This window comes from Pongo abelii, chromosome 17 (genome assembly GCF_028885655.2).
Source record: "Pongo abelii isolate AG06213 chromosome 17, NHGRI_mPonAbe1-v2.0_pri, whole genome shotgun sequence".
In the NCBI taxonomy this organism is placed as follows: domain Eukaryota; kingdom Metazoa; phylum Chordata; class Mammalia; order Primates; family Hominidae; genus Pongo; species Pongo abelii.
The window spans coordinates 65,921,407-65,993,495 of NC_072002.2; the positions used below are offsets into that span (position 1 = coordinate 65,921,407).

The 72,089-nt window shown below is 42.1% G+C and overlaps 1 protein-coding gene and 1 pseudogene across 1 annotated transcript; both read right to left on the reverse strand.

The window, feature by feature from the left end:
* Nucleotides 1-17,007: 17,007 nt before the first annotated feature.
* LOC100439804 (serine/arginine-rich splicing factor 10-like) lies at nucleotides 17,008-33,760 on the reverse strand (annotated as a pseudogene).
* A 618-nt stretch (nucleotides 33,761-34,378) lies between these two features.
* On the reverse strand, nucleotides 34,379-57,554 carry MEX3C (mex-3 RNA binding family member C). Its single transcript, XM_024236070.3, has 2 exons — nucleotides 56,361-57,554; nucleotides 34,379-37,410 (listed from the first exon to the last, which is right to left on the reverse strand). Exons 1-2 carry the CDS (start codon nucleotides 57,106-57,108, stop codon nucleotides 36,185-36,187), a joined length of 1,974 nt encoding a protein of 657 aa, XP_024091838.2. The 5' UTR covers nucleotides 57,109-57,554; the 3' UTR covers nucleotides 34,379-36,184.
* Between the last annotated feature and the right edge of the window lie 14,535 nt (nucleotides 57,555-72,089).

Here is a 72,089-nt window from a genome sequence, read left to right on the forward strand (position 1 = left end):
TAGTCGAGCACAGAGAACAAAATTTGGAGAAGTGCCAGATCATGAAGAGTGTTTAATCCTGGGGTAGGGCCAAAATGTCATTATAGGCAATTTTCACCTTTTGTGAATGCTTACAGCTTATGCAAAAAATATTTTCAAAATAAAATATTGAGTATGTATAAAAGAATATCAATAAAATGTAGGTAAGGTATGAAGAGTTATGATACAATAGACACTCATATACTTATCACCTGGGCAAAGAAATAGAACACAGTACTATTTCCTCTGAAGTCCCCTGTTAGCCCTCCCCAGTGCCATCCCTGCCCCTTAGCCTTCAGAGGTAACCATGTCCCTGAATTCTGTATTGATCAGTCTACTTTTCTTTTAGTTTTACCATATATATTTGCAGCCTGGATGAGCTTGTTTCATTTTGCATTTTTGCATTTTTACATTTTCAATAAATGGAAATATACTCTAAGTACTTTTCTGCAACTTGGGAGATTAATCCATATTGTTGCATATAGTTCATTCATTTTCAGTAAGTACAGTTTATTCGTTTTCAGTGCTATATAGTATTTCATTGTATGAATATATTATAATGTATTTAAATATTTTATCATTGTTGGACAGCTGCATTGTTTACAGTTTTCATTTTTTTAATATTACAAGTGAGGCTATTATGAACATTTTTGTACAAGTCTCATGGTGTTACACGTTGCCATTGAGAAAAATATCTGAGAGAGGAATTTCTGGTCATAGAGTATGTACATATTTAACTTTACTAGATGATGTCAGTCTTCCAAAGTGGTTGTATAAATTTATACTCCCACCACAGTCTTTGGAAGCTTCCATTGATCCTCTTCCTCATGAACACTCAGCAATTCTTGTTAGACTTCTTAATTTTAGCTGCTGGGTGGGTGAGTAATAGTGTTTCATTGTAGTTGTAATTTGCATTTTGCTGATTACCAATGAGGTTTAGCTGATTACCAATGAGGTTTAGCACATTTTCATGTTTATTGGCCATTTGGAAATCTTTTCTGAAGTGCCTGTCGATTTAATTTTTTTTTTTCTCTTTGTCCTCTGGTGCTAAAACTGAAAACCTGTTCAATACTTTAGTCTATTTTTCTACTGGGTTTTTGATGTCAGTTTTTGGTAATGCTTTCTACATCCTAGAGATGGGACCTTTAATATGTGCAGCAACGATTACCGCCAATTCCTTGGCTTGCCTTTTCATTCTCTTTGTGGTGTCTTTTGATGAACAGGAGTTCCTAAATGTAATGCACTCAAACTTAGCAATCATCTCCTTTATGTTCAGTACTTCTTGTGTTCTGCTTAAGTTTCCCTACCCTGACAGGATGAAGATATTTTCCTATATTATTTTCTGGAAGCAATCTTGTTTTGCCTTTCATCTTTAGATCTATCATCTAGATTGATTTTTGTGTATGTTGTGTGGTAGGGTCACATTTCTTTTCCTTTTTCATGTGGATATCCATGGAGCTATTGAATAGAAATGAGTACCCTTTCCCCACTGCCCTGCAGTACTGCTTTTTCCATAAGTGTGCATGTGCCATAGATCCATCTCTATCCCATTGGTGTATGAGTCCGTTCTCACATTGCTATAAAGAACTACCTGAGACTGAGTAGTTTACAAAGAAAAGAGGTTTAATTGACTCAGCTCCACAGGCTGTACTGGAAGCATGCTTGGGGAGGCCTCAGAAAAAATCATGGCAGAAGGTGAAGGGGAAGCAAGCACATCTTACCATAGTAGAGCAGGAAAGAGAGAGCAAAGGGGGATATGCCACACACTTTTCAACAACCAGATCTCGTGAGAACTCACTCACTATCATGAGAACAGCAAGGGAGAAATCTGCCCGCATGATCCAATCACCTCCCACCAGGTCCCTCCCCACATTGGGAATTACAATTTGACGTGAGATTTGGGTGGGAACACAGAGCCAAAGCATATCAATTGGTCTGTCTATGTTTGTTATACAGCATAACAGTATAATGTCTTATTTTAGCTTTCTAATGAATCTTGCTTCCTGACAGAGGAGATCTTCTTCAAGATGATGTTAGCTACTCTTGACCTTTTGCAGTTCCTTATGAATTTTTTGTTTTGTTTTGTTTTTGGGATGGAGTCTCGCTCTGTCGCCCAGGCTGGAGTGCAGTGGCGCGATCTCGGCTCACTGCAACCTCTACCTCCTGGGTTCAAGCGATTCTCCTGCCTCAGCCTCCCAAGTAGCTGAGGCTACATGTGCGTGCCACCACACCTGGCTAATTTTTTGTATTTTTAGTAGAGACGGGGTTTCGCCATGTTAGCCAGGATGGTCTCGATCTCCTGACCTCATGATCTGCCCACCTCAGCCTCCCAAAGTGCTGGGATTACAGGCGTGAGCCACTGCACCTGATCTCCTTTTGAATTTTAAAATCACCTTGTCTGGGCCTGGTGTGATAGCTCACACCTGTAATCCCAGCACTTTGGGAGGCAGAGGTGGGTAGATCACCTGAGGTCAGGAGTTCGAGACCAGCCTGGCCAACATGGTGAAACCCCGTCTGTACTACAAATACAAAAATTAGCCAGGCATGGTGATAGGAGCCTGTAATCCCAGCTACTTGGGAGGCTGAGGCAGGAGAATCGCTTGAACCCTGGAGGTGGAGGTTGCAGTGAGCCGAGATCGCACCACTGGACTCCAGCCTGGGCTACAAGAGCGAGATGCCATTTCAAAAAAAAAAATCACCTTGCCTGTTACCACAAAAAGGGAACTTTGATTGGGTTTGCACTGAATCTGTAGATTGGTTTTGGAAGAATTTATATATTTACAATACTGAGTCTTCCAATTTCTGAGCATGATATCATTCTTTATTTAGTTAGATCTTTTTTTCAGTAACGTTTTATAGTTTTAAACATAGGTGTCTTGAACATCTTTTGTTAGAATTATTCCTAGGTATTTAATTTTTTTGATGCTGTTTTAAAATTTCATTTCCAAACTACTGCTGGACCCTAGAGATGCAACTGATTTTTATACTGATCTTGTATTTCAAAACCTTGCTATACTGGCCCTTTCTGCATTTATTGAGATAATATGATTTTTCACTTTCATTATGAAAGTGTGGTAAATTATAATGATTGATTTTCCAAAGCTGTCACTCTTGCAGTCTAGAAATAAACTCCACTTAGCCGTGATACATTATCCTTTTTATATTATATATCATTGGATTTGGTTTGCTAATTTTTTAAAGGATTTCAAAAATTGATATTAATGACACTGGACTTACATTTTCCCTTTTTGTAATTTTGCTGTCAGGTTTGGTATCAAGGCTATGTTTTAAAAAAATAAGTTTCGTGCGGTGGCTCATGCCTGTAATCCCAGTACTTTGGGAGGCTGAGGCAGGAGGATCACCTGTGGTCAGGAGTTCAAGAACAGGCTGGCCAACTTGGCGAAACCCCATCTCTACTAAAAGTACAAAAATTAGCTGGGCGTGGTGGCGAATGCTGGTAATCCCAGCTACTCAGGAGATCATGCTGCTCACTGCATTCCAGCCTGGGAGACAGAGCGAGATTCCATCTCAATAAATAAATAAATAAGTTTGGGATTATTCCTCTTTTTCTAGTCTCTGGAAAAGTTGTGTAAGATTAGTGTAAGGGTTTCCCTAAAAGTAAAAACTTACCACTGAAGCTGTCTGGAAGTGAAGTGTTCTTTGTGGGGAAGGATTTAGTAACAAATTTAATCTCCTTGATATATATGGATTATTTAGATTTTCTATTCTTGTGTCAGTTTTGATTAAGGGGTATTTTTGTTAAGAAGTTGTTCATTGTCAGTTTTCCAATGTAATGCCCAAAGTTGTCATAATATCCCCTTATCATCTTTTTTCTTTTCTTTCTTTTTCTTTCTGAGATGGAGTCTTGCTCTGTTGCCAGGCTGGAGTGCAGTGGCGTGATCTTGGCTCACTGCAACCTCCGCCTCCCAGGTTCAAGTGATTCTCCTGCGTAGCTGGGACTATAGGCATGAGCCACCACACCCAGCTAATTTTTGTATTTTTAGTAGAGACAGGGTTTCACCATGTTGGCCAGGATGGTCTCGATCTCTTGACTTTGTGATCCCCCTACCTCAGCCTCCCAAAGTGTCTTTTCTTTTTTCTGTGAGATAGTCTCTGTCTGTCACTCAGGCTGGAGTGCAGTGGCAGGATCTTGGCTCACTGCAACCTCTGCCTCCATGGTTCAAGTGATTCTTGTGCCTCAACCTCCCCAGTAGCTGGGATTACAGGTGTGCACCACCACATCTGGCCAATTTTTGTATTTTTAGTAGAAATGAGGTTTCACCATGTTGGCCAGGCTGGTCTGGAACTTCTGGCCTCAAGTGATCTGCCCACTTTGGCCTCCCAAAGTGCTGGGATTACAGGCATGAGCCACCATGCACAGCTCCCTTATTATCTTTTGAATATGTGTGATATCTGCAGTGGTGGCTTCTATTTCATTCCTCACGTTGTTTGTTTGGATTTCACCCTTTCTAAATTAGTCAGCAGCTTATTGATTGATTTCTTTCTTTCTTCTTGTTTTTTTGAAATGGAGTCTCATTCTGTCACCCAGGCTGGAGTACAGTGGCGTGATCCCAGCTCACTGCAACCTCTGCCTCCACCTCCTGGGTTCAAGTGATTCTCCTGCCTCAGCCTCCTGAGTAGCTGGAATTACAGGTGCGTGCCACCACACCCAGCTAATTTTGTATTTTTAGTAGAGATGGGGTTTCACCATGTTAGCCAGGCTGGTCTCGAACTCCCAACCTCAGGTCATCCACCCCCTTCGGCTTCCCAAAGTGCTGGGACTACAGGTGTGAGCCACTGTGCCTGGCCATTGATTGGTTTTTTTGAACAAAGAACCAATTTTCAGCATTGTTGAATTCTCTATTTTATTTGTTTTGTATTTTATTAGTTTTGTTCTTATCATTACTATTTTTTACCTTCTACTTTTTTGGGGGGTTAATTTGCCTTCTTTGAAAAAAAGGTTTTTTTAGAAGGATGCTTAGATCATCAACTTTTAGTATTTCTCCTTTTCAGTTGTGCAATTAAAGGTATATATGTCTCTCTAGGCATAGTGTTGGATGCATGCCACAGGTTTAGAGATTTATATTACATATTATTACTTGGTTCAGAAATATTTGGTTCTGGCCGGGCATGGTGGCTCACTCCTGTAATCCCAGCACTTTGGGAGGCCGAGACAGGAGGATCACCTGAGGTCTGGAGTTCCAGATCAGCCTGATCAACATGGAGAAACCCTGTCTCTACTAAAAATACAAAATTAGCTGGGTGTGGTGGCGCACGCCTATAATCCTAGCTACTCGGGAGACTGAGGCAGGAGAATTGCTTGAACCTGGGAGGCAGAGGTTGTGGTGAGCCGAGATCGTGCCATTGCACTCCAGCCTGGGCAACAAGAGAGAAACTCCACGTCAAAAAAAAAAAAGGAAAGAAAGAAAATAAATATTTGGTTCTAAGTTACTTTTTGATACTGTCTTTGATCTAAGTGTTACTTAGAAGTTTATGAATTTCCAAACATATGGAGATTTTATAGAATTTTTTAATTGATTAAAATTTCATTTCTACAGTGGTCAAAGAATATATTCTGTGACTTCATTTTTTTTTGGCATTTGTTGCAAATTAATGGCCCCAAACCTGATATATGTTTGTAAATTGTCTGTGTCCTTAAAACAAATGTGTGTTCTGTAGTTGTTGGGTTTAGTGTTCTATATATATCAGGTCAAATTTGTGAATCATGTTTTTACAATTTTGACTTTCAAAAAACTTTTTATTTTTAAATATAACACACCTTCAGAAAATCACATAAAACAACGTACTGCTTAGTGAATTTTTATAAGGTGAATATTTTTGCAACCACCACTCATGTAAGAAGATAGAAGCTTGCAAGCAAGTGCCCTCTGCTAATCATAGCCATCCTCTTACCCCACCCAAATATCTACTATTCTTTTATGGTAATTACCTTCTTGTCTTCATAATTTTGTCATCCAAGTATAAATACCTAAACACTACAGTTTAATTTTTACTTTTTAAAAACTGTTTTTATATGTCTCTTAATTTGTAGTTTTCCTCTTCTTCTGTCTCTCTCATAATCTGTTTTAAAAAACCAGGTCATTGGTAGAGTTTCTCTTATTCTGGACTTTTCTTTTTTCTTTTTTTTTTATTTTTATTTTTGAGACAGCCTCTGTCACTCAGGCTGGAATGCCATGGCGCAATCTTGGCTCACTGCAGCCTCAACCTCCTGGGCTCAGGTGATCCCCCTTTGCCTCTTGAGTAGCTGGGACTACAGGCGCACCACCATGCCCAGCTAATTTTTGTATTATTTTGGAGACAGGGCTTCACCATGTTGCCCAGGCTGGTCTTGAAGTCCTGGGCTGAAGCAATCTGCCTGCCTCAGCCTCCAAGGGTGCTAGGATTATAGGCATGAGCTGCCACACCCGGCCATATTCTGAATTTTGCTGATTACATTTCCATGGCATAATTTAACATATTCCTCTATCCTCTGTATTTCTTGTAGATTGGTAATTGACGCTAGAGGACTAATCAGAAAGGTTGGTTTTGTTGTTGTTTTTTGACAAGTCTTCATAAATAGTTGCTTCGTTTTTGTTTTTTTCTATAAGGAGGCACCAAATGTCTGGAATTCCCTCTTTATGAGATTTAGAAGGTATTGGTATTCAATGTCTAGGTGCATTAATTCATTCAAGGTTGCAAAATAGTGATATTATAGTTCTATCATTCCTCCTTCATTCATTTGCTAGAATACTTCTAGAAAGAGAAAATTTACCTCATCTACTATTTAATTCCCAATTGTACAATTCAATAGAAAAGGCAAGATAAATGCTTAATTATTTCCCTTTCCCTACCAGTTTTCCAAATAAAGACTTGGTTTCTCAGCAATCCTCCAAGGGTAACCAATTTGTATTTGTGTGTGTGTGTGTGTGTGTTATAATGAACCAATGGATTTAAACACATTTGATGTGTTTCATCCATTGCAGTAATTACCCTGGATGTTCAAATTGTCCCGTATTTAGGCAGTTGGAGTGCTAGTTGGCTCCTGTGTTTCTGAAAGCTTCTTTTCATCTGGTAAAACGAGATGCTCCAGGCTTGTCTTGTACAATTCTTGTCCCAGACATTTTTTCCTGAAGCAGTGGTTTCTTTTAGTGGAAAATGATATACTACTATCCAAATTTGGTTACTGAAAACAGTTGGAAAGATTATTTTGTGTGTGTATTCTCACCCCATTCTACTTCGCCCTGCTCTTGCTTTTCCTCTTCTAGGGAGCATACAGTTAGTATCATACGTGTACTTTTTCTTTTATATCCTTCATGCAGTCTCAAGTTTTACACACACACACACACACATCAAAATGCCATTCCTTAGCAGTTTCCTAAGAAAAGGCTATAGAATTAATATCCCCTGAGCTTTTCAATGTTTTGCATGTAATTCTTCTGCAATATTCATATTGAAAGTTAATTTGGGCCAGGTGTGGTGGCTCACACTTGTAATCCCAGCACTTTGGGAGGCTGAGGCAGGTGGATTACTTGAGGTCGGGAGTTCGAGACCAGCCTGGCTAACATGGTGAAACCCTGTCTCTACTAAAAATACAAAAAATTGGCCGGGTGCTGGTGGCTCATGCTTGTAATCCCAGCATTTTGGGAGGCCGAGGCGGGTGGATCACCTGAGGTCAGGAGTTTGAGACCAGTCTGTCCAACATGGCGAAACACTGTCTCTACCAAAAATATAAAAAATTAGCCAGGCGTGGTGGCGGGCGCCTGTAGTCACAGCTATTCGAAAGGCTGAGGCAGGAGAATTGCTTGAACCCGGGAGGCGGAGATTGCAGTGAGCTGAGATTGCGCCACTGCACTCCAGCCTGGGCGACAGAGCGAGACTCCATCTCAAACAAACAAATAAAAAGTTAACTTGGCTAGATAAACAAAAAATCTTGGCCTTTATCTTCTTTCCTCGAGTATCTTAAATATCTTATTCATTTTCTTCTGACATAAAATGTTGCTATCAAAATGTTTTTTGACAAGCACATTTTCTTTCCCCTGTAAGTTACTTGGTGTTTTTGCCTATGTATCCAGAAGATTTTTCTCCTTTTTTTTCTAAAGTCTAATATTTTACTAGAATATGTCTTGGTATTGGCTATTTGGGGTCAGTTTCTCCAGTTATGGTGTGCCCTTTAGATTCCTTTCAGATTTTTTGTTTGTTTTCCTCAAAGTTTTGGGAAAAAAATGCATTACGGTTTCCTAACTATAATTTTGGATTTGTCTATTTTTTCTTTTAGTTCTAGTTGCTTTCTACATTTTTGAGTCAATGCTGTTATATACATGCAAATATAGATTTGCTAGATCTTTCTGGTAAATTAAAGCTATTATTATTATAAAAGACCTCTTTACCTCTAGCAATGTTTCTTGCTTTTAAGTCTATTTTGTCTGATATTAATATTGCTACCCCAACTTTCTTTAGGTTTTTGATTGCTGTTATCTTTTTTCATACTTTAATTTTACCATTCTGTGTTTCTTAAGCATGCTTCCTGCAAGCACCTTATAATTGGGTTTTGTTTTTTTTTAATTAAGCCAGACAATCTTTATATTTTAATTAGAGCATTTAGCCCATTTATATTTAATGTAATTACTGATTCACTTGAGTGTAAATGTTATTATTTACTCTCTTTTTGCCCCAATTAGTCTATGTTCCCTTTTCTTTGTTGTCTTTTAAAAAATTATTCAATTTTCTCATCTTCTTAACTTGATAGCTACTTTTTTTTTTTTTTTTTTTTTTTTTTTTTTTTTTTTTTTTTGAGATGGAGTTTTGCTCTTGTTGCCCAGGCTGGAGTGCAATGGCACGATCTTGGCTCACTGCCACCTCTGCCTCCCGGGTTCAAGCGATTCTCCTGCCTCAGCCTCCCAAGTAGCTGGGATTACAGGCATGCGCCACCATGCCTGTCTAATTTTGTAATTTTAGAAGAGACGGGGTTTTTCCACGTTGGTCAGCCTGGTCTTTAACTCCTGACCTCAGGTGATCCACCCACCTCGGCCTCCCAAAGTGCTGAGATTACAGGCAAGTGCCACTGCGCCCAGCCAGTAGTTACATATTTTTAAAAATAAGATCTTTGGTGGTCAAACAGATATTGCAACATACTTGAGTTATCAAATTCCAGAAGGAATTAGTACATTTACCTCTTCTCAGACAATATGAGTGCCTTAGAAAGACATTAATTCCATTCATTCCACTTCTGATTTATATGCTATTGTTGTTGCACACCCCCGCCCAGCAGCCTATGAAGCTTTCAAAAGCCATGCTCAGTCTTATCAGCTGTCTGCACAATCAGTAAATGCATCTAGGCCCCAGAAACCTGCCTTATCTGCTTGAGTTTCTGCTCTCCAGAGATCTTGGCTCAGTAATTTTTCACTCTCATCTGGGCTCTTTGATGCCTTCAATAATTTTCATGTTAGTCCAGCTTTTCTGGTTGTTCTTGGTGGGACAATTGTTCTGGTTTACCTATTCTGACAGTAGCAGAAGTAGAAGCTCGATACTACTAACTGTACTTGATGAAGACCCATTGAGCAGGCATAGAGTATAGCTGCCAGCAAAGCAGTCTAAGTCCCATAGCTCCTCAGAATCTGCAGTGTCTGAGAGAGGTGACTCATGGCCCAGCATGTGATGTTGCATCTAGGGTCAGAGGTGTGTTCTAGCCAGGCCTGGGAGCTGTATGTGTTGCTTAGCTGTCTCAGTAATGGTGTCTCTTCATCCAAAAGGGCACCTGAGGCAGACCATGCTGTGCTGAGATTTTGGATCTGTGCCCAGGGCCCAGTGCTGTGGAGGTCTACCTAGAAAATAGTCTCTGTTCCACCTTCACCAAGATAGATACAGTGAGCTCTCGGTGTGGGTTCAATGCCCTGTAGTTCAAAGACAGGAGTCTGGGCCAAAGGTCGGTGTTACCTCATCCTTGCCAGGGGCTGAGGAAGGGTGAGAGATGGGCCACTCCTGGAGCTACTGCTTCATCTTCTCATGAAGGTGAATGAAGCTGCCACTGCAGGTAGGGGCTCAGTAAGGACAGAGCTCCAGCCTAGGACCTCCACACCTTGCACAATGCCATTTTATCGGTGTTATGGACTGAATTGTCTCCCCCCAAAATTCCTATATTGAAATCCTAACCCCCAATACCTCAGCATGTAACTGTATTTGGAAATCGGACCTTTATTTATTTATTTATTTATTTATTTTGAGACAGAGTCTCACTGTGTCACCCAGGCTAGCATGCAGTGGTGTGCTCTCGGCTCACTGCAACTTTCGCCTCCCAGGTTCAAGCTATTCTCCTGCCTCAGCCTCCCGAGTAGCTGGGATTACAGGCGCCTGCCACCACGGCTGGCTAATTTTTATATTTTTAGTAGAGACAGGGTTTTGCCATGTTGGCCAGGCTGGTCCCAAACCCCTGACCTCAGTTGATCAACCCATCTCTGCCTCCCAAAGTGCTGGTATTACAGGTGTAAGCCACCTTGCCTGGCCTGGAAATCAGACCTTTAAAGAGGTAATTAAGGTTAAGTGAGGTCATAAAGGTCTGGCCCCCCTCCTATGGTGGCACAGTGTCCTTACAATAAGAGGAGGAGGAGATGCCATGCACGGTCACAGAGCAAAGCCCATGTGAAGGCACTGCAGAAGGTGAGCACTGCTGAAGGCAGGCACTGGAGAAGGTAGGCACTGGAGAAGGCGGGCACTGGAGAAGGTGGGCACTGGAGAAGGCGGGCACTGCAGAAGACGGGCACTGCAGAAGGTGGGCACCATGTGAAGGCACTGCAGAAGGCAGCCAGCTGCGAGCCGAGGAGAGGAGCAGCAGGAGAAACCAGCCTTGCAACACCTCCATCTTGGACTTCCAGCCTCTAGAACTGTGAGAAAATGAATGTCTGTTGTTGACACTGCCCAGTGTGGTATTTTATTACGGCGGTCCTAGCACACAAGTACACTTGGGGTGGGGTCAGACACTCAGTTGACAGGAAGGTGATGGTGAAAGTTTCTGTCCTCCCTGGAAACACCCCACCCACGTGGTCCTGAGGTGTCTGGCTTTCAGAAAGTGACTCTCCCCAGTGCTTCATTTGCTCCGTTTGTTTCTAAGTGTGTCTGGGTCTGTTTCCAGCCTTATTTTGTCTTCCTTTACCAACCACCTCCTTCCAAATAAGAAGATTCTTGCAGGTCCAGTCTCACAGGGCAGAAAACCCAGATCTCTGGAGTTTCTGTCCCAAGAGGACCTGACACTTGACTTCCTGACTCAACTGCTGGAGGGACCCAGAGGACAGTTGATTGGACTTGCTCCTTCGTCGTGTCCCCATACTGCGGGTGGCAGGACTAGACCCTTGCCGCATTGCGGGCTTCTTTATTGGCTGGCATAAATTTGGCCACTTCTGGCTGTAAACCTCTTGCACAGCTGCGCTTCTTGTTTTGCTCCGGTGGTCAGTGTGGTTTCTGAGATGTCTGAGGAACAACCTGAAGAAAGCTGTGGCCCTCCTGACCATGACAGCCCAGACCTAATCACTGGGACCCCCAATCCACTGGCGAGGAAAAGCCAGTGAGCGCCTGAAGTGTCATACACTCCCCTGCCCCCAAGGCAGTGGAGCGGGTGAGGAGCCACTTTGTCACTCCCAGGGCGATGGCCTCACCTGTCTCCTGTGGCCTCCGGGGCTGTGTGCGCATGTGTGGGTGGGTGTGTGTGCGCGTGTGTGTGTGTTGCTGGTAGTGAACATGCCCTCTGGTGGCCCCCGCAGACAGGCTTGCTGTTTCTTCCCTAGATGTTAACCTCGCTTCTTTTTTTTTTTTTTAACCTCTTCCGCGTCTGCTTAACCTCAGCTCCTAGTAAACACGCAAGGGACAACAGGCTTCCCTAGGGCCCCCTCTGTTTGCTAGTCCTAAGCCCTAAAAGACCTCGCTTTAATTCTTCCAGCATGAGCCTTTGTTGTAGATAATTCTAGCTATCTGATTCAAACATGAGAGTAATGGTTTTTACATCTGAGTCAGGTATAAACCTCTGTTACACAAAGGAAACCAGAAATCGTATGATTCCCTAGGGATGACTGAAATTATTTTGTTTATCATATTACTTAAATAAGTACAAACATAATTTTTTATTTTTTATTTTTTTGAGAAGGAGTCTTGCTTTGTCGCCCAGGCTGGAGTGCAGTGGCATGATCTCGGCTCACCGCAAACTGCGCCTCCCAGGTTCACGCCATTCTCCTGCCTCAGCCTCCCCAGTAGCTGGGATTACAGGCGTGTGCCCCAATGCCTGGCTAATTTTTTGTATTTTTAGTAGAGACGGTGTTTCACCATATTAGCCAGGATGGTCTCGATTTCCTGACCTGGTGATCCGCCCGCCTCGGCCTCCCAAAGTGCTGGGATTACAGGTGTGAGCCACTGCGCCCAGCCATAAAATTATTTAAATTCTGTATATTTTAATGGCTCTTAAGTAATTTTAAAACCAAAATCAGTGTACAAAGAAAACACCAAAAGTCCCTGAAAAATCACCCGAACTTGTTAGCACATTAATGTGACTTGCTATGTTGTTTTTCTGAACTCAAACACCATGAACGCTGCACTCAGTGATACCCTGACTGTGTGGTGTGATGATGGGGCTCTTCCAAATCTTGCCTCTATTGGAAAAATTGCAACATTTCACTCATACAGAACACTATCGTGGCATTTACAAATGAAATCCTCTGCTCCATCCTATTAACTTACTACTATTTGGCTCTGAGATCTCTAGACGTACTTAGTTGTGAGATGATCTGTCATCTGATGTCAGACGTGTTTACATTAATTTTTAAGACTTTAATTCAAGTGAAAACTAAAAGTCTTGTAGAGGGGACCTACTGAATGTGTCTGGTATGAGTCTCAGGGTGTTCGGAAACTCCAGATCTAAAATTCTTGGATTTGAGACCCTGGTATTTCACTTAAGAAGCTCTTTACCTGCCTCTCCCTAGGCCTGGGTTTGACTCCAGCCACTCCCAATGCCCTGTAGGGCTGAGGTCCCCCAAACAGGCGCTGGGGGCCTGGCTTGTTTTTGTTTTGCTTCTCCTGGGCAAGGCAGGTGCACACTACATGCTCAGTGTGAACTGAAACACAAAGTGCTGGGTGGCCGCTCAGCGGACAGTGCTCCCTGCTCCCCTGTGGCTCCTCAACTCAGTCTGTGAAGGGTCCCCATGCCCCCAGGCGGGGGCTGGCCGAGGGGGCCGGCCGAGGGGGGCCTGCTACCCAACTGATCCTGGTGGGGGGACCAGCTGCTCACCGTGCCTCCACCAGAGGAAAATATAGCAGTTCAGTCTTTGGAAAAAACTAGCGACTCACACAACCAGAATAGCAACTGAAGACGCTCTAAAAAACAGAAACACCTGCTTCAGAATTATGGCAGGAAATGAGATTTCAGAAATGCCACAAGAAGCTGGTGTCGCAGCTGCCCCTACCTCGTATTCCCCCAGCCTTCACCCGCCAGCTGGGGCTGCCCACAGGGAAAGCCCCTTGGACCACTGCCTGTGGTAGCCGCTGGACAGGGCCTGGCCTGTGGGGTCAGGGCCCAGTGCCGCCTGCCTGGGGCTGTCTAGCAGCTGCCCCTGCCATGCTGGCTGCGGGCGAGACTCCACACTCCTGTGTCTGAGCCTCTTGAGTGGTAACAGAAACTCAGGGTGGACTGGTCATGGAGGAAAGGGGGATATGTGGTCTCCTGCGAGCCCCCTGGACTGAGCCTTCCTTAGGCAAACTGTGCAGCTGTTGGCTGAGCCTCTGGATTGATGAAATCTCTTGAGGGACTCCACAAGGCTTTCAAGGGAAGTGGAGGGGTGATGTGTTCAGTCTGGAGCAGGGGTCTCCAAAGTGAGGTACATACATCCCAGAGGGCTTAAGGAAAGAAAAATAATAGTGCATCTACTTAGATTAATGTTTTGGTTCCAACATGAAAGAAAAAGCTGTGCAATGTTAGTAATTTTGAACGTTGAAGGACTCACGTGCCTTAGACGGCTGTATGGGAGGAGTACTTTGTGGGAGGAAGAGTGGGGATTTCATCAAATTGCAACTTACATAGTGCCCACCAAAGGGAATTTAGATATTCTATTATCTATTTTTAAGTCAACTAAGGCTCCCAAAAAGGATAAGTGGCTTTAAAACAATGTGGAAAAGAAATCTTGGACTGAAGATAACACTAATATGAAATCATACCACGCAGCCCCCACATGGCAGAGCTGAACCTCCCTCCTCTGCCCCCAGCCACGTTATGAAATGAAAACAGCAGCACTTTCCTTAGACCTTGAAGAGTTGGCTGAAATTGCAATCATCCCGAAGACTATTTGAAATACGGCTTTACATCCATAATCATTCTGGTTGGATGTTGTCTGAAGTGCGTATTGTGCCAAGAGAGGGTAATAAGACATTTAAAATATTGTTAATTTCACCTTTATCTCATCCTTTTTACTCTTCTTTTTTGGATGTTAAAAAATAATAGCATGATAGTGCAATGCCACATAGAAGTATGCAGAAGTAATTTATACAATTAAATAATCAGAATGTTTGGGTACATGAACAACTTTTTGTCCTGTGATCAGGGCAGGCAATACAAAAACTCAAGGACCCCTGATCCAGCCCAGTGGATCTCAGGCCCACCCCCAGAGTTTCTGATCCACTGGGCCTGGACTGGAACAGAGAATTTGCCTTTTTTTTTTCTTTCTTTCTTTCCAGTTAACCATTATTTCCTTCATTTTGTTTTCATTATAGCATGTTTGCTTATTTTACAGCAAGCAGAAAATAAGCTGGGTCTTGTTTTGATCCAAACATTGATGTTTTAAAAGCTGTACACAATATTTCCTAAAAAGAATACATAAAAGTACCTTTTTAGAAGCTTCTATAAGAAAGAAAATACGAAGTTTAACCCCACAATTTTCCTGTTTGCTACAAGTTCAAACTATTGCTACAGTTTTAAATAGACTTTTTGTTGTTTAACCAGACATCCAGGACAATCTTAACAAATTATAGAAACGTGCACATAAATGATGCATAGCAGAACTTGGACATTAACTGCAAATGGTAAAGAAATGAAAGTTAGAAACACTATCAAATATACAAAGGTTCTAGAATCAATCCTTTATAAACACATTCCACAAACAATATTTAAAAGCCATGTTTTTGTTCTTTACAGGCAAAACCTAGATTACTAAAACCAAAATTGAAAAAAGTAATCCTTTAAAAGGAATTGTTTCCCTAAGATAATTTGTACTTAAATATGTAAGCAAGCATGTCAGATTTTAAACGATGCTAGCTTTTTATTCTGAAACGAGATTGGACATGTCAAGTCACTTTTGCCCGCAAAACAATCTTTCAGAGAAATGCTTTAAATTATAAATGATATATTGAATGAAGGGTATAATAAATGAAGGGTATTACTCCGTTTTTAGTCAGGCGTTACATTGATAACCAAAAACTCAGAGATGTGACTTGCTGAAAGTTGACTAATTCTTTTTCCAAAATTACTTTGAATTTCATGGAACCACAGAATCATGTAGAATGAAGTGCTGTCTTTCATCTTAGCTCACATTAAATAAACTGAGGCGTGAAGAGCAAGCCTCCCTCATAAAGAGGTAGGCAAATTTGTCTACAAACGCACACACCATGTACTGCAAGCATCAAAATTTAGTACTTTCATTTTTTACTTTTTTGAGATGAAGTCTCACTCTGTCACCCAGGCTGGAGTGCAATGGTATGATCTCGGCTCACTGCAGCCTCCGCGTTCCGAGTTCAAGTGATTCTTCTGCCTCAGTCTCCCGAGTAGCTGGGATTACAAGCACGTGCCACCACGTCTGGCTAATTTTTGGATTTTTAGTAGAGACAGGGTTTCACCATGTTGGCCACGCTGGTCTCGAACTCCTGACCTCAGGTGATCCGCCTTCCTTGGCCTCCCAAAGTGCTGGGATTACAGCTGTGAGCCACTGCACCCAGCCTAAAATTCAGTACTTTTACATATGCACGTGCAAAACCTACTTTGAAACAATTTACTTGCTTCTAACAGCAGTATGAAAACAAAGAAAAACTGTGGTCAACAATGCTCCTTAAATCTTAGAATAATTGCATAGGGACATTCTTTTCCCCTTAAAATTATTTCTGCCATCACTGACCTGCTCACATTTTAAGGTAAGTTTTTCTCATGTTTTCTATGTCCAAATCTTCATAGAAACCAAAAGAACTAGTGAAGACTCCATGTTTCAGTCAAAACTCAATCTCCCTGAAAATACTGCATAATCCAGCTGGCATCATTCCCTAAAACAGTGGGGTTAACAAAAGAACTATTCCCCATTGCATGATAAACAAATGATTATCACAGGCCTAGACATCTTGTCAAGACATCCAGGCCCAGCCTGAACCTAAATGTGTCTGAGCAGTAGTGCTTTACTGTGGTTACAATTTCACTTTGGTATCATTCTATCTTATTAGCAAGCTACATTTCTAAGTTAACAGTTCTACCAAATATGAATATGAAAGTTTATTTTTAATAAGACAATGTGAGGCCGGGCACAGTGGCTCACACCTGCAATCCCAACACTTTGGAAAGCCATAGTGGGTGATTTGCTTGAGCCTAGGATTTTGAGACCAGCCTGGGCAACATGGCGAGACCCTCTACAAAAAATTTTAAAATGAGCCAAGAATGGTGGCGTGCACCTGTAGTCAAACTACTTGAGATGTTGTGGTGGGAGGATCACTTGAGCCCAAGAATTAGAGGTTGCAATGACCTTTGATTGCATCACTGCACTCCAGCCTGGGTGACAAAGCAAGACAGCCTGTCTTTAAAAAGAAAAAAGAAAGTGTTGCAAATTATGGTCAATCAACATCTTTTTGCCACAAACTTCAAACACAAAAAAAAGAATCTTTACAAAAATATACAGAGACACCACAAATTGGTGGTTACCTATAACATTAAACAAACTGGACTCTTCTTTTTTTTTTTTTTTTTTTTTTTTTTGAGATGGAGTCTCGCTCTGTCTCCCAGGCTGGAGTGCAGTGCTGTGATCTTGGCTCACTGCAAGCTCCACCTCCCGGGTTCATGCCATTCTCCTGCCTCAGCCTCCCAAGTAGCTGGGACTACAGGCACCTGCCACCACACCTGGCTAATTTTTGTATTTTGTTTAGTAGAGACGGGATTACAAACTGACTCTTAAAAGTGGTTTCTCCACAGCATATCATTTGAATTATTACCATTGCCTGGTACAGTGTTTTTAAAGCATCGTTACAACATTGTATTCCTGATTTTTTTTTTTTTTTTTGAGACAGGGTCTAACTTTGTCACCCAAGCTGGAGTGCAGTGGTGTGATCTCGGCTCACTGTAGCCTCGATCTCTTTGGCTCAAGCAATACTCCTGTTTCAGCCCCAGGTAGCTGGTACTACAGGTGCACACCACCATGCCCAGCTAATATTTTAATTTTTGGTAGAGACAGGGGTTTCACCATGTTGCCCAAGCTGGTCTCGAACTCCCGGGCTCAAGAGATCTGCCAGACTCAGCCTCCCAAAGTGCTAGGATTATAGGGGTGAGCCACCATGCCTGGCCAATTCCTGATAATTTAAGTAAACCAAACTATAAATAAATGAATGATATGTGCCTAAAAACAACCATAGTTTATATTATCAGTGGCCATTGGATTTAGGAGCAGTCCAATACCTTGATGTAGATTTTGACCTAGAACTAGACTGTGATCTTGACTGACATTTGGATATAAGTAGTTCTTTTTTCTTTGATTCCTTTTCATATCTTGAGCCAGACTTATTTAATATGCTTTGGAATCTTATTTATTTATTTTTACTTACTTTTTGAGATAGGGTCTTGCTTTGTCGCCCAGGCTGGAGTGTAGTGGCACAATCAAGGCTCACTGCAGCCTCGAGCTCCCAGTCTCAAGCAATCCTCCCACCTCAGCCTCCCAAGTAGCTGGGACTACAGGCATGCACCACCATGCCTGGCTAATTTTTTTTTTTTTTTTTTGTAGAGATGGCGTTTTGTCATATTGCCCAGGCTGGTCTCAAACTCCTGAGCTCAAGTGATCCTCCAGCCTCAGCCTCCCAAACTGCTGGGATTAAAGGTGTGAGTCACTGCACCCAGCATGGAATCTGTTTTAGAGGTGCCTCTGGTTTTGGTGTGAGATGCAGACCTAGAATGTGATTTAGCCTTCACTTCTTCCTTGGGCTGCCTTGAATGAGATGTAGATCTTGAAAAAGATGGATTTTGGTGTTTGAATCCACCATTGTTGGAATGGCTTCTGCTACTCCGTGGTTTTCCAGTCGGTTGATTTCTAGGACTGTAAGATCTTCTATAACTGTAATCAAAAGACTGACTTCTGGATCTCCTTTCATAACTTTGGTTTCTAGAACTTGTGTATCTGTCATAACCATCATGGCGCGAAGAGCTGTACACATTCCTCTGTTCCTTGGATTTCATCTGATTTGGTGTCTTCTCATCCCCCTGTGTAAACTGTATTTCAGCTTGATGTCCACAAATCTATTTCCTGTCCAAATTATGCAAAGCATCTTCAGCATCACAAACATCCTCAAATTGAACATAAGCAAATCCTCTTGGACGGCGGGTGTGGAAATCAAGTGGAACATAAACAACTCCTGTAGGACCATCATGACCAAATTTATCCTGTCCATCTGCAGACCTGGTGTCACTGGCCATGTTCCTGATGGACAGAGACATGTTTTGGAGGAGTGTGCAGGTAGTGGGACATGATGGTGGCGTGAATCCAGGCCGGAGGCCCTAACAGACCAGGCAAACCGTCCACAGCTCTGCTGTTAGAAATTTGTATTTCTAACAAGTTCCTAGGTGACGATGATGCTGATGGTCTGGGAACCACTGGTCTATAGAAATGACCACAGCCTGAACGAAGACAAGCTGAAGGCAGTGAGGCTACCTCTGCCCTTGTCAACCTTGCTCACAGGTGGAGACAAGGCTGTCACCTGAAGACTGATGATCTCTCCCCACAGCCTGCCACATGCCTGAAATTCACCCTCAGCGCCGGACTCCTTTGGACTCCTTAGCCTTAAACTTGGCTTTGCAACTGCCTCTAGAAACTAGAAGCAGTGTTAGCGAGCGGTGAGCGGGGATGCAGAGGGCAGGGACGGGGAGGAGGAGGGGTTTGTGATCCCACCTACCAGCCTCACTGCCGAGGCCACAGGCTTGGAAGCCTCAGGCTCTGATGTCAGAGAGAGCTGAGCTGGATTTCCTATGCAGCCGTTAGCTAGCTTTTGACCTCAAGTCTCAAGAAAAAGACCTTATTATTTCTAATTATCTTCCTGCCTTCTAAGAAGGGTGGGTCTTGGTAGCTGAAGGCTCTTGTCTGCTGGGCTCAGCATGGGTCGTGGGCGTGTAAGCATGGAGGAGCTGGTAGCAGGAGCTGGGGAGTGGGAGGCTGCTGCGGAAAGGAAGAAGGAGGAAGCTGTGGCCAGTGAGAAAGCACTGAGGAGACCTATGAGAAGGGAGCTGTGAGCTATGGGGGGTGCAGCCCACCCTGTTCCTCTGGCCCCACATGCTGCCATCATCCTCTATGGGGCAGGTCCCAGGAGGCTGAGTCCACATCCTGGTGGGTGTGAGGAAGGCCTGGTGCAGGCCACGTGCCTGGTAGGGCAAAGCTGTAAATTAGATATCAGGACCTTTTCTGTCCCCCTCTGCCCCAGGACTCCTTTCACCTCACATAGCTATTTTTCTTTCTTTCTTTATATTTTTGAGATAGAGTCTTGCTCTGTTGCTCAGGCTGGAGTGCAGTGGTGCGATCTTGGCTTACTGCAACCTCCACCTTCTGGGTTCAAATGATTCTTCCACCTCAGCCTCCCGAGTAGCTTGGATTACAGGAATGAGCCACCATGCCTGGCTAATTTTTGTATTTTTAGTAGAGATGGGGTTTCACCATTGTTGGCCAGGCTGGTCTCGAACTCCTGACCTCAAGTGATCCCCCTGCCTTGGCTTCCCAAAATGCTGGGATTACAAGTGTGAGCCACCACACCCGGCCTCTTTATTTTGTAAATATGCATTTTTATAAGGGATTCCTGAAAACCAGAAGCAGTGACACACCAAGGCATGTGACTTTATGGCAGGATTTCCTGCACAGCACAGGCCAGGAAAGAGTCAGTGTCCTTCAGATTGGTCCTTCATATCCATGCACATCCAGGCTGCTCACTTCTGCAGAAAGGCCTGTTGTGATACCAGGTTTCTGGACCTGCCCATGTTGGCACTGGAATTCCAGCCTCCAGCACGCATCCTGCAGGGAGAAGGGAGTAAGCTCTATGAAGCTCCACAAAGTTCCAGCGTAGCCTGTCTGTGCCTGGTGCCACTGGCTGGGGCTGGCATGGGGGAGCCTCTGAGCTCCCTCCTTTTTCAGCACGGCTCATGCACCCATTTGCCTTTGATGTAATTCTAGAGCCTCCTTTACCTGCGTGAGTTAGTGCCTATAAAAGGCCAGTGAGAACTGTGTGGAGACAACATGCCTCAGAAGGTTCAATCCTCACCCCATCCCTGGCCACCTGGGTGACTTTGAGCAAGTTCCTCAATGTTACGGAGCCACAGTCCCTTGCTCTGTAAAATAGGGTGATGAGGGTGCTGATCGCAGATGGCCATGAAGATGAAGTGAATGTGTGTGAAGAGCAAGGCCCAGTGGGTGCTCCCTGTGTCCTTACAATAGGCTCATCCAATTGGACTAAATTCTTTTTTTTTTTTTTTTTTTTTTTTGAGACGGAGTCTTGCTCTGTCGCCCAGGCTGGAGTGCAGTGGCGCGATCTTGGCTCACTGCAAGCTCCGCCTCCCGGGTTCACGCCATTCTCCTGCCTCAACCTCCCGAGTAGCTGGGATTACAGGCGCCCGCCACCATGCCTGGCTGATTTTTTTGTATTTTTAGTAGAGACGGGGTTTCACTGTGTTAGCCAGGATGGTCTGGATCTCCTGACCTCGTGATCTGCCCGCCTCGGCCTCCCAAAGTGCTGGGATTACAGGCGTGAGCCACTGCGCCCAGCCCAATTGGACTAAATTCTAAAAAACCCTGTGGGTTATGCCGCTGAGCTAAGCTCAGGGAATCTTATGGTGGGATTTCTGGGGCACCTGAAGGTTAATTCATTCATTTATCCACGCAACAAATTTATACGGAGTGCTGACTGCATGTCAGACAATAAACTAGTAAATAGCTAAGAACAAAAGCTTTTCTGGGAGGGCTATTCACCCAGTAGGGCCTTGAGGCTCTGGCAGACCTCCCTGGAGACTGAGCTGCTGGGCAGGGGAGAATGGGGCAGGCAGTGGGCACTGCCAGTGGATGGAAGCCCTTTTCCATCCCAGGCAAAGTGGCAGAAGACCACGGAGGAACTGCCAGGCTGAAGGGCCCACAGTGAGACCCGGGGGAGTCTGAGGCTGCAGGGAGTGGCCAGCCGCCTTTTTGGGCCATGAGTGCTCAGCCAGCTCTTCATCTGGGTGGGAGGGTGGGAGGAGGCTGGGCTCTACAGGAGCTACTCTCTGCACACCTGCCCTCCTGGAGTCATCCCAGTGCACTGCAAGCTTCAGAAGTCAGGGCTTTGGAGTCAGACCTGGATGCAGACCCTCCTCCTCTGCTCTGCCTCAGGAAAGTCACTTTAACTTCTGAGCCTTAGTTTCTCCATGTGTAAAATGGTGATAATTGCATCTTCTTATTTACTCTGCCCAGGAGAACCAAATGAGATAGTAAGAGCAAGTGCTTTCAAGATGATAGCACCTTATGCCCAGTGTCTACCATGTGGCCGTCTATAGCAACAACCTCCTCCTCAAATGGTTTTTATATTTTAAAACAGAAACAAAGTCTCTCACATTTAACAGCAACATGGAACAATGACCTTTCAGCCTCTTTATGGCGAGGCAAGGATCCTAACAGACAGATGGGGGAGTTGGAGGAAAGGAGCTGAACATTGGAGCAGCTGAGTTGTAGCAGTGTAGGAACATCTGGCTTACCCTTAGGTGGACAGTGAGTCTGAATGGCTCCAGTGGGTGCCCCAAATGCAGTGGCTGCACAGATGGTCCAGTGGGCAGCTGCTGCCTTGTAGATGGGCTCAAGGTACAGCTTCAAGACAGCAGTGGCCACACTGCAGATGGTGGTGACCTGTCTGCACTCCCCACCTCCTGCTTAGGATGCTCGGTGGCTTCCAGTTCACTCAGTTTTCTCACCCAATCTTTTCAATAAAACTTTTACCCACAAAGCACTGCCAATGACCAAGGACACCTTAGAGCAAGGACTAGTAAACCACCCAGTCTTTGCACCAATGCTCCCCACTGCCTGTTTGTGTACAGCCTATGAACTAAGAATGGTTTTTTCCATTTTTAAACAGTTGAAAAAAACTCAGTAGAAGAATATTTTGTGATATGTGGAAATCATATGACACTCAAATGTCGGTGTCCATAAATAATGTTTTGTTCACTTGTATGGTTTATGGCTGCTTTTGTGCTACAAAGGCAGGTTGCATTCTTGCGACAGACTGTATGGTCTGCAAAACCTAAAATATTATCTGGTCCTTTGCAGAAAAGGTTGGCTGATCCCTGAGTTAAAGATACCTTCCTTCTAGGAGGAGTTGCAATTTAATTCACATTCATCCCTTAGGCAAAACAGATGAAGCTCTAATGGTGGAATTTCAGGTGTGTATCTGTGACAGGTTGACCTTTCTAGGGGGAAGTATGAGGAAAATTAGAGCCAAGTAACAGAGGCAGCAGGATGTAAAAAAGAAATTTTACTAGGCAGTAGGAATCCTGGTTTCTAATTCCACTTTCAGCTGATGAATAATTATGTGATTTTGAGCAAAAAGGCTTTTCATGTCCCAGCCACTTTCCTTACCCAGGATCTCCTCTCCTGCCCTTAAAAAGGAAGACAATAGCTGTGAAATGCCTTGAGACCTAAAAAAAGTCATTCAAATCAAAGATTAGGAGGAAAAAAAAAATTAGGCAACTCTAGAACATTCTGATAAGGTGATATCTGATATTTCTTCCCTTTTTTGATATCCGAAATATCTGATATTTCTTTTTTTTTTTTAAATTTTTTGAGATAGGGTCTTGCTTTGTCACCCAGGCTGAAGTGCAGTGTCACGAACATGGCTTACTCCAGTCTCTACCTCCCAAGCTCAAGCGATCCTCTTGCCTCAGCCCTCCGAGTAGCTGAGACTACAGGCATGTGCCACCACGTCCGGTTAATTTTTGTATTTTTTGTAGAGTTGGGGTTTGCCATGTTGCCCAGGCTGGTCTCAAACACCTGGGCTCAAGCCATCCGTCTGCCTCAGCCTCCCAAACTGTTGGGATCACAGGTGTGGGCCACCATGCCCGGCCTTTCTTCCTTTTAAAGAAGGGAAACAAAATGTCTATAGGTGTAGTGACCCTATGCTCCTCAAAACCCTTAGCTTGACAACAAGTCTATTATAGACCCTTGGCATTTGTGCAACTGACACACAGTCATTCCCAAGGCACCCAGAAGGTCCCTGACCTATACATTTGTTATTTTGCCTAGGCACAAATCTGAGTTACTCAGCTGCTACTAAGTGAACGTAGTGGATGTAGTGGATGGCCCAGTACCGACATCCCAGGACGGCTGGCTGTTCTTTCCTGGTTATGACAGACATAGTAACTAATAAAGTGACTTAAAACATCCTTTGTAAATAAACGCTCTGTATTCATGACGCTGGCCCTCTCAAATGTCTAAGGAGGGACTCTCCATGAGTGACGTGTTTTACGTTAAAAGTATTTATTTGCAATCAGGGACTCTGGCCTGTGGTGACCATTTCTAGAAGCTGTCTAACATATCTTTAAATATCGCGCCCAGAAGTGGCTTCCTTTCATGGCAGTCTCAGTTTCTGGTTCCTAGAAATTGCTGCTTCCAACAGCACCTGATGACCACAAGTCATCTGAGGGAACCTGTGGCCGAGAATGGATGATAACCACATTTTATTCGGACACCAAAGCAAGTTGCAGTCTGAATTGCAACCACACCTTGCAATGGCGCCAACGCATACAACAGAAACAGAATTTGCACTTGGTATGTTTCTTTCTGTTGCTCTTAAAAATGCAAACCCACACTAGAGCCCATGCCAAAGACAGCTGGAACAAATTGCATCACCTGGATTTTGGGGTTTGTAATAGCTAGCCTATGTTGGTGTGCAAATTGGCCAGTTGTATGCTATTTTAAACCCTTCCTGCTCCCTTTCCCATATTGTGCCAAGGGCACACAAAGCTGCCCAGAAGGAAGGAATTCAATCAGCATCAGAAGAATGCATTGAAGTCCTGTTTCCTAAACCCCAGGGGAGAGCTGAGTGGGAGGGAAGGACCCAGCTAGCTGAGGACAGAGTCCTTTTTAATGTGTCTGTTTCCCCAAGCCGAATGCTGGGCCCAGCTGATGAATGTTAGTGGGAGGGAACAATGGAAGAAGGTGGCTGGATGGCAATGAGACGCCTGGGAAGGGCCTGGGGATGAGGAGTGGGTGGAAGCACTTCCTGAGGATCCATCCAGGCCCAGGGTTTTCAGCCGCCACCTCCAGAGCTCCGCCTGCCTGCTTGGCCAGGTCCAGTTGGCCCTGGCAGAAAGTCATCACCCTGTTCTTGCCAGCACTCCATCCTTGGCTATAAGTCTTATCTGGTCAAGCTGCTCTCTGTATTGGACCCTCCTGTCAAGTATCTGGACTTCTGGGCTGATAGTCACCTTTTTTCTGTGATGTTTCTCCCTGGTCAGTCTCAGAATTAATACATTTTTCCTCTGCTAGTCCCCTCTCCTCTTCTGAAACAGCACGGAGGTTCTGTCCACTCTAAACTCACCCAGGGTTTGGGCTGGGCTGGGCCGGATACCCCGCATGCTGATAACTCCATGTGGCCAGCCCACGCCCTGGGTTATCTGCCAACCTGCCTCCCAGTTTTGCACAGTGCCATACCTCAGGTGCCTTCTCATGCCAGCTAGTCAGAATGGAGTGTTCTCCTATAGGACCCGGGGATAGGTTAGGGGTTGAAGTCCCTCACAAGGCCCCTAGGGTGTCAAGGCACAGGGCATCTCATGGAAGCATTGGTGTGGGATCAAGTCCATCCTAAAAAAAAGTCCTATGCTGTATTATACCTGCTAAGGGGCAAGGCTGGCCCCTCAAATAATAGGTGTCATAGGTAAGCCTCTAGCACAGTGCCACCTGCATGTTCTAGGTGCTCAGTAATGTAGAATAACAAATACTTGAGTGGCCAGGGCAGTCTGATTACTATGAACAACCCAGAAGAGACAGATTTTTTTTATGAATGAAATATTTCACACCCAGAGGACTTTGTTTTACCATTGTTAATATAAACTGTGAATTTAGAGATTTTTTTTTTTTTTTTTTTGAGACGGAGTCTTGCTCTGTCTTCCAGGCTGGAATGCAGTGGCACGATCTCAGCTCACTGCAACCTCCACCTCCTGGGTTCAAGCAATTCTCCTGCCTCAGCCTCCGGAGTAGCTGGGATTACAGGCCTGTGCTACCATGCCCAGCTAATTTTTGTGTTTTTTAATAAAGACGGGGTTTCACCATGTTGGCCAGGCTGGTCTCAAACATCCTGACCTCAAGTGATCTGCCTGCCTCGGCTTCCCAAAGTGCTGGGATTACAGGCGTGAGCCACCACCCAGACATTTTTTTTTTTTTTTTTTTTTGAGACGGAGTCTTGCTGTGTCGCCCAGGCTGCAGTGCGACAAGATCTCACTATGTTACTCACTGCAAACTCTGCCTTCCGGATTCAGGCGATTTTTATGCCTCAGCCTCCCTAGTAGCTGGGACTACAGGCATGCACCACCACACCTGGCTAATTTTTTTTTTTTTTGTATTTTTTTGTATTTTTTAGTAGTGATGCGTTTCACCATGTTGGCCAGGCTGGTCTCGAACTCCCGGCCTGAAGTGATCTACCCACCTCGGCCTCCCAAAGTGCTGGGATTATAGGCATGAGCCACCGCACCCGGCTAATTTAGAGAGCTTTAAATGCTGAAAGCATTCTGAGGAGAGGTGGGTTCCAGGATGGCACCTGGAGGTTGTTCAAACCAAATGGGCACGTGTGGGCTCAGCCTCCTCAGTTGTTACTCTGGCATCATGGCCTCCTGGTTCCCAGTTCTGGCAGCCCTGCTCAGCCCCCTTCCCCTCATCTGTAAAATCAGGTAGCTGTCCGACTTCATAGGATTGGCAGAAGGGTCAAATATAATATATGGAATTCTTTCTGGAATGAAATAAAAAGACAGGGGGGCATCTAGGTGGGAGCACCAGAAGCCCGCAGGTCTGAGGACTCAGGAGGCGGAGAAGACTCTCTACCTGCCTTGGGCCTTGGGATCCCTGCTGTACCTTCAGGGTTTCCCTCCATCTGTGCCTTTTTTCCTGGTCAAAACAGACTGTTATTCAAGGACTGAGCTTTTTGTTCCTCTTTATGTCTCTAAAGGCAACTGCAACTATGTAGCCTATGAAGCGCCTGAAAAACCTAAGCCCACACCCAGGTACTGATTTAAATGAAAAAGCAGTATCCAAAAGCCCAAGGAAAGCCCAAGGAAAATGGTCCATTGCGAAGCTGGACAATTTCCTCTCCTGACACATCTTCACAGCTTCGTAGACTGTGAGAGCATGCTGTGTTCTTAAAGTGCTTACCTGCCTCAAACTAAAGCAATACCTCCAGGAGCTATGTGATACATGTAATAAACATCTTCTTGTGCATTGATTTTACTCCTGAAAATGTGTGTGGGGAGTTAATTAAAGACAGTTTCATATTAAATACAGATTTTGTTAGGAAAATGCAAATTGTTTATTGATTAAGATAAAACACAAGATGTCAAAGAAATTTCAGGCTTGCAGCCTAAAGCAGTGGTTCACAACTCTGGCTTTGGAGGGCTGAACACCCCGCTCCCACACAGCCCTGCCTGGGCCCACCCACTAATTCAGAATCTTGGAGGGACAGGTGTCCAGCATCAGCACCTTTAAAAGGCTCCCAGGTGACTCTAAGGTTCAGGTGAGATTAAGCAGCACCGTCTCAAGGCTGTGTTTGCCCTTGAAACCCAGGTAGGAGGTGGACAGGTCTGGAGCACACTCCCTCAGCACTGGTTTCTGGTCCCTTTGTAGATGAGATAAAGTGACTTCTTCAAGATCTGAGTGATACAGTGACAAATCCATTGTGGAGCTTTGCTGGATCAAACCAGTGTGACATCAAAGCCCTACAGAGGTCCACTGGGGTTAGCTCCAAGGGGTCTTAGTGCTGCCCTTAGAACACCCTTAGAAAGTGGATCCAGATCTGGGAAGGAAGACCAAGGACTCATACTTAGGTGTCTTTCTATGTTGTTAGTGGAAGAGTAAACTAAGGATGTCCCTCTAAGCCCTTTCAGGACTTAGCCAAGAGGAGTCTCCAAAGCCCCGTGAGGCAGCATCCCCACAACCCTTTCTAAGGCCTGAAGGTGATGGTTCTGAAGTCCTCTGGTTTCTTCCAGGAACAAGGGTCAACTAGGAAAACCACAGAAAAATGAGACTTCCAAGAAAGGTGCAGGCATCCTAAGTTTTCGAATAAAATCTTACTTGAAGACTAAGAAAATGGATTCAGGCAGCTTAATTCTTGTTTGTTCCATGCACAACCTATCTTTCACCAAACAGATTCTGAGGCAACTTGATGGGGCTGCTGGGAATAGGCAGACTGTCTGAGGTGGGAAGTGCAGCAGGCCCGGGCCTGGGTGACTGTAAAGCAGGCCCTCAGGGCACAGTGGTCTGGCTGCCTGGCAGCAAGATCTCTAGAGAGAACCTGGGAAGTGCAAGAGACAGCTTTGTAAAGGGGTCCTCGGGCTTAGGAACCCCGACTGTGGCATTTCAATTGGAATGTGAGGAAGCAGCACCCGGCAGGGGTGAAGAACGTGCACATCAGAATGGCCGAATGCCATTCTTTTTGTCATTGTGTGACTGTGGGCAAGTTCATTCATCTCTGAGATGGGGCTCTCATCTGTAGGAGGGGGTACTACTTCCCTCAGAGTTTAAGGATTAAGTGTCATTGTATATGAAACATTTAGGAGCATGCTTAACTCAAGTACTCAACCTAGAACTTGCTTAAGCCTTGGACTGGCTGAGGGTTTGGCTTTCAATGTCAGAAGGCATTTTTGATGGTCACAACTCTGTGTGTGTGTGTGTGTGTGTGTGTGTGTGTGTGTGTGTGTGTGTGTGTGTGTGTACCACTGACATCTAGTGGGTGGAGGCCAGGGATGCTGGTAAACACCTCATAGTGCGTGTGTGTGTGTGTGTGTGTAGTGTGTGTGTGTGTGTGTGTGTAGTGTGTGTGTGTGTGTGTAGTGTGTGTAGTGTGTGTGTGTGTAGTGTGTGTGTGTGTGTGTAGTGTGTGTGTGTGTGTGTGTGTGTGTGTGTACCACTGACATCTAGTGGGTGGAGGCCAGGGATGCTGGTAAACACCTCATAGTGCACAGGACAGCCTCCTATCCCCCAACAAATTATTCAGCCCAAAATGTCAATAGTACTAAGGTTGAGTACCCCTGATCTAAAGGGAGAAGTTGAGGTTAGCCCACCCATTACAAGGGGAGGTGGGTAGGAAAGAGGCTTACAAGTGTGGGATCTGGCAGCAACTTTAAACTCCTGCAGCCGTCCCTGGAAGCAGAACCAACCCTCTTCTCAACTGGTACACTTTTAGCAGCTATAAGTCAAGGGTATGTTAGAGACACTGGGATCAGAATGAAGACTCATAGGTGAGTGGACTGATTTAAATAGCCTTTTGGAAAGATGTGAAAAAGCAATAGAAAATGGAGGGCCAGAACAGAAAAGAAGCTAGAGATTGAAATGGGGTCCAGGTCACTTGAGGTCAGGAGTTTGAGACCAGCCTGGCCAACATAGTGAAATCCCATCTCTCTCTAATAAAAATACAAAAATTAGCCAGGGGTGGTGGCGGCGGCCTCTAATCCCAGCTAATCGGGAGGCTGAGGCAGGGGAATCATTTGAATCCAGGAAGCAGAGGTTGCCGTGAGCCAAGATCACACCACTGCACTCCAGCGTGGGTGACACAGCAACTGAGACTTTGTCTCAAAAAAAACCAAAAACAAAAAAACGTGGTACAGGAAGAAAAAAAAAAAGCATCACATAGTAATAAAATATGAGGTCCATCCCCCATTCTTGATTTTTCTCTCTAGGACAAGGCAAACTACATACTCAGAACTACAAACACTTAAGTCAATGGATTTGCATTATTCTAGAAAAAGACCAATCCTTCAAAAAGTCAACAAAGTTATCTGGCTGGGCCACTATCTGCTTATGCTATGGCGTCAAAGATGAAACTAAGTAAAAATTCTGACTCCACCAAAGCTTTGACTGATTTTGACATTTCATTTGCTTGGCAAGGCAAGTGCTCACTGAATCAACAAATCGATTCTGAAACAATTATTTGTGCCTTAACTAGCTCAAGCTCTTCATGGTCATGACAGTCTGAGGATATGAATTAATCCTATCATATTAAAAAGGGCCACTGAAATATTTTGATTGGCATGCCCAGTTAAATGAAAAATGCTCACATTTGCAAGCAACTGAGGCATTTTCCATGGAATCTTCTGAAAATGCCTTTAGACTTGGGAATTTTTACCTTAACCTGTTACTTATTTTTTATGCTTTATTAATTTTTACTCTTAAGCCTCAGCTTTATTCTCTGCAAAACGGAGATAATACTTCCACCTCTAGGGCTATGGTAAAGATGAAGTAAAAGTATGCACCTGAGTTCACTTTGTACTAACTGGGCCACACAACTAAAGGTAGTGCTCCAAACCCCAAAGGCTTTTCACTTTTACTTTACACTGCTCTTCCAGAGCACTTCAACCGTATTTTCAGGGTCATGCTGGATTTTTAAAAGAATCAGAACGAGAGGATGCTACCTATGAAAGTAAATTATGTACTTCACAGCAAGCATTTCTATGCCTTAGTTTCGTACTTAGGTTTCACGCAGTTCTCAGAGGCAATTATTTCCATTTTACAGATAAGGAAAATGAGATGCAAAATATTAATCTGCAAAATATGGGATTAAGTACCCTCTAACAAAGCCAGAAAATAAGGGAACCTGAAATGGAAGCCCAAGTTGGAGACTACAGTGAAATTCTACAACTCCCATGCCTTGACACCTTTGTAGGGCTAGCCCAGGAGCAGTTTCTAGGTGTAATGACCAGAATTTGGAAAGCATAGGAAATGACTGAAAAATCAGATGTACTCTAAAAGGTGACACACTAAATTCCCTTCATTGGTCTACTTGGATTTTAAGACCCCAAGGAGAGAGAGCTGTGGAGTCCTGATTCTATCTTTTCTCGGGAAGGGGTGGCACCTAAGGGTGTCTAAGTAGTGGTGACGGTGGAAGGGATGGCAGAAGGATGCTATTCCTGGGAAAAGTTAAAAAGATAAGGGCACCATCTAAAGTAATAGGAACATCAAAAAAGCTTGCCTACTAGCAAAGAAAAGGGACCATTTCTGAAATCCTTGACCACAAATACAATCTTTAACATGAGGATGCATTTTTGAAAAAGCACTTGGAATCACCTGCTTAGGAAAACATAAAAGATGACTGACTCAAGAGTTCTCACAAGCTTCTAGTCATGAGAATAAGGTCTTTTCACTGGATTATGTGTGGTTCAAGAAAAGCCACTGGGAACAGTCCAAGAGAAGCAGATTTTGGAGTTTGCGTTCTCAAATTCAGATGAGATGGCAGCTCTCAGAATATGAATTCTGAGAACCTTCACCCATGCACTGATGACACAAACTTAGATCTGCCTAGCCTCTAGATAACTAGAGCTTCCAGGATTTTTTAAAAAACATCCTAAGTAGGCTGGGCACAGTGGCTCATGTTTGTAATCCCAGTACTGTGGGAGGCCGAGGCTGGAGGATCGCTTGAGGCCAGCCTGGGCAACACAGTCTATCTGTCCAGTATTTCTGTTTTAAATGGTCTTTCAGAAAATTTTACTTCAACAATACTAATTTTTCAATAGGTATTGCTATTAACTCTATGATCACATTCTCTTGTCACCTAATAAACCTGGCTAATTTACACATGTTGGGCATTAGCCAAATCCACAAATTATCAAGTATTCCCTCAATCCTTTTTGAAATTTTAGCTTTCTAGAGACAGGGTCTCCCTGTTACCCAGGCTGCTCTTGAACTGCTGGACTCAAGTGATCCTCCAGCCTCGGCCTTCCGAAGTGCTGGGATTATAGGCATCAATCAGGCACTGCACCTAGCCCTAGTTTTACCGTTAAGGTATAATGCCTAGCACTTCACATCTGACTCAAGTAGACTTGAAACTACTACCCATTCATGTCCCTTGTGATACTTTGGTAATTTCCGTGAAATTGCAGAAACAGATCATGTCAAAAGTTCCACTCAGTGTTTGTGATCTTGAAAATGTCATGAAACAGATATAAAAGCCTTAATGCTTTAATACAGGGGAATAGCTACATTTTATTTCCAAATTTTAAGTAATTACACTCAGTTTCAGGATTAAATAAGAAACCCTCAGATTTTCCATTTTGAATACAGGTAAACTATTGCTGACTTATCCAAGAAGATTCTAATTTAGAAGAACCACCATCTGACTTACTTTATGGTACAGGTCATGTTTGTATCCTTAAGTTTTGTGCAGCCCTGAAGATGGTGTGACTGACTTGTCCCATCCTCATGCTGCATATTAATATATGCAGTAAATTATGCATAACACTGCTAGCAGCTTTGGGTAAACTGAAATGTTACTGGTAGGAATTGAGCAGATTTATATAATCTTGACTCTCATTTACTGCCTCTTCTTAAACTAGCAAGCCTCTTGTTACTAAGCCAGTTTTCAGTTTTTGTTTTAAACTCAGCTGAATACTGTAGTTCCTTCTTAAAACTTCCACATTACAAAAGGAAAGTACTTACACGCATGCTTTTAGAGATTGAAGATTTATCATTTAAAACACATTCAAAGGCAGCAGGAAGTCTATTTTTATAACTCATTTAGTAATCAAGTTACAAATATCCCCATTTTCCATGAGACTAATGAGGATCTAAACTCACCCCAAGGGCTTAGAAATGTGTGGTTTCTCTTCAGCCATTTTCCCTCCCAATTCCAATCTCTGACCGGTGAACTCCATTTACTATTTAAAATATCTAATCACTTATCCTCCTTATGAAGTTTTCCTGTACTGGTGTACAAATGCTATCCTTTAAAATGCAGATAAATGAATATGGAGGCAGTAGAAAATCTCAATGGCAGGAACATTTCTTTCACAATTTTCAATTATTCCACATAATCAGCTGAAGAAACTTAATAGGAAGAGTTACTCTGATATACCCGAGGGGGAAGGTATGCCACTTTAAAGAGAACAGCTATTTTAAATCTTTACTAAATTGAATCTCCTCCTGAGGCTTCTCAATGTCCTTTCCTATATTTCATCAGGGCTCCACTGCCCATAGCTACTTCGATTAGTCACTAAGAGCAAATGGTTAAGTTACGAGATAGCCAGAAAAGAGAATACTACCGCTACCATTAAATGACGTTGTAGAAGTATACTGACAAGGAAAAGATGTTCACAGTGTATTATAAACATCCCCAATCTCCATTATTTATTAAAAGTTTTAGAATGAGAAAAGTAGAAATTTAAGAGATAGAAGAAGGGGCAGGTAGCAGACCGAGAACCAGTGTCTGGTTTTGGGCTAACAGATTCACTGAATAATCTGTAAAAACACATTTACTACCCCTATTTTATACCTGTTTTTTATTATTCTAGCCTCCATTCTTGCTAAGTCTACTTTGCAAAGGGATTCCTTTGATATAAAGTCTTTTACAGGAAGAATTATAGAACACTACAATAACTGAGCAGCTTGCCAAACCTGTTTTCAGTTTAGCATCCACCTTTCCAGGTTGTGAAAATGGAATAATGTAAAGGTCTCCCAATAGGTTTGCCTAATTCTTGGTTATTCACATTGCAGATTATCCAGTGTGGTATGGCTACTTCCTGTAACACAGGCCCACAGACTTCCTGAGGTCTCTCTTCCCCAATACTTCAGTAAACAAGAAAATTAACACAGGAACACAGGGAAAGGCAGATCCAGACTTAGAACCAGAGTTAAGTGCTTATCAGTTTTGCTAACGTTAGTTCCATACAAGTTTTGGCTTACTCTGGGACAAGGAAAGCTTCTAAAATAGAGATTATTTTCAAGGCCCCCAGAAAGATCCTGACCTAGCATTAGGTAAAAGTTAATTCACTTCACAAGTCATCCAATCTAAACAGGAATTGTACAAATACTGTAACATATCCGAATAATTACACTACTACTTCTGGAGGCTAATCCTAAAGTTGACAAAGTAATTCTGCCCAACAATTCTAGAACGATGATGTTGCCCATCACTGAATCTATGTTTGCAAGTCTACCACAGCCTAAGAATTTGTCCAAAACCCACAATGAAGCCTTGGTATGGATATGTGATACCTCTAAGTATCACGAATAAATAGAGGCAGGGCACAGTGGCTCACGCCTGTTAATCCCAGCACTTTGGGAGGCCAAGGTGGGCGGATCACTTAAGATGAGGAATTCGAGACCAGCCTGGCCAACATGGTGAAACCCTGTCTCTACTGTAAATACAAAAATTATTAGTTGGGCGTGGTGGCGTGTACTTGTAATCCCAGCTACTCGGGAGGCTGATTTGAACCTGAGGGGCAGAGGCTGCAGTGAGCCGAGATCGAGCTACTGCACTCCAGGCCAGGTGACAGAACGAGACTCCATCTCAAAAAAAAAAAAAAAAAAATAGAGTTTGTTTCTTTAAAATGATCTTTCTTAGAAATCTCTTTATTCTCGCTTTTAAAAAAAAAGTCAATGATTTACTCCAATCTGTATCAAATCAATTTCATAAATGGAGAAATATTTTTGTCAACTTTTCAGAAGGTAGTTTTTACTGAAAGGTAAACTGGTGCTTTTGTATTAGAAAAGAACTTGTTTTACAGATTTGGTGATAAAAAGACAAAAATCCATAAACAAAGGATGCAAACCAAGTAGAATTTAAGTTGAATTCAGAATTTCAAGTAACAATGTATAAAAAAAGTCATTTACTATTTACAATTAGATCAGTAGTGGTTTGTGGTCAACTACACAAATATGCAGCTAAATCTACAACTAGCCACATTTCCAGTTTACTGTAATGTAACACTCATTTAAAGAAAAAACTAAACTTGGACAGGAACATAAGTGACACATTCAAAACTAAGAGCACACACACACAAAATAACTACAAGAGTGAGCACAGATAGCTGGTTGGGGAATAGGGAGTCTATAAAAGAAAATTTTCAATTCTGTTAACTAATCTTCTAGTATAAACTGATGATTATATGAAAAACACCAAGGAGAATACATTCAAGTTAATGGAAACAAGTCTTTATTAAGTAACTTTTAATATCAGAAAAATAAAACTCTTATAATTCTCTTTACAGCAAATATATAATATCAGTGCTTTGGCCATCTTAAGTTAAAGGCCCTTTATCATAAAATATATGGTTTTAAATTTTACTCAAATTGAATTTATAATCCCTATGACTTCCCTACATATACATAACAAAAGAGTGTAGTAAAATTAGCAAATACTAAACTATATTGATAATTTATCATTCTTAGTTTGTGGTTTTTAGAAACAGTACACGCACCTAATATATGTCGATTCCTTGGCTTATTAGTTGCAGTGTACAATGCAACAAAATACAAAATACATGCTTGGTGAACATTCGTTCATATCTACAAGACGGCAGCTAGAGATTAGGTTTCAATACTGACCATTTACTATCCTACAAGCAATTAGCATTACATCATAATATGCCATCAAGGCAACTTTTTTTATACTGAAAAAATCAAAATAAAAACCGTTATTTGTAAACTTTTATACGAAATGTAACTCTTCAAGTGGAAATAAAAAATAAAATTTGTCTATTTACTATTGAATACACATAGGATTTCAATTTTCATTATACCGAGAAAAAAGCTCTTTTGTGTTGGGAAAATAATGCTTCAAAAAATAATTAGTAGAAAAACCCACCAGTATAATGTTTTGTCCTTTCAATGCCAGCACAGATTTGGGAACATACTGAGGATGAAGTTATAGACATCCACAGGTGAAATGTACGAGTGTATTTTAAATAAATCTTTCCTTGTGATTGGAAATAGTTCTGAAATGAAGTAAACTGATTGGAGGTTGTCACAGCTGCTTTTGTGAATTATGCCAAGGGCATCATTATCCCTTTCTCCCTCCTCCCTCCCCTAAATTACTAAAAAATAAAAATATATTTATAATGTGCAAGACAAATATGGATTGAACATAAAATGTTTCACATTTTGATCTATAGTCTAAAAATTAACAGCTCGATCACACTAATGAATGGAATGTTTGCATCCTCAATTATCAGCCAATATAGGTGCCATCCCAAAGCCCTTCCTGATATGGGAAAACCCAGGTGGCCATTTCCACATTCACCAAGAGAGGCAATGGGCAGGAATTCACAACTGCATTCCTGATCCACTGATCATACCAGCCTTGAGCACTCTGGGCGAGATGAAAGTCGATGTAGCAGTTTTTGTCCCAAATTATAACCAGTGATCTAGTAAACTGCCATCAGCCCTATTATTACCAATAAGTAATCACAATGCATTAAAAAGTTACTTGCAATCCTGCAGAATTAGGCATATGTTGTTGTAAAATAAAAAACAAACAAACCTGTTTTGTCAAAACTGGCAGTGTAAAGAAGGCAGCACTGGAAGTGTATGAATCGTCTGTAATGCCAAGTACCCTCCATAAACTCTTAAAGTGGTTAGGCTTTGGGACCCATTGTTTTGAAATCTTAGACGTATACACTTTTCTCATAGGCTCACACAACCTATGATTATCTTCACTCAGCCAAGTTGAACTTCAGCTTTAGCAATTCTTATATAAGCTATGTCTCTGGGTCTACAGGATAGTACTAATAATTCAAACCAAACTAATAGACAAGAGACCACTTAGGTTTAGTGTTACCATAGCAGCCTTTTATAAGTTTACTAACAACTTTAGCCTAATCCCAATAAAGCCTGATAACAGTCATAAGAAATCATTAGGAAGTTTACTGGGGGGTACCATTATACCCATGCCTTTACGAGTCCATATAGAGATATAGTATTTATGTATATATATATAGTTAAGAGTGAATTTGGATTGCCTGAGTAACAGCTGTCTGGCAAACTGGACATGATGGCGTTCTCTTTTCACAGATCTTGTTGGCACATTCCATGCAGAAGAGGTTGTGGCCACATGGAACTAGGGCAGCAATAACCTCATTCTCAAAGCAAATCACACAATCGTGCTTTCGTCTTGATTCTGGAGGTGAGCTAGAGGTGGAACCACCATTGGAAGAGGAGTAACTATTGGTACCATTAGAAAAAGCAGGGATATATATTGGAAGGCCAACATGGTTGCCTGTACTAGGTGGGTCGCTCCTAACCCTCCGAGCAAGTGGGTGTTCTATGCTCTCAGGAAATGTAGGAGACAGACGAGGAGTAGATGGCTGACTTCCTCTGCGCTGAGTCTTCATGTTACCAGAAGGATCACTCCCAAAGCCAGAGAGTGGGTTAACTGGTTCAAATGGAGTCCAGATAGTTTGAGCAGATGTTGGTAAAGAGTCAAAGGCAGGAGAGTCAACTGCTAGGTCTTCTGAGCCTACAGATGGTAGTGTGTCTCCAAACCAGAAGTTTCCTGTGCTAAATGGGCTTGTTGGACTAAAGTCAGCCAGCCTATTGCTTCCGAAGTAGGAATCTGTGGAGCCACTTCCTAGAGAACTGGAACTATCATTTCGATAATTGGATATCATTCTTGCGCGGCTAGGAGGAACAGGATTGGAGGAGAGCCATGCAGAGCCAAGAGTGCCACCTTCAAAGCTTACATCGGTACCATTGTAATGGAAATCATTCTCTTCATTGAGCTCTATATAGTTTCCTGTACGCATGGCAATATGCATTTCTATTTCTTCCCGTGCTCGGTCAACATTTTCAGGCATCCCTGTCACTTCAAAGACAGGTTCCTTATCTCTGCTTGGAGTTACTATGTAGGTGTGGGTCTGCTGCTGAATTCTTTTAATAGTTGCTCCTTTGGGTCCAACCACTAATCCTACCACACGATAAGGGACCCTGACTTGGACAGTGGTTTGACCGGGCAGATTAGGACTACATGATAATCCTCCCAGGGCAGGCCCATTTTTGTTTCGAGATGCACGAATCATGGAGAAGTGCTCTGCAGCTGAGAGGATCTCTCTTTTGGCCATGGCAACATCTTCTTTCCTTCCAGTGACAACAAAAATGGGCTCTTCACCACGAACAGGAGTCTTGATATACGTGTTTGTCTTGGCTCTCAGTGCTTTAATTTTACAACCTGTTAGAAAGAAAACATTTCATAAGAATCAACATCTACTTCAATGATATATATAAAGGCAAATCACAGAATGCACCTTTTAAGCTAAATATCTGGTTATGGGTAAGTTTTAGAGTTTTTCACATAGCTAGGAAGTGGCAAAGCCAGAAGTAAACCTAGTTTGACTTAAAACATGTGGTCTTTTTGCTAGTCCAAGAACCTCAATTTTCGCAATTATCTGACAGAAGTTCTTAAACTGACTTCCACCTGATTATCTTATCACTTTAACTTAACATTACTCTTTCCTCTGTAAAACTCAACTGATGACAAAAACACCGTGCTCATGGCTAGTAGGTCATCTCACTTCTGCTCCCACCAGTTAAATTCTAGGCCTGCTATGATTCAGTTTTGTTTATTCCCATGTTGTTTGCGGTAGGTGTACTCATGCTAGTAACTAAATTATCTAAATTACTGCATAAACTAGTGAAACATGAATGCAAAAAAGATGAGTATCTTAAAGAAAAAAGCTACTATTGAATTATGAATAGGTGAGACAGTTGTAAAGGGCTGGGATTAAAAAAAAAGTAATATAGAATGATTTTGTAATCATTGTAAAATCCTGCTCCATTTAAAAGAAACAGATACTGCAGATTGTATGGAATGTGGGTGCTGGGTGTGGTTTTATTCAAGGACTGCTCTGATTGACAGATACAATTTCAAATAAAAGGCCAGGACCCCAAATCCTAAGTATATTTATGTTAAAATAAAACATCTGAGACACATATGTATAACTTTACATAATTCTCCACTTTAACCAACTTTTTTTTTTTTTTTTTTTTGAGTAATCACAGATTACTAGTGCCAACTATGTTAAGATTAGAGGGCTTCAAACTGTAACTTAAAATCTCAAGTACACAACCAAGGAATAAAACTCTGGGGTTATACTTTTCAAAGACCCTAACTTGAGCTTGCCAGGATAGATGTGTTCTCATGAATATATCATACTATTCTTAGTTTGTCAAAATAAAGAAGCTAGGTGCTGTAATCCAGCACTTTGGGAGGCTGAGGCAGGTGGATAACCTGAGGTCAGGAGTTCAAGACCAGGCTGACCAACATGGTGAACATGGTAAAACCCCGCCTTTACTAAATACACAAAAATTAGCTGGGCGTGGTGGTGCACACCTGTAATCCCAGCTCCTTGGGAGGCGGAGGCAGAAGAATTGCTTGAACCCGGGGGACAGAGGTTGCAGTGAGCCGAGATTGTCCCACTGCACTCCAGCCTGGGCAACAAGAGTGAAACTCCATCTCAAACAAACAAACAAACAAACAAAAAAAGAAGCTAGGTGCTACTGAAGTGTCACAATCTGAGCATGTCTTTTTCTTAAATGTTCCCTTCTTGTCCTCAATAAATTAATATTCCTATATCACTTTAGTCAGATGATGCTTTTTTTTTGAGACAGAGTCTTGCTCTGTCATCCAGGCTGGAGTGCAGTGATGCGATCTCAGCTGACCGCAACCTCCACCTCCCGGGTTCCAGCGATTCTCCTGCCCCAGCCACCCGAGTAGCTGGGACTACAGGCGTGCACCACCACACCCAGATAATTTTTTGTATTTTTAGTAGAGATGGGGTTTCACCACGCTGGTCAGGCTGGTCTTGAACTCCTGACCTCGTAATCCGCCTGCCTCAGCCTCCCAAAGTGCTGGATTACAGGCGTGAGCCACCGCACCTGGCCGATGCTTTCTAATAAAGCACATGACCTGATCACTTTTTTGCACAAAGTGGAACTTGTTTGTTTGCCCTTCCAAAGCATTCCCAAGCCACTAGGTGTTGACTACACAGGTTGAGTTATCCCCTATCCAAAAACACACGAGACCAGGAATGTTTGAGATTTTGGAGTATTTGCATCACACCCGCCAGTTGAGCATCCCTAATCTGAAAATCCGAAATGCTCCAGTGAGTATTTTCTTTGAGCATTATGCTGGTGCTCAAAAAGCCTCAGATTTTGGAGCTCTAAAACAAAATCAGAGGCTTTTTGAGCATTTAGGATTTCAGATTTTCAGATTAGAAGTGTTCAGCCTGTATGCGCTTTTGTTCTACAACAGAAAATCAGTTAGAAGACCAGAGAGTACAATGAAACTTCCACATCTACTTATCATTTATACAGGCTAAATGCCCAGGAGATTCCCTCATTCAGCGCAGCAGGTGCGGTTTGGTGTGCAGAATTGAGATCACTTTCTATTGATGCTTAAGAAATTCTGAAAGGGGTGTATAAACACAGAACTGGTCATACTCTATACTCAGGGGGGTTATTATTTGGATATGTAAGTTCACAGTGGGCTACAACTTGACAAGGTGGCAGAAAGGCAGTCAGCCACAATTACATTCCTAACAAGAGACAGACAATATTCTGCAGAAAAACACTGGGCAAATTGCATTAAGGACAAAGGGAGAATTAGTCTAAGGGTCTAGGGTTGGTCCCTTTCATCCCTTACTAATATTGACCATTAGAAAACTGAAAATAAATAAAAGAAAAAAAAGGAAAACAGAAATAAGAGAAAAAAAGAAAACTATATAAAAATCCCTTAATCAAATACTTCTGATACTATAAGCAACTGTCAGTCATACCCTTAGTAGAATATTTTCTATTAAATACCTAACAGGTGTACTATTAACTGAGGAAATATGCTTGAGGGTCCACAGAACACTATCTAGCCTATGGCTGGTATTAATAAACAGGTGTTTAATGCATGGTTCATTGGGTACAGAGAAGACAAATGGTTTGAGCATGGGCCACTCGAGACGGGGGAGAAAGACAGGCCTGGTCTCACCCAAAAGGGTCATGTGTTTATTAGGTTTTGCAGATCAGGGAAAAAAGTAAAAGGAAGACAGCAAAGCAAACCCAACCCTGGTTTTTTGTTGTTGTTGTTGTTTTTTGAGATGGAGTCTCACTCTGTCGCCCAGGCTGGAGTGCAGTGGCACCATATCAGCTCACTGCAACTTCTGTCTCCTGGGTTCAAGCAATTCTCCTGCCTCAGCCTCCCGAGTAGCTGGGATTACAGGCACCCACCCACCACACCGGGTAATTTTTAAAATATATTTTTAGTAGAGACGGGTTTTCACCATGTTGGCCAGGCTGGTCTCAAACTCCAGACCTCAGGTGATCCGCCCGCCTTGGCCTCCCAAAGTGCTGGGATTACAGGCGTGAGCCATTGTGCCCGGCTGCCAACCCTGTTTAAGCCACTGCCAATAAAGATAGAGGAAACTATTTCTTCACTTCCCTAAATCTTTTGATTATAGTATCCTAAACTCAGATTAGGGATTATAGGGAAGCTCACCAATCATAACATTGTTTCTATAGGAACACATATTCTGAGTTCCAAACAACATGATTTCTCAACTACAAATACATTCTAATGCTGGGGACTACTCGAATAGTTTTTAAAAGGTGACACAAACTAAAGGAGAAAAAACAATCTTGTTTTGTAATTTTGCAGGTGATGAAGGTATTAGCTTTTTTGAGGACTTTAAATTGAGTTTTTATTTGAAAACTCAAAGATATTTTTAAAAATAATAGAATTTATAATCTCAGAGTGACAGAAAATTCAGAAGCCATATTATGATATATTAGCCTGTATTTTTTAAGTTGCTACATGGCACAAATCACCAAAAACAAAGTAAAAAAACCTAAAATATTTATAACATTATTAGAAATGGCTAATTTCTCACTTTCTTACACACACACACACACGCATGCACACACACCTCTCCCCTACAAATCAAAACAACAAAAACCCAATAAAAGGGTGAAAGAAACAGCTAACATCAAAGTAAATATACAAATGGCTCTGAAGATGGAAATTCCCATTTTCATGGGAACTGACCTATTATTTTCTACCTATAAGATTGTCAAATAACAAAAACCTTATAACAATGCTAGTTAAGAGTGGGGAAAAGAACTCTCATATTTAGTTGTCTGAGAGTATAAACTGCCCTCAAAGAGCTATCAGTTATAAGCCCATATATTCTTACGCTTCTACAATCTTCTTGTAGAAATGATCCTGTAGATGTGCACAAGTGCAAAATAACTTCTGTATTTTATAATTATTGTTTGAATTAGCATGAGGCTGGTACAGCTATATAATGGAATGCTATACACTCATAAAACTGGTTGACCTAGGGGGACAGGGAAGGAGGGAGGCAGTTTTCACTGTATATTCTTATTTATTTATTTTTTTAATAAATTTTGAGTCATACATACACGTTACTTTTTCAAATAAATATGATTAAGTTAGAAAAGAAAAACAAATTAAATATACAGAAATGATACACTTTACTAGTCTTAGCATATTGATTAGACTTTTGGTTAGTATTACTGATATTAAATTACAGTAGCCCCCCTCCCTTATCTGCAGTTTCACTTTCTATCATTTCAGCTCCTTTCAGTCAACCATAGTCCAAATGCAGGTGGGTATAGTACAGTATAAAAAGATATTTGAGAGTGAGTAAGACCATGTTCACCAACTTCTGTTACAGTATATTGTTATAAGTGTTCTATTTTATTATTGTTAATCTCTTACTCTGTCTTGTTTATAAATCAAATGTTATCACAGGTATGTACATATAGGAAAAAACAGTACGTATATATAGGGTTTGGTACTCTGCGGTTTCAAGCATCCACTTAAGGTCTTGGGAAGGCATCCCTGTTGGATAAGGGGGGACTACTGTACAAACAGCAGGGTACATGATTTCGTAGCCTCAAAGTTGAACAAAGTTTTGAAATTTAAAAATGTGAGGACTACACTTCTTATAGCTACAGATAAAAATCCACATATGGCAAGTTATATTCAAGGTAATCAATGGGCAGAAGTCTAGACTAGACTGTTTAGAGGTCAAGAACTAATTTTATCTTGATTTGGAAGTAAATTCCCTAAAAAAAGAGTCTCCAACTTACCTCACTGGTGTAGCAACCCATTTTCCTTTCCTACATCACTGTTGCTGGGGCTATGTTTCACCTTAAAACCCTTTAGCTGCAGCTAGAACTCTAGTCCTCTCACTCCCTGATACAGCAAATGATTCTGCCTTGCTTCTCCAGGGTAAATAAACAGAGCTTTTCCTAGCCTTAGAAATTAAGACGGCGAGGTCCTCTGCTGCTGGGAGACAGGTTGAAAGAAAAGAAATTAAAACGAAGGTAAACTTCAGTGTTTTTCAAACCATCGGCTGCAGTATCAATTCAGTAGGTGCAGTCAGCATTTAAAAAAAGAACTCAGTATGTTCCAAATGTTTCAGTGAAATATATAATGGGCTGCAATATAAAATGTTCTTTTTCCTGTCAGAAAAGTTTAAAACCACTAGACAACATCACCTTTAAGGCCACTTTCTAGTTCCATAACACATGTGAAATGATGTACTTACAACTAAGAACCAGTACAGTGATAGTGAAAAGGTAGGAGTGTGACATTATCGAGAAAACCTGGGTTTAAGATCTGACTTTACAGATGAAATTTCCATACAGTTGAAAATGGTAATACTATAGTTCTGCTCTATGGTCACCTAAAGTAGCTTGTGGAGGCCAGAGAGCTCAGACATATTTGTAACACCGAATTTTTAAAAACCCATTATTTATTTTCTAGCCACCAGCAACATATCTTGGATACTTAGAGCAAGATTTTTCAAGTTTTGTTTTTGTTTTTAAACCACGGTTCATTCAGATGGTAGCAAAAAGACCACATGGCCTACCCTTATCATTTGTTCCCACTTCCCAACAGAAAAAGCACCATGTGATAAAGAATTGAGTTAACATTTAGGTCACCAGTAGTGTACAATTAAGCAGAAAATGAAAGTCCATGGAGCTGTTCATCATTCACCACTAAATCCTTTAAAAAGCTATGGTAGACAGTATGATAGGCAGAATCCTAAGATGGCTCCTCAAGATTCCTGGGCCTAGTATGCACACATACTTTCAGTTAAACAAACACTAACCTAGGTGGCCCCTGTGAAGGGACTTTGCAAATATAATTACAATCCAAATCAGTTCACCTTAAAATAGTAAAATTATCCAGATTATCTGGGTGGGCCTGACCTAATCATAAGTTTTTTAAAAGCAGAGGTTTTGGCTGATTGTGGTGGCTCATGCCTGTAATCCTAGCACTTTGGAGGCTGAGGCCAGAGGACTGCTTGAAGCCAGGAGTTCATGAGCAGGCTGAGCAACATAGCAGGACTCTGTTTCTACAAAACAAACAAACAAACAAAAAATTAGCCATGTATGGTGGTGTGTCCCTGGAGTCCTAGCTACATGGGAGGCTAATAAGGTGAAGAATTGCTTGTGTCCAGGAGGTCATGGCTGCAGTGGGTTATGATCACACCAACGCACTCCAGCCTGGGCAAGAGTGAGACCCTGTCTCTTAAAAAAAATTTTTTTTTTCCTAGCATGACTCAGAAGAGAAGTCAGAGAGATGTGCTCTGGCTAACCTGGAAGAAGAAAGCAAACAATGTATGTTGTAAACTGCCTATGGTGACCCCAAGGCAAGGAACTTCAGATGTCTTCTAGGAGCTGTGAGCTAGAAGGAAAATGGAGCTGGAGGTCACCATCCTGCAACACCCACCTCCCACCCCCGCTCAAAATGAATTTTATCAACAACCAGCAAGCTTGGGTGAGGACATGAGCCGCAGATAAGCACTGCAGTCCTGCCCAATACCTTGATTTGAACACAGTGAGACCCTGAACAGACACACCATGCCTAGACTTCTGACCTACAGAAATGGAGATAATAAATTTGTGTTGTTGTAAGCTGCTAAATTAGCAGTAACTGTTACAAAGTAATAAAAACTACTAGAGATTCTCAGAGCCCTTAAAAACTCCACAATCACTGCCCCAAGAGAGGAGAGACTAAAATGTTAGGTATATTACATTCTTATTCAATACCCAAAAGACATTCTGGAAGTCTCTCAGGAATTATTGTAAGAAGTAGCTTTTGGCTGTGCGTGATGCCTCAAGCCTGTAATCTCAATGCTTTGGGGAGCTGAGGCGGGAGGATCACTTGAGTTCAGGAGTTTGAAACCAGCCTGGGCAACATGGCAAAACCCCGTCTCTACAAAAAATATAAAAAACTATCTGGGCGTGGTGGTGCACACCTGTGGTCCTAGCTACTTGGGAGGCTGAGGTTGGGAGGATCACCTAAGCCTAGGATGTCGAGGCTGCAGAGAGCCAAGATCGTGCCACTGCATTCAAGCCTGGGCAACAGAGTGAGACCCTGACTCAAAGAAAAGAAAAAAAAATTAAGAAGCAGCTTTCAACATAAAATACTGTATTAAGGTGTTACAGTAAATATGGAATTGCCAATAGTTCAGTTAAAGTCCAAAAATATTTCTGTCCTTTAATTGCCCATTACCTGCTTTAGTTTCCTAATGCTGCCTTAACAAGTTACCACAGTGGCTTTAATGACATAAATTTATTGTTTTTACATATATTTGTTATTTTACAGTTTAGTGGGTCAGACATCTGATATGGGTCTCAACAGGGCTAAAGTCAAGGTGTTTGAAAGGGCTATGTTCCTTGCAAGAAGCTTGAGGGATCCAGTTCCTTGCACCTGCAGGTTGTTGGCAGAATTTGATTGCTTGCAGTGAAAGGACTGAGTGTCCTTGCTGGCTGTCAGCTGAGGGTCATTCCCAGCTTCTAGAGGCCACCTACATTCCCTGGCTTGTGACTCCTTTCATCTTCAGAGTGAGCAATGGAGGCTGAGTCCTTCTCTTGCTTCAAACCTTCTTTCTCAGATCTCAGACCCAACTGGGAAAGGTTTTCTGCTTTTAGGGTCTCATGTGATTATACCCAGATGATCATCCAGATGATCTCAAGCTCCCCAAAGCAAGGTCCATACCCTCAATCGCGTCTGCATAAACACCTGCAACATCCCTTTTGCCAAATGAGGTGACATACTCAGAGTTCCTGGGGAATTCGGATACGGACTTCTTTGGGTGGGTATGATTACTCTGCCTATGACATTACCTTTCTCCTTTCCTTCAATTATTTTCCTTTTCTTCCAAGTACCTAGCTTTTAAATCCCAATTCAGGAATAGTAACCCAAAGGCCAGGGCAGTGAATAGACATAAGGTAGGGTAAGGAAAGGTTTGGGGAATCACGGGCATTGGAATAGGTGAAGGGATAAATCTAAAAATCAAGTAAGGGCTGGGTGTGGTGGCTCATGTCTGTAATCCCAACACTTTGGGAGGCAGAGGTGGGAGGATTGCTTGAGGCCAGAAGTTCGAGACCAGCCTGGGCAACATAGTGAGACCCCCCTCTCTATAATAAACAATATTAAAATAAAAATATCAAATAGGGAGAAAATATATAAGCCAAGTGTTTACAATGACTTTTACTAGGAGATTATGTTTATGTTGGGAGATTAGTGGTTTGGTACGTGATACACAATAAAAGTGGCTTCCACTTATCCTAGGCGTTCCCAGCAAAATCACTGCTTGGGTGAACTCTAAGAGCATTTTATCAATTGTGAGATAAAGTGCAGCCTAATACCTGAACTTACCCATTCACATGTTAAATTCCCTATAAAGATGCTAGTGCTACTTCCAGGTGGTATAAATGAACCAGCATCATTTCTGCTCTCAAGCTTAGTCTAGAGGGAAAAGAGTAAAGCAACACTGAATACAGTAACTGGTTTAAAGGTACCTACAAAGCAGTAGGTACATACAAAAGGAGATGACTTTACTACTTACAGTAAATAAAAGAAAGCTTTAAAGGCATCTGAACTGAGGCTTAAAGAAAATGGTTTTGCCAGATGGGAAGGAGAGCAGAGGGAACTGCAAGTGCAAAAGCAGGGAATCAAGAGTACAGGATGGCACAGTCAAGACAACTGGGTTCAACAGTGTGAGAGCTTCAAGTCACCGGAGGATAGAATGGCAGGGATAAAGCTGGATGGGGAGACAGAAGTCTTTGATGTCAGGCAAGGGAATTTCGACTTTATCATATAGTAGAAAAAACTGGAGATAGAAGGTAACATAATCAGATATGCATGTTAAGACTAGTGGGTGCATAAAAGATGCAAAAGAGACAAGACGGGGGACTCACCACAAAGCCTATCACAATAATGAACAGAAAAATGCTGAGAACGAAGGACAGAATGCAAGGCTAGGGCTATGTATGACCACTGTTATGAAACTTGTAGATTTTGCAAAAAGGAACTTGTTTTCTAGAAACTAAACGCATTATGTTTTCCATTCATTTCATACATTAGCTACAAATACAAGGTGACTAAAGAAAGCTCAAACCCTTACCAGCAAACATCACAACTGCATTATGTGTATATTTTCACTTTTGGCAGTCCTTGGGGTTTTTCTTCAAAAATTTTCCAAGAGGTTTTGTTTTGAAGGGTAAAGAGAGAGGGGAGTTAAACATCTTGAGTAGCTCTTCTTACCTTCAAGAAAAATAAACCTCTCTGGCCTGAAATTAAGTCCCCACCCCTTCTGCACATTAAGTGGCCATAACCTACCTTCTCCCAGACTTCATCCCCCAAACATGTCTTGTTCCTCTTCTATCTCTGCTCAGGTATTTCCTTACATAATCTGGAAAACCCTCCTAAGTATTCCTTTTCCTCCCTGAGTTATCTGAATAACAAACATGGCTATTTGGAAAAGATAAAACTGTATGTGTGAAAGGCTCCACAAACTCAAGAATAATACAAACATAGGCACAACTCATTATTATAGCTATCATGTATGAATCCATTAAGGTCCAGTTCAAGGGAAACAATATAAGGAGCAAAAAACTGACTATCTGCAGGACTCGGAACCTGCTGTTTCAACGTTAGGGCGAACTATGATTAAAGATATTTCCTTCATTTTTTTTTGCAAAGATTAAATGAAATAATGTATTAAAAATGCTTACTACAATGCCTGTGATTTAGTTAAGTGATCAGCCCAAGTTGTCTTAAGTCCACACTCCTTTCATCACACTATTTTCTCCTAAAAACACATCATTTCGGGAGGCTAAGACAGGAGAATCGCTCAAACCCGGGAGGTGGAGGTTGTGGTCAGCAGAGATTACACCACTGCACTCCAGCCTGGGCAACAAGACTGAAACTCCGTCTCAAAAAAAAAAACAAAAAACAAACACAAACAAAAAAACCCCTAAATCATCTCACGTTTCATTATATATAAGAATGAATGAGGTGGTCATATTAATAATTTTATACAAAATAAGGTCCCTTTCCCCTTGGAATAGTCTAGACAGAATATTCAAAAGCTCCTTTCATTTTATAGAAATACATAAAATACTGTATTAAGGTGTTACAGTAAATATGGAATTGCCATTAGTTCAATTAATCAATTCTAGTATTCTATCTTCAAAGACTGACAAGTATCAGCTAAATCCCAGTAAGAATGTTTCATGTACACAACATTAATTCAACATTTTAAGTAATAATTTAAGAATGCAATGTATTCCTAAATGCATAATATAAAACTAATAGCTTTCCTTTCTAGGGTTCAAGTGGCCTCCTTGTAGCTATTTTAACTCAAGAATACTGTTTGTCTCACTTTAGGGATTACTATGACAATACTTCAAACACCTTCATTTATGTGATTTTAGTTTCATTATCAGTATTCATATAAACATTTAATGCCTTCAATCAAGTAGCACCTACTGTACTTCAAACAAAAGTGCCAAACCACTTGAGGTTGACTGGGTGCTTACATAAAAAGCTGTTTGGCCAGGTGTGGTGACTTACGCCTGTAATCCCAGCACTTTGGGAGGCCGAGGCGGCTGGACTGCTTGAGCTCAGCTTCAGCTCAGAAGTTCAAGACCAGCCTGGGCAACATAGTAAAACCCCGTCTCTACCAAAAATGCAAAAAACTAGCCAGGCGTGGTGGTGTGCACTTACCGTCCCAGCTACTGGGGATCACTTGAGCCTGGGAGGTGGAGGTTGCAGTGAGCTGAGATTGCTCTACTGCACTCCAGCCTGGGCGACAGAGTGAGACCCTGTCTCAAAAAAAAAAAAAAAAAAAAAGGCTGGAAATAAAGGCAAGAGGGAAAAAAACCCCAATTAAAACAATATGGAAAGTACAATGATATAAACAATAAAATGGCAAGTTTATAAGAAAAAAATTTTGTTCAACAAAATAAACAGGAGGTAGTCCACTTTGTTTTAGGTACTTTAGCCAATATTAAGAATGCAAAGATGACTAAGATTCAGTTCTACCTTCACTGACTTGTATTAACTTCAAGCACTAAAAGTATTTAGTGATACATGTTCACGTACAGATAGTGACCTATTTTCTTTCCTTATACTGTTGGTTGGTGACAGCAGTCAGATCTTCTACAATATCCTTGCTGATTTTTGTCTACTTGTTCTACCACTTACTGAGATAGGCACGTTGAAGTCTCAAACAGTAACAGCTTGAGACACCCTGGATAAGTTGTTTGTACCTCCATAGACTTGTTTATCTGTTTGGTGGAATTAAGAATGGAGTAAATGAGATGATACATGTAGTTTTTGCACAGTGCCTGACACAAGTTTGTTGTTATTCAAAGACAAGTGAACTGATTTTTATAGGGAGTTAAAAACATTTAAACAAACTCCTAAAGATAAAACATATTATAAACTTTGCAAAATTGAGAAGATTTTGCAAAGTTAATCTATGTAACTGGTAATATGAAATCTGGTTTACTTTTACATAATTTTAGGGACTCTCTTTGGACAAAAATCAGAATATGAGAACTGTGACAGACCACCTAGTTAAATCTCATTTTAGATATGAGGAAAACCGAAGCCTAAAATTGTCCAGTTATAAACTAGTGACCCCTAAACCAATGTTCTCTCAAGCTGCCTTATTTTCCTAAATCCCAATAAGAATATTTCTAGTGTATTTTTATAAGTGGAGAAGAATTCCCTGCATGTACAAGGTATTTTAAAAAACAGAAGTTAAATTAAATCTAAAACCTCTCTTTTTTCACTTATTTTAGACAAGACAATAAAAAATATTTAATGAAAAGGTTTATTATTTGGTCTTTCAGTAAACCTGAAAGAAAAAACCAGAAAAGAGTGTAAATTAGAGATGAAAGGCAGAAGTTTTCCTAACTGGGGAGCTTGAAATTATGTTCACACTCTTTAGAGAATGTTAACAGAAACTTTAGAATTATCTGTTTGGGTACCATACAATGGAATTAGATTCATTTGTAAATGATTCTCTTCCAGACTTGCTTAGTTCTTTGCCAGGAAATACATTTCCAAAGCTCTGATTTTAAATAAATTTTAAGACATATGATAAATTTAAAAAATATAATTTACATAATTTATTGGTATAGCCTAGGAAAAACTTACTAAAATGACATTTTTTGGCTTTAACTAGCATTTGTTCAGAGTATAAAAGAAATTTAGCAGTAAAAATTTACCTAATCTGATATATAATTTATCATCTCTGTACTTTCAATTGTACTGTCAATTTCTACTAATGCTATCTTCTCAGACTTGATCCTTACAACAAATGAGGGAAAGGGGAGAGAGAAACCTGAAGAACAAGTAGATGAAGTAGGTTTTTTCCAGAAGAGAAAACAGGCTCAGAGAGGTTAAGTGATTTATCCAAGGCCACAGGCATCAAGTGGCAAAACACAAGGTTTCTAACTCCAAGGTCAATGTCCTTTCCTGCATTATACTAAATGGCACTGGTAGAAAGGCAGAAGAGAAGGCAAAGGGGAAAGGGAGGCACAGAGAAGGGAAATAATAATAAAAAGGTCAGCCCCAAATGCAAATATATACTTTTACACTGATAACCATTTTGGGAGATCTTTTCTAGTTGTTTGAAGTCATTCCCTCCCCACTTCCCCTTCAATCATGTTCAAGACCACATTATTTATGCTTACCTTCAACTACATCTGCAGTTTTCATTAAAGGATTTTCTTTTATTATTTTAAGGCTTAGTCTTATTATTCCATGATAGAACTTTACTTGTGACCAAACCAGGCTTCTCTGCATGCAATGATGAATTGTAGTCCGTACTTACTGGACAAGGGCAACAAACACTTGAATTGTCCTTACATCTCAAACACTGGCACGGAAGAGGTCCTATAGTTAGTGTAACTTAAAATTCTCAAAGTCAGTTATAGAATAAAGACTTGAACTACTCAAACAGTATTAGACTATGCATACATTCAATTTAGTATATATGGGTTTGGTAATCCTAGCATTAGAAAATTATTTTCAAGGCTTAAATATCAGATTTAATCTTTATAAGTCTCTATGTAGTAACTAATGGTAGCATGGGGAAAATGTTAACAGTAAACCCACAAATTATGGTATATAAGCTACTTGGGAAGCATTAAGAATGCAGTTTAATAAAAAACGTATCACTTAAGGATCACCTGAATATCAATGGAGATTTAAACATAATTATCCATGATCTACTTGGAGCTTCTTAAAAAGCTTTTTTATTTTTAAGTGCAAATACACTCCTTTAGTATCTTATGAACATTATCTACTTTTTCATCTTGAGTTTGGTTACAAATTCTACATGGCAGGAATGACATTGTTTAGAATTCTATAATAATCCTATGAATTATAAAATAGTACTGTGGTAGTCATCATGGCTCTCCTTGTGGGCACATAGTTGTCATGTACTTTCTCAGCCATTTGAAGTTAGGTGTGGCCAGATGATTTGCTTTAATGAAATATGAGCAGATGTGATAAGCATTACTTCCGGATCTAACATTTTAAGACCAGTATGTGCTATGCTGTAGTCTTTCATCTTCTGGCACAACAGAAGATCAGTAACACTGGAGATGGTGGCTGCTGTTGGCCTGTGTCCCTGAATGACTAAAATGAGCAGAGCCCCTATGAACAAGAAATAAACCATAGTTGTTTTAACACTCAGGTGTCAGAGTTCTTTGCTAACCACAGCATAACAAGCCCATCTTGACAGAAGTGCCAGGTATCTAAAAGGCATTCAGATATCCGTTGGTTCTAGTTCTATTACATTAGAAGAATATAATGAGTGAAACTATCTGCTAAAGCCAAAAAAGGTGGACATGATTAAACGGTGGTTCCAAATTAATTTCAGATTTACCTTAACAAAAGTAATTGCTTAGCACTTACAGTTTCATATATGTCGATTTCTTTATCTTCCAGAGTCTCTACAGGAATTGTAGATACGATTATGCCCAGGTGCAAAAGAGGAATCTGAATCCTAGGGAGTTTAAGTGACTTGTTCAAGATTACACAGTGAGTTATTGGCACAGGAATATCTATTTCTGATTTGGCTCTTTCCAATATACCACAGCTGAACAGAGACTGTTACAGGCAGTTTGGTGTAGCTACGATAGGTATTTTTACATATCGTATAAGCTACAATATTAACATACATATACTAAAACATTTTTATAATCAGCTTAAGGCAAAAGTATTCAAAACCAAATCAGCAATATATTAAGCACTACCTTATAACTAAATGCTACCTTTCCTTAAAAACTTACACTGTGAAGAACCACCTAGAATTCCAACCCATAAACATTGTTTGAAAATTTTCTAGATAGAAATCTCTAACAGACTAACATAAATACTTGGTTCCCTGGATCATTTTCAGGTTGTTGGTAACCAAGGGGTACAAAATACACCCTTGAATTACCACTTCATTTCCCATTTCCTCCCTAGTGAATCAGAATAGTTCATTAGCTGAATAAGGCAGGAAGAAAGGCAGTAGATTCCCCACCCATTTGCAAAAACAATTACAGTAACTGAACCCTTCTCAAGGGTCCCAGAACTAATACAAACCATTATTAATGAAATTTAAATTTTAAAGCCTAGAAAAATTGTAATATTTAATTTTTAAAGCTAGTGTCTATATATATACGCAAATTAACTTTCTGTACTACAAATGACAGTAAATTTTTAGCTAGACACATTAGAACTACATTACAATTAAAACTGTGCTTTGTGGGTAGTACAGACACCAAAATTTTATCAAGTAAACTAATTTGGATAGTGATATTTTAAATTATGCATACTAGAAATTCAGTATCCTACGAATAGGGCACAAGTTAATCCAAAATACTAACCTTCCAGAGCAGAATGCTTCAATACTGAAGTGGCAATGTAGAGTACAAAGAATTTTATTTCTGATGTCAAACTATGCTAAATCCAAACTCCACTGTTGGAGCAAGTTAGCTCTCAGAACCTCTGTTTCTACCTCTCTAAATGGCAGTAACCACCTAGCAGGGTTAAACGGCACTGGTGAAGCATGTAACATAGTACTAAGCAAAGAGAAGACCAACAATGCACCCTCATCCCCGTAAAAGAAAAAGACACTGTGCTGTACCATCATTCTGAAACTATTTATTCCCATGAAATATGTATTTCTCCTTGAAGAGAAAATTTATCTACAGCAAGACCAAGCTTTCTCTTTTTTTCCTGGTCACAGACGTATAAACCTTATTTCAGTTGTGTTAGAGCTTGAAGGGTGGTTCCACCCTAAGAAATTGGGAAGACAAATTGAAACAGTATAAAGTATTAATTGTTGATAAAGAATTTTATGTTTTATAATGTGTAATATATTAAGCACACTTACTATTCATACATAAATATCCAGATATTGGGAGTATGCACATTTTTTTGGACAGGGTGTACAATAAAAAGAAGCTAGAGATGACTTTTCTAGATTATGTGGCTAGAGAACACACATAGACCATTAATTAAAGTCTAATGAAAGATACACATTTATCCTAATAGTAATATAAAATCTTGGGTTACAAGTCTCTAAACAACTGAATTTATGACATTTAGTATTAATTTATAATGTATTAAGAATGGGTATACAGTTCTATTTTAATTCACTTTTTAGTCTAAATGGATATAAATGACTGTACAAATTGGAACAAAACCTGCTAACTAAAATTAGACCTGTTAATCACCGTTAATATGTCTTGCAGGTACTATACTTAAAAACAGAGACATTCTAAGTTTATAAAATTAGGTTTTAAAATCTGTTGTCAGGTTTATTTTTGATGTCCATATTCTAAAACTTCTTTGATTATATCAACAAGCCTCTTCAGTTCCTGGCTTCATTTTACAGTACTGTTGTTTCACAACAGATGCAATGCTTTAAAAAACAGGGCCAATTTAACATTTACAAATGACCATATGCTACTGGGGAGTATAAATTCGAGGTCAAACACTCCGCCAACTTTCATCAGTATCAAAAGCGGTAGTTTGTGTTTTAGAAAAACACTGGAACTCAGAGGCCATCTACATGAGTTGCTAGTCTATGTGACTCAGAATTCCATTTGTCCTGCTCTTTGCTTCAGAGCTGAAGTCATAAATGTCTCCATCTGTGACATAATTATTTCCAAAATCAATTAAGAGATGTCAAACAGAAAATTATGGCTTCAGGTAATACACAAAATGGCAGAAATGGATAATTTAATCTTAAGGATGAAAGTTTAGCTCCTTCAAAGCAAACAAGAAAATGAAATGATTTGCCCTGTTTTACTCACTTAGGACAGATTCTCTCCCGTGGGGAAATATAATACTGTAAAAGAATGTGAACATTAGAAGTCACTTCGTTCTCCATACGAGTGAGCAAACACTTTACAGGTTTTATTACTATGCTGCTGGGACATGGGGGTGGCAAAGGGGTCAACGATCCACAAGTTGTATGGTTCAAAACAGCAAAAGGACCAGATTTTCTGCTTTTAAGATACAGGATGATGACATACTTTTAACAGTATTGTCAACTCTGGGAAAATACAAGGTTTAAATGGAAGAGCCAGCAATTTGTCTCCATGATCTAAGACATAATTAAATTCAACATTTCCTTATTAACCAAATAAGCACAGCCCTCAAAAGAAAAACTAAGGCTTTATCTCATTTCCTATCATGTAATAGCTGGTACAAAATAAAAACTTGGAATTCACTTCACTTTTAAAAAATTGATTTCTATAAAGATTAACAATATACACAAGTAAGGGCCATTTAGCAGTGCTTTAAGGGGTGTCTACTATAATGAAGGACAAAAGTTTGTATTAAACTAAATATATAAAATGTTATCTTGTCCCTCAGTAAAACTGGCACGTAAATGTTTTTTTCCTTTGTTACCCTAGACTGTTACCATAAGCACACGGAAGCAACTTGTCCTGAGAAGTGGCATCTTCATATGGCATTCAGGCTTTTCACATTCTGGTGTGAACGCCTGCCTTCCCCCTTTTCCACCACTCCCCTTTACAGACCTCAAGTATCAAAACAACACTACTTATACCTAGAGGTTAGTCCTCCACACCACTCCTCACATTGTTCCTCCACAGTTTTTCAATCTCCATTTGTTAGACTCCTTCCTACCCATTTTCCAAGGCCCTCTCGATAGATGTTCTCTTACCTGAGGCTTTGTCACACTAAATACACTATAGTTAGTGCCATTCTACTGTTTATTAGACTGTTATCTTCTTAAAGGCAGAAAGACTGAATTAACTTCACATTCTCAACTCAATACCACAAACTCAAAACCTGGCAAAATACAAGCTTGGTACATAGCGATTCCTCAGTGTTCTTACATGAATGGTCAACTCATTCTGATCCAAATTGAGATGCTGTAATTTTATCCCATGTAAATAAAAGTTTTCTCCTGGATTATTACTCTAAGTATCGCCAAATCCAAACAATCCAGGTATTTGAAACTCATTAACCAGAAGAACGACAAGCATAAGCTACCTTTCAATTGAAAGGTCCAGCTTTGAACAGTGTCTGTAAATGCCAATCATCAGGCAGTCTGAAATAAGTTATCTCCTTTATCCAGATTTCAGATGAGTTTTTATTAAAATCCTACAGATAGCAAAGAAATAAGCCAAGCCTGATATGTGAAACCACCATTTCGACAGAGCTCTTATTTATGTGTACTTTAGACCACTTGGGAAAGATGAGATCATTTAAGCGGCAGCGCCATCATCTCTCTTTATTTGACCCCAACAATGCCCTCAACCTAACAGTAAAGAGGCATGCATCGACCAGGCTAAACCACATTGTCATGCGGTGGCAGCAGGTAACATCTGTCCCTTTCATAAAGGTGAAATGCTACCATAAAGAACTTAAGACCTTCCCTAAAAATGTCGGATACAAAGGTACCCCAAGCATCCCCTTCCCCCGCCTTCACAAATCTACTCCTGGAATCTGAGACATAGGTCCTTTGTCTCAACAATGTGGGAGGAGTCTGTCTGCAGTACTGGCGTGCTGGCAAGTGAAGAGAAGAATTAACTAAAAACTGTATAAACCGATGAAGTTTCTTAATTACCTTAGTGTCCACTTTTTCTTCATCCTGCACACTGAACAGTTTTAAAAGACAGCCAGTGTGTCGGTGTGTCTTTCCGAGAGGTGAAACGTATCGAGAGGTATACAGTTAAAATAGGCGGCAGTGAGTTGGGCTGCTTTTCCAAAGCTAAGTTTCTCAACAGCTGAGGGGCAGGGGATGGCGGTGATACCGACCATTTGAACATCCCTTCCCTCCCCAGTGAGCTCTGTCTACAGGCCTCCATTTCTGTCCTTTTCTTCATCTGAACAAGTTCTTGTAAGGAAGGCTGAACGCTTTTAGAAGACACTCGGCGGCGCAAACTTGCAATCTCGAAGCTTTCCGTACGCAACAGCGAACCCACAACTCCTCGAGCCCGACCTTTTACCACCTCAGTGAGGTTTCTGGTGCCACGCCAGCCTGGTGTTCCACGAATACAGCCCAAGTAACGTGAACACCACCGGACTGGGTCGCCCGAGAAACTTCACACTTTTTACCAGGCAAGACAGGCGGAAAAGCGTGGGTTTTCGCAAGGTGACCCATCTTCACATCTGGTCGACCCTCGGCTCCTCCCAGACCCCTTCGCGGTGGACTTGGGGACCTCGCCGGGTTCGCCTTTTCCGTCCCACGCTCCTTTCTCTCGTCTCCCCACCCACGCCCGGGGCCATGACCAGCTGGACCTCCCCACCCCTGCACTCACCCTGGCGGCCGACGATCTCGGCGACGTGCTCGGAGCTGGGCACCGGGACGCACTCGGTGGTGTTGACGCTCTTTCTCCGGAGCAGGGCCGCCTGCTCCCCGTTCAGGGCGGCCGCCGCCGCCCCACAGCCGCCGGGGCCGTAGGCGTGGGACAGCATCGCCGCCATCATGCCCTGGGCATCGTCCCCTCCGTACAGCACCCCCGCCGCCGCCGCCGCGGCCGCCGCCTCCCGGGCATCGAAGCTGGCGGCGGGCAGCAGCACAGACCCCAGGGACCCGCCTGGGATCTGTTGGGTCTGAGAAGCGGTGGCCGCGGGCGGCGACAGCAGCAGCAGCGACGACCGGTCCTCCTCCTCTGCTTCCTCCAGCTCCTCCTCCTCCAGCAGGTCTCCGTCCAGCTCCGCTTCCTCCCCCTCCTCCTCGTCCTCTTCCAGCTCCAGCTCGGCCGCCTCCGGGGCCCCGGGCCGTCCGGGCGGAGCCCGCTCCTCTGGAGACAGTCCCGCCGCCCGCCGGGCCTGGCCCTGCGCCGCCGCTGCTGGGGCCCGAAGCGCCTGGGCGCCGGGCTCCGCCGGGCTAGGGTCGTCGAGGCCTAGCGCGGCCAAGCGCTCCCTCAGCAGGAGCCCGTCCCCCTCGAGCTCCGGGCCGCCCGAGGGCGGCGGCAGAGGCGGCGGCGGCGGCGGCGGGGGCGGCTGCGGCAGGGGGGCCGGGGCCGCCGCCAGGGCCAGGGCCGCGGAGCTGCCGCTGGGCATCGCGGCGGCGCGCTGTCAATGGCGGCGGCGGCGGCGGCGGCCGGGTCAGGCGCGGCAGGCAGCGAGCCCCATGGCGGACAGGGCCAGGGCCCTGCTCAGCGCGCAAACACCTTTCCTCTGGGGAGGCGGCGGGGCTGGGGACCCGGGCCGAGGAGCGCCAGGGCCGCCCGGAGACCGGAGAGGGCGGGGTGGAGGGGCAGGGGAAGGAGGCAGAGGTAGGTAACTAGGTGGGTGGGTGGGGACGGCGGCGGGGCGGGCTGGTGGAGGTGGCAGCGGCTCCCCTCTCAGGGTTTCTTTTGTTTCATGGCCTTAACCAGCCCCCGGCGCGCGCGGCGGCGGCGGCGACGCCCCACGCCGCTTTCCGAATGAAGCCGGCGCGCTCTGATTGGGTGCTTTTAATCTCTGGGAGCCCGCCTTCTCCTCCCGCAGCCTTCCAACTCCTTTCCCCAGCCCCACCCCCCACCCTCCTTCGGGCCCCGCCCCTCCCCTCCCCAGAGCTCTCTGATTGGGTGACCGGGACCAGCCAGTTCCCGAAGCCTACTCCTTCCGTCCTCTCCCCGCCCACCTCCCTCTCATTCCTCCCGGCACGCGCTGAGAGGGACTGTGATTGTTCACTTTACACGTCACTCTTTGTGACGTCCCCGGCGGGGGCGGGAAAAAGGAGGCGGACGAAGGCGCTGCTGCAGAGGCTGAAACTAAGGGCCAAGCGGGGTTTTGGCGCAGGCGCGTGCGGTGGAAGCGCACACCTGGATTTGTTTCCCCCCAGTCCTTCATCCCTGTAGCCCATGTGGCTGAGTTCTTTTAGGGAAGGCACTGTGAGCGGCCTGGAGCAGAGCTGCAGGCGTAGGTTCGAGAGCATTGTTTCCTAGGGTTGAGGAAGAGATCGCCCCTTTCAGAGGAAGGGCCTTAAGAAGAGTCATGGAAGGAGGGGCCACGCAGTATCCTCCTATCCCCTCGCGGGGGCGGTTTCCTGAGTCGCGTGGCTCCCGGGCCTTCCCTCTCGGACCCGGGAATGCTCCTCCCTCGGGGCCGGGCCCTCCCACGCCCGGCTGGCCCGGCTTCTCTGCCGGCAGGGTGGTTACATCAGCAGCCTGGAGGTGCTGAAGTTTAGCTCTTTGGGGCTTTTTTTTATTTAAACGGAGTCTAGCTCCGTCGCCCAGGCTGGAGTGCAGTGGTGCGATCTTGGCTCACTGCAACCTCTGCCTCCCGGGGCTCAAGAGCTTCCCCTTGCTGTGGCTTCCTGTAATGCCAGCACTTTGGGAGGCTGAGGCGGGCGGATCACGAGGTCAGGTCAGGAGTTCGAGACCAGCCTGATCAACATGGTGAAACCCCGTCTCTACTAAAACTACAAAAATTAGCCGGGCGTGGTGGCGCACGCCTGTAATCCCAACTACTCGGGAGGCGGAGGCAGGAGAATCGCTTGAACCTGGGAAGCGGAGGTTGCAGTGAGCTGAGATCACGCCACTGCACTCCAGCCTGGGTGACAGATCGAGACTCTGTCTCAAAATAAAATAAAATAAAATAAAATAAAAATGCCAAATGCTTTAATGTAGATGTTTATAATATAAAATTGCTTTCTACTTCATTCTCACATAATAAATGAGTTTTCATGAGTTCCTGTACACAAATATATACATTCATGCATTAATTTATATTTGATCAATGTTGTGATTTATGAATAAGGCAGGAGATATTGAAGCTCACAGACCTTCCTATTTGGGTCTAAATTTATCGTCTTGTATTAAATCTTGTTTATGAAGCAACTTTGAGATTTGCTTTTGCTCTAAATATAATGACTAGGATTCTTTCATTTTAATATATCAAACTTCCCAGTCACTTCTGTCTCCCTCAGTCACACCATGCACTGATTTGCACCTGAAGAGGGTTTCCCTTTTATTCCTATGGTGTTGTTTATGACGGAGTTTGACACATGGAGGGTGGTGAGGAAGAAGAGCTGCTTTAAGGATCATAGGACAAAAAACCTACAGCATTGGCTCTGCCCTTTATCAAATGGCAGGCTGGCTGCTGAACTAAAAATCTATCCAATTGTAATATTAAGGTTGGAATAATTGCAGAGTAAACAAAGCTTAACAAGATGTTTGTCCTAGTAAGAAAATTGAGATAATTAGACAATAATTTTGATGCAATGCTGTAAAGACTGCCAGAAAAAAAACATGGTGAAAGATTCTGCTGAGACCCTCAGCCAGAAGCCAGAACTAAGCACATACTTCTTTATAAAGCAGGACGAGTTTTTTTAGGGTAGGATGTTCCTCGGAAGTAGTAATACCCAGCTCCATGATATTTCTTCCTACTCAGGACCATGAACTTGTCATTCTCTTGCCTTGAATGGCTCACTGCCTTGCAAGAAAATCTTCTACGTGGAATTCCAGGCCTTCCACACTTTGATATCATTCTTTCAGGTGCTCAAAACTGTCACATAAGCATGCTCAGATCTCTCCCATATTAACAGAAACTCCTCCTTGACAGCACATCCCCCTCTTGTCACCACCCTCTTTACTTTCAATCAGCTTCTCCAATCAGCTGTCTGCGCTCACTGCCCATTTCTTTACCAAGCACTGCAATGCAGCTGTGGCTCTTGCTGCTTCATTGAAATTATTCTCACCTTGTCAGTAAATCCATTGAGCACTTTTTATCCTTATCCAGCTTAACCTTTCCATGGCAGGATTTGACACTATTGACTGCTCTTCAAAGCAACCTCTTCCTTTCCCTTCCTTGAGCTCTGCTTTTCTTACTTCCATGGTCATGCCCTGGTCACCATAGCAGGCTCTGTGTTCCTATCACTCACATATGGTATCCATCAAAGATCCATCTCAGGCCTGCTTTTGCGTACTGTATACTCTCCACCTAAACTTTTATCCATTTCCAAGGCTTCTATTACCTTGTTGACCATTCCCAAACATATAATGCCATTTCTTATCTCTCCATTGAGTTCCAAACCCACAAGTCCCACTGTTTTATGGATACCTGGAATCGGCAATTCAAATTCAACCTCAGTTTAAACTCGATTTCTCAAACAAATCTTCTCAGATAAAATTGATTTTCAGCTTAATAGTTTGCTAGATAGCACCATTGTCTACTCCATTCTTTTGACAAAAGCCTGGTAGACATTCTTGGCTTCTTTAACTAGTCAAAGATTAGGTTCTAAGGGTCATACCAATTCTCAAATCCATCCATCTTTCTGCATCTCTACCACTGTGATAGAATAAGAAATTTATCTTTGATTTTTATCCATAATTTGTGGCACAGAGCTCCTAAAACTCTTGTAATTTCCTGAATAATTGGTGGTGATAGGAGATTGAGTTAATAAACATGCATGTATGATAAAACCTCCATTAAAAAAACCCCTAAATGATGGGACTTGGAGAGCTTCTGGGTTAGTGAAGGCACACATGTACCAGGAGGGTAGTGTGCTCCAACTCTACTAGGACAGAAGCTCCTGAGCACAGGCTCCTTCCAGATCTCACCCGTGTACCTCTTCACCTGGCTGTTCATTTGTATCCTTTATACTCAACCAGTAATAGTAAGATGCTTTTCTGAGTTCTGTGAGCCACTCTAGCAAATATTTGTGTCCGTGGGAACCCATGACTTTGTAGCCAAATTGGATAGAAGGTTGGGTACCCTGGATACTCAAAACTTGTGTTGGCATCTGAAGTGGTGCAGTCTTGTGGGGCTGCACCCTTAACCTGTGGGATCTAGGTTAACTCCAAGTAGTTAGTGCCAGAACTGAATTGAATTTTAAGACACCCACTTGATGTCCAGAAAGTTGGAGCATTGTTTGATTTGGAGACAAAACCCCACACATTTGGTGTTAGAAGTGCTGAGAGTAAAACTGTTCAGAACCATCATTACCACAGTCTAGATGATGAACAGGAGTCCCCAAGACAAATATTCTTACATCTAGTCTTGCACCACTCTAATTCATTGTCCATGCTGCAGCTGGAATAATTTTAATTCAGGATTACTTCTACTTCTCTTAAAACCCTTTTTGTTGTCCTTAGGATAATATCCACATTTCCTAACATACAAGGTCTTCTGCATCTGGGCTATGTCTACCTCTTATCCTTGTGCATGCTAGGCTTCCTTTTACGTTGTTGTCCTTACCATAAAGGCCTTCTGGCAAGTGTTCATATATTCTACATACTCTTCTTATGCCTCCAGGCCTGGAATAGGGCTCTTCTGCCTTCAGTTTTTTTTTTTTTTTTTTTTTTTTTTTGAGATGGAGTCTTGCTCTGTGGCCCAGGCTATAGTACAGTGGTGCAATCTCAGCTCACTGCAACGTCCACCTCCCAGGTTCAAGCAATTCTCCTGCCTTAGCCTCCCGAGTAGCTGGGATTACAGGCACCCACCACCACACCAGGCTAATTTTTGTATTTTTTAGTAGAGATGTGGTTTCACCATGTTGGCCAGGCTGGTCTTAAACTCCTGACCTCAGGTGATCCACCCGCCTCGGCCTCCCAAAGTACTGGGATTACAGGCGTGAGCCACCGCACCTGGCCTCTCCCTTCACTTTTAGCTAAGCTAACGTCAATACAAGTTGTCCTTTAGAACTCAGCTTAAACATCACTTCCTCTAGGATGTCTTCCCTAACCTATTAGGTAAGGTAGATGTCCTGCAATCGGCTCTTATGGTGTCCTCTACGTCCCTAGCAACACTTGTCATTCTTTGTTATTGAATTGTCTCTCTTCTTCTCATCTTTATAAAGCCAGCTTTACCATTGCACTTGGTACCTAGGAGGGGCCAGTATGTCCTTTCTGACTGACCAACTAAATGGATTTTATTTCAAATAAACTCAGTTCAACAGCTAATCTGAACTTTTGGCCGTTTTTGAAATACGCATTGTACTATCCCATCTTTGCGCCTTTGCTAGTGTTGTTTTTCTGCTCAGATTGCCCTAACCTTCTATCCCACCCTCCCCATCTCGACACATTTTTAATCCTCAGCTTACATTTGACTTCTTCCAACCTACACTGCTAGTCAATAGGATCAGGGTTAGTCCTTCCCTTCCTCTCCCCGGGAAAATAAATATGAAGGCAACATTTCCTGTATATTTCTGTGTGCTTAAACGACCCCTTAAAGTCTACCCATGGATCTCTTGGGGTTCTATAGGCCTATGAAACAGACTGGCTAGATGTTCACTAAATCTGTTTCCTTCTCTTCCTGAGCACACAGCTAGACTACATTTCCTGGCCTCCAGTGTGGTTGGGAAGACTGAGTTTTAGCCAAGTGTACACAATTTCCTTCAAGAGTCCCTCATATTATCATCCTTGTTCCTCCTCTATCTGTGGATGTAAATGAATATGATGAACTTGGAAGCCACATGTTAAAGATGACAGAGCCACAAGATAAAAGGAGCTTGAGTCACCACATGGAGCAGAGGTGCCCTCCAATCAGATGTACCTGTTTCATACTTTATGTGAGTGGAAAAAAAAAAAAAAGATTTTTAAGGAGTTTGAAATAGATTTTTGTATACATTGGTTATAACAGTTAGCCTGTCTTTTTTTTTTTTTTAATTTTATAAATTTTTGCTAAGGGAGGTGCAGGTCCACACCAAGGCCCAGCCATCCCAGTTAGCCTGTCTTAACTAACATAAAACACCAAGTTAAAAACCCCTGGTTTGTAAGAAGATAGTAAAAAGATCAGTGGTTGCCAGGGGTTGGAGGAAGGGAGGAATGGAGAGGTGGAGCTTAGAGAATTTTTAGGGCAGTGAAACTACTATTTTTAATACTATAATGGTAGATACACATCTTTATAGATTTATCAAAATCCATAAAGTGTACAAAACCAAGACTGAATCCTAATGTAGACTATGGACTTTGGGTGGTAATGGTGAGTCAATGTAGGTTTGTAGGTTCATGAATTGTAGCAAATGTTCCACTGTGGTGCTGGATGTTGATAATGGGGTGGCTGTGTATCTGTGTGGAGAGAGGGTACATAGGAACTCTCTATACTTTCTGCTTAATTTTGCTGTGAACCTAAAACCACTTTAGAAAATAAAATCTACTGAAAACAAAAACAAAAACAGAAAACAAAACAAAACTCTGGTTTACACATTTATAATTAATTTTTTTTTGTAGAGATGGGGTCTCACTATGTTGTCCAGAGTAGTCTTGAACTCGTGGGCTCAAGTGATCCTCCCACCTTGGCCTCCCAAAGTGCTGGGATTAGAGACATGAGCCACCATACCCGGCCAGCACATTTAAAATACATAGTTTAAACTACTTATATGCTCTGATCACAAACTGCCCAAGACTATTTCACTTTATAGCACAGAGCCTGATAATAAATACTTATTTACATGAGGATCAATCTACCCAGATAACACAGCAGCTCTAAATGTGTATGCTCCAACAATAAGGATTCAAAATACATGGAAAAAAGGCCAGGTGCGGTGGCTCACGCTTGTAATCCCGGCACTTTGGTAGGCCAAGGTGGGTGGATCACCTGAGTTTGGGAGTTCAAAAGCAGCCTGGCCAACATGGAGAAACCCCGTCTCTACTAAAAATACAAAAATTAGCCAGGCGTGGTGGCGCATTCCTGTAGTCCCAGCTACTCAGGAGGCTGAGGCGGGGGAAATCACTTTAACCCTGGAGGCAGAGGTTTCAGTGAGCCAAGAACGTGCCACTGTACTCCAGCCTGGGTGTGTCTAAAAAATTGAAAACAAAAACAAAAACATGGAAAACAAACGAAACCAAACAATGTGAAAACAATAAAGCTGAAAGGAGAACTACAAATCCACAATTATAGTTGGGGACCTCAACACTCCCTCTCAGTAATTAATGGAAGTATTAGTAAACAGAAAGCAAAAAAGTAGAACTAAATAACACCATTAGCCAAGAGGATGTAATTGATGTTTATAGATGACTCCACTTAACAACAGCAGAATATAACTTTTTTCCAAGTGCCCATGCAACAGTTGTATACATAGGCCATATCCTGGATTATAAAGCAAACATCAACAAATTTAAAATAATTGAAGCTATGTGAAGTATGCACTATGACTATAAAAAAATTGAACTAGAAATCAATAACATGAAGAAAACAAGAAAACCTCAATACATGAAGATTACACAACACATAATCCATGAGTCAATGAAATCTTTCAAGGAAAATAAAAAAATACATTGATCTGAATGAAAATTAAAATATAATATATGAAAATGTGTGGGATGGCCAGGCACAGTAGCTCACGCCTGTAATCCCAACACTTTGGGAGGCCAAGGCAGGTGGATCACCTGTGGTCAGGAGTTTGAGACCAGCCTGGCCAACACGGTAAAATCCCATCTTTACTAAAAATGCAACAATTAGCTGGGCATGGTGGCATGCACCTATAATCCCAGCTACTTGGGAGGCTGAGATGGGAGAATTGCTTGAACCCAGGAGGCGGAGGCTTCAGTGAGCCGAGATCGCGCCACTCCAGCCGAGGTGACAGAGCGAGATCCCCATCTCAAAAAAAAAAAAAAAAAGAAAGAGAAAAAACCCAGAAAACTTGTGGGACACAGCTAAAGCACACCTGAGAAATTTATGTCACTAAAATCTTAACGTTAGAAAAAAAGGAAAGGGTTCAAATCAGTAACCTAAATTCCCACCTGAAGAAACTAGAAAAAGAAGAACAAAATAAACCCAAACAAGCAGAAAAAATAAACTAATAAAATTAAGAGCAGAAATCAATAAAACTGAAAATATGGAAATAGTAGAGAAACTCCATGTAACATATGGATCCTTAAAAACATCAATAAAATTGAAAATATGGAAATAGTAGAGAAACTCCATGTAACATATGGATCCTTAAAAACATCAATAAAATTGCTAAACCTTTAGCAAAACTGAGAAAAATGAGAAAGAAGACACAAATTATCAACATTGGCAATGAAATGGGATCTCACTATAGATCCTGAAGCCATTAAAAGCATAAAAGGAGAATACCACAAACAACTTTATGTTCATAAATTCAACAACTTGGAAGAAATGGACCAACTTTTTGAAAACTATATAGTACCAAAATTCAACCAAGATGAAACAACCTAAATATTCCTATAATGATAAGGAAATTAAACTCATAACTGAAAAGCTTCCAAAAAAGAAATCTCCAGGTTTCGCTAAAGAGTTCTACTAAACATAAATATAAAGAAGACATTAAAAAGTGCCTGTACTCTCACCACTCTGAGATAGTTTCAGATAACATGATTCCTGATGATCTAGTGGCCAGGAAAAAAAGAAAAATGAAAAAAAGGCTGGAAGGCTGGGTGCCAGTGGCTCATGCCTGTAATCCCAGCACTTTGGGAGGCCGAGGTGGGTGGATCACCCAAGGTCAGGAGTTCCAGACCAGCCTGACCAATATGGTGAAACCCTGTCTCTACTAAAAATACAAAAATTAGCCGGACATGGTGACGCATGCCTGTTGTCCCAGCTACTCAGGAGGCTGAGACAGGAGAATTGCTTGAACCCAGGAGGTGGAGTTTGCAGTGAGCTGAGATCACACCACTGCATTCCAGCCTGGGCCACAGAGCAAGACTCTTGTCTAAAAAAAAAAATAAATAAATAAAAAAGAAAAAAGAAAGAAAGAAAGGAGTTAATGTGAAATGATCGTTTTCTTAACTTCTAAGATTTGTCGATGTAGAACTGAACTTCTCTACCACTGTATTCTAACACTGACAAAAATGTCAATTTGCCATAATAACCTAACCTATGGAATACATCTTCCAGAAACCGTGGGGGACATGCACTAAAGGGGAGTTGGCTGCTTTTTAGCTTAAAAATCACTTATCCTGTTAGTGCCTCATTTTCTTCATAGATAAAACATGAATTCATTTATTTATCTAACAGATAATTACATAGCCTCTACTATGTCCCAGGCACTGTTCTAAGTATCTGGAACACATTCGTGAACAACAACAAAAAAGATCCCTTCTTCTGCGGAACCTACACATTCTATAAGGGGGGTGGGGCACAAAAGTTAAACAACAATATATAACAAAATAAATTGTACAGCATGTTAGAAGGTGATAATGCTATATAAAAAACAAATGAAAAACAAAGGCCGGGAGCAGTGGCTCATACCTATAATACTAGTCATATAGGCTGAGGCAGGCACATAACTTGAGGTCAGGAGTTTGAGACCAGCCTGGCCAACACAGTGAAACTCTGTCTCTACTAAAAATACAAAAATTAGCCGGATGTGGTGGTGTGTGCCTGTGGTCCAGCTACTCAGGAGGCTGAGGCAGGAGAATCACTTGAACCTGGGAGGGAGAGGTTGCAGTGAGCTGAGATTGTGCCACTGCACTCCAGCCTGACTGGGCAACAGAGCGAGACTCCATCTTAAAATAAATATATATACATATATATATATATACACGCACACACACACCTGTATATGTATAAACGAGAGTGCTATATGGTAAGGAGGATATCAACTACAGGGGTCTTGGGCAGGATCCTGACCCACGATGGTGGGTCAGGGTAGGCCTGATTGAGAGGGTGATGTCTGAGCAAAGATTTGCAGGTTGAGGAGTTAGCCCAGGGGGTATTTGGGGAAAAAGTGTTCCAGGAAGAGCCACACATCTACAGTGAAGGCTGAGTTAGGAGTGGAGCATGCAGAACCTTTAGGCCATTTAAAGGACTTCATTAGTTGTGCTTGGTGGTGCACACCTATAGTTGGAGCTATGGGAGAGGCTGAGGTGAGGGAATTGCTCGAGCCCAGCACTGCAGTGAGCTGAGGTGGTGCTACTGCACTCCAGCTACTGCACTCACAGAGTGAGACCCTGTCTCTGTTAGAAAAAAAGTAAAAAATTAAAGGATTTCAGCTTTACTCTGTGGGAAATGAGAAGCCATTGCTGAGTTTTAAACAAGGAATTGGTACCAAAAAGGAAAAAAAAGTGATACTTATATATAAACATGTTGAGAATTGAGTGTAGGTGACACAAAGAGGAGCAGAGTGACAAGAAACAGTGGGATTTGGGACACACTTTTGAAGACAGTGCCAGCAAACTGCAGTTTTTGGCCTGTGCAAGCAGAAGGATGCTGTTGCTCTTAATGGGGAGGGCTGCAGGTAGAGTGAGTCTGGGGTAAATGTTTCTAGGGTTTCAAGGGTTTCATGATAATCGGTGGCCTCTGTTGTAGCTTGAATCTAAAGGTCACTTCTCTGATTTGGTGTTTCTCACCATCTCTCCTACCAATCCTCCTCTTTTTCTTTGCAACCCTTTAAGTCTTAGCTTCAGAGGTGGAAGATCAACCTAATTCTCTAGGCAGGCATCAGCTGGTTCACTTTACCTGGAGAGCCTAAATGTAAATCTCTCTGCTAAAACCTCTCCCTCAGGGCACTGGTTCTCAGGGGAGGTGGTGACTTGTTTATTTTGGGTCAGGTGTAGGACTTGTTGAGTTTACAGTGGATAGAATGAGTTTTGAAATATGTCAACTGTCCACTAGGACCCAAGTTGAAACTATTAGCTTATTTTATTCAGGTCCTTGTGTAATTGTGATAGAGACATCCATCCCTCTGGTCAGGTTTGCACTAAAGTCATTGCACAGCAAAACTTTCCAAAGGCTACATTTTTGTATTTCATTTTCAGACTGTTGGTGTCACAGGAACAATTAAAATTTGTGAATAATGTTTTTTCCCCCAGATGAATAATGTGGATGGCCTGCAGTCTGCTCATATTCCTGCCAAGGGATTTAACAGGCTATTGTGTTAGTAACAATGTGGATGCAAATTGTAAACATTTATCATCTCCCAAGTTTCATGCAATTTTCAAAGCGTTGCTAGTTAAAACAGGCACTCTAACCCCCAATATAAAACAATTTTTAGATGATTTTCCACATTCTCCAAAAATATTTTGTTTTCCTGTAACTTCTATTTATTATATAAAGTAACATTGTAAAATCTGGTAGAAAGTAAATAGTAATGTTTAATAAGTTTAAGGTCCTCTAAAATTGATTTTGTGTCTCTTTAGATGCTATGAACTACTATTAAGGTACATCAATAAAACATTCCACATAGTGGTATTTAGTAGTAAATTCTCTATGCATGTTTATTAGCAGTTTATTAGGGGGTAAACTAAATATTTGCTAGTGTAAATTTCCCAATAATTTATCTATACTCTCAGCATTTTACAACTGTTATGATCTTGACTCTAGAAAATCACCAATGTAATAGGAATGTCCAAATATTTGAGTCTTAAGATCAAATTAATATTTTGCCAAAGGGGAAAAGCTTTTCAAGAATTATTATAACTTGGCATGGTGTGGTGGCTCACACCTGTAATCCCAGCACTATGGGAGGCCAAGGCGGGCAGATTGCTTGAGCCCAGGAGTTTGAGACCAGCCTAGGCAATATGGTGAAACCCCACCTCTTCCAAAAATAAAAAAAAATTATTTGGGCATGGTGGTGTGCGCCTGTAGTCCCAGCTACTTGGGGGACTGAGGCAGGAGGATTGCTGAAGCACAAGAGGTTGAGGCTGCGGTGAACTGTGTTCACATCATCGCACTCCAGCCTGGGTGACAGAGTGAGACCCTGTCGCCAATACAGCACCTTGGAGGAGAGAGACACGGATCAACAAATATTCACTAACTTCTTACAAGTTATTGTAGCAAACATATGGGGAACACAAGGAAATATAAGTCATGCACTAGACCACAACAGACTCATAATCTAGGTGGCAGAATGGTTGAAAGTTAGAATGCATGAGGGCATGGAAGGCAATGATCTAATAATTCAGTGGATGACAGAGAAGCATATCGTAGGCATTTTGAGAAGATATAATTAAAAAAAGACAATCAGTAAAGTCCTGATGGAAGTAGTGAAATTAAGCAGACATTTAGGGGAGGTGGACTCTAAATGGGTAAAAAAGAGGGGGAAAGGCAGCTTCTTGGTGAGAACTACCACAAGTAAAGACACAGAGGCAAAAGAGAAGCCCACAGACTTGGGAGGCTCAGGGGTGGGATTGGGAGGTAAGTAGACACATCTGGTTACACGATCTCGTTGATATATATCAACGAGACACATCTCGTTGATATATGGCAACGAGAGGAAGCAAAACCTGGAAATTTGAAAAGGCGAAGGGGTTTAGACTCTGCTTGGAGGCTCATGTACTGTGGATGGGTTGGCTTCTTGTGTAAAGATTCAGGCAGAGTAGCTGTTAAGTCCCAGCCTCGCTACATATGAACGTGTTACTTAATGATTTAACTTCTCTGAACTTCAGTTTCGCTTCTGTACAAGGGAGATTATATGTGCTGAGCAGAGTTGTGAAAGCTGTGTGAAATAACAGTTCATTGTGATCTAGCCAAGTGAGTGGTCGTGACATTAGTGCTCATTTCCTCTCTGTGGTAAATGGGTGGGGCAGGGAGGCCACACTAAGGGCTTGTGAAGAGGAAAATGACATCATTGAAGGGATAGATGTGGGGTTTGGGGAATGTTAATTTTGTGATGGTGTGCAGAATGAACTGAAGAAAGGGAGTGTGTGTGTGTCGGAGGTGAGGGGAACATTAGACCACCCAGGAAGACCTGGGGCTGGAACTGGCTGTACTGGTTATGACCAAGCCAGTAGAAATGATGAAGCCAGCTGGGCATGGTGGCGCACACTTGTAATACTAGGTACTCAAGAGGCTGAGGCTGAAGGTTTGCTTGAGCCCAGGAGTTCTATCCTAAAATGAACTATGATGGTGCCACTGCACTCCAGCCTTGGGTGACAGAGACCCTGCCTCTTAAAAAAAAAACAACAAAAAACAAACAAAAATAAAGTGAACCTTAGAGGACAGGAAACAAAGGGATTTGGAGAAGATAAAGCTAGATTTAAAAAATAGAAATATAATCCCAGCACTTTGGGAGGCCGAGGCGGGTGGATCACCTGAGGTCAGGAGTTCGACACCAGGCTGGCCAACATGGTGAAACCCTGTCTCTACTAAAAACAAAATTTAAAAAAAAATTAGCTGGGCGTGGAGGCAGACGCCTGTAATCCCACCTACTTGGGAGGCTGAGGCAGGAGAATTGCTTGAACCTAGGAGGCGGAGTTTGCGGTAAACTGAGATTGCACCATTGCACTCCAGCCTGGGCGATGGAGTGAGACTCTGTCTCAATAATAATAAAAAAAAAAAATCCAGAAGAAAAATGTATTAATTTTGGGTTAAAGAAAGAAGTATCACACTCGTAAAAGGAAATACTAAGGAAAGACCTATGTTAGTATTTGTGTTTGTGTCTGTTTTGTTTTGCTTTGTCTGCCTAGTTTATCCAGCTCTTTCCTTTGTTTAGGGGCTCTCGTCTCACTTTAACAACATGTCTTAATCTGGCAAATCAGAGCACTTTCTTTTCTTGGCACCAGTGATTGGTGTGGAGGTGAGCATGTTATAAAGCTGGGCCGGTCAGCCTGCCCTGAGTTTTTCTACCTGAAGTTAAATCTTCTTGGCCTCCCTGGATATAGAAGATAGAAGGTTGTCAATCCAGAGAAAGCTGCTGGCAGAAGCATATGAAGCCAAATGGAGACCACAGGAGATTAAAGGAGAAACAGAAAATACAGAGTAAATAAGAGTCTGCCTCAATAACAAAGAAATATAAACCATGACAGGAAAGTATGATACTTCACTAATCAAACTGTAAATGTAAAAAATCTGGTAGTAATGTTTGGGTACAATGTATGTGTTATTCCACACACTGAGTGGTTATTCCACTTTTCTTGAGGGGTTTTCTTGTGGTATTAAGAGCCTTAAAAATGTCCATAACGTTTGATTGAAACATTCTATTTCTAGGATTATCCTAAGAATATAAACAAAGATGTGCACAAAGATTTGCATACAAGGATATTTATTGCAATGACATTTATGTTAGCAAAATTATAAATGTGTAATTGGGTGATGGCTGAATAGATAATGAGAAATGAACAGTCATATGATGAAAAATTATGAGCCAATAAAAATCATGTTTAAAAAAAATCATGTTTTTGTACTGTATTTTTTTTTTTTTGAAACTGAGTTTCACACTTGTTGCCCAGGCTGGAGTGCAGTGGTACCATCTCAGCTCACTGCAACCTCCGCCTCCCGGGTTCAGGTGATTCTTCTGCCTCAGCCTCCCGAATAGATGGGATTACAGGCATGCGCCACCACGCCCGGCTAATTTTGTGTTTTTAGTAGAGATAGGGTTTCTCCATGTTGGTCAGGCTGGTCTTGAACTCCTGACCTCAGGTGATCCACCAGCCTCGGCCTCCCAAAGTGTTGGGATTACAGGTGTGAGCCACGGCACCCGGCCTTGTACTGTATTTTTATAATGATTGTCACATGACTCTTCCACTCCCTTTTTGTACTCCATATCTGTCTTCCAGAAACATCACCTGCCTTTTCTCCTGTGGTCTCTTAATCCTATAATTGTATTACTGCCATTATAGGATGCAGTTATTAAAAAAAAAAAAAGAAAAAATCATGTTTTTGGAATATAGTTTTGTGACACAGGAAATGCTCACTCTATAATGCTAGTGGAAAATAAGTATGATGCAAATGATGTGATGTGGTCTCAATTATTATTATTATTATTTCTTTTTTTTCCTAAAAGAAGAAATGGGGTCTCACTATGTTGGCCAGGCTGGCCTCAAACTCCTGGCTTCAAGCAGTCCTCCCATCTTGACCTCCCAAAGTGTTGGGATTACGGGCATGAGCCACTGTGCACTGCCTAAGTATTATTATTTTATGTGTGTATCTGTGTGTGTATATGTATTAGGATGTGAAATGGACTTTTTCCATTGTCTTGAACTTTTGGCCAAAGCCCAAACCTAAGAATAATTGATAACAAATATCCTCATATTCTCAAAAAAAGGGTTAGACAGAGCTTCACGATATTTACTATAAATTTAAAAAAGAAAAGCCTAGTGCTCACCATTATCACCAGCAGCAGCCTATATAAGAGATTTCTCAGAAAGGACAATTGAAGTGAATTTACGGGGGTAGAGAGTGCTTTGTGGCATAGACCCCGGTGCCTGAGACAG

What these genes read in the sequence shown, in the direction of transcription:
- MEX3C (XM_024236070.3), bottom strand. Translation starts at nt 57,108, where the DNA reads ATGCCCAGCGGCAGCTCCGCGGCCCTGGCCCTGGCGGCGGCCCCGGCC. An exon ending in CGAGATCGTCGGCCGCCAGG is followed by an intron (nt 37,411 to 56,360) that starts GTGAGTGCAGGG and finishes TCTTTCTAACAG; the next exon opens with GTTGTAAAATTAAAGCACTG.